This window comes from Lathyrus oleraceus, chromosome 2 (genome assembly GCF_024323335.1).
Source record: "Lathyrus oleraceus cultivar Zhongwan6 chromosome 2, CAAS_Psat_ZW6_1.0, whole genome shotgun sequence".
In the NCBI taxonomy this organism is placed as follows: Eukaryota; Viridiplantae; Streptophyta; class Magnoliopsida; order Fabales; family Fabaceae; genus Lathyrus; species Lathyrus oleraceus.
In genome coordinates this window covers 281862024-281934112 of record NC_066580.1, presented here as the reverse complement: position 1 = coordinate 281934112, position 72089 = coordinate 281862024, and the positions used below count along the sequence as shown (strand labels likewise).

Here is a 72089-nt window from a genome sequence, read left to right as displayed (position 1 = left end):
TATATATATATATATATATATATATATATATATATATATATATATATATATATATAATATATATATATATATATATATATATATATATATATATATATATATTTCTTCTGCATGTTTCGCATATGTCTTTATTTTGCTGGGTTAAATGACTGTGTGAGAGTCACCTAGCCCAAATTTTCATACGACTTAAGAACAAAGCAGGAATTTTTGTGATCATTCACTTATTTTCATCGGTCCCCTACGTAGGGCATGCTTAAGCCGGAGCTGACTGCAAGGATAAACTACTTAAGGACTTATTTGGATCAAAAATTGGGCCCACAACATATGGGGTACCGGGATCGACACTTATAATCATGAAGCCTACGATGTTAAGACAATATCAATTTTTAGAAAAACTTTTCCCAAGTCTTTAACATCTCATCATAAACCTGTCTTATAGCCTGAATATTCAAGATTTACTGTTGTCTTTGCTCACAATTGTTTTTGGTAAGGTTAAAGAAATGGGAGAAATACGGATACACTACACAGATGACTCGTCAAACACATGTTATTTTATTGAAAAGAAAAGCGAACAACTAAAACACGCAAAACATACTAAAATAAAGGAAAGCGATAAAAAGCGATAGAAATCTCCTCCGAGACTTAAACCGAACATTATCCTTAATGTTTCGATATGAGATAGGGTAGGAGTAACCTGGAAGAGAGAGAGGGAACTATGGGTGATCACCGGTACTGTCACCGTTACCGCCCTGGTCAGGATGCTTGGGTCGACGACGTCTGCTACGAGTACTAAGGCCTTCCTGCAGCTGCCTAGAGTGAACTAAGAGAGGCCCTTGGGTGGCCTCGATAAGTGCTAAGTGACGCTCATTAGCCTGTCGCTGGCGATGCTGCTCATTAGTGATCGCAAGTAGGGACTCAGTGATAGTCCAATGTGCTTGCTCACTACGCTGTTGGGAAGCTACCATAAAAATTATATTATCTGTCAGTTGTTGGTTTATGGTATTCAGAAGGGTGTTACGCCTTTCCTCACGAGCCAGGTGCTCGCGCCACATCTCCTTGATGATGTAAAAACCGGGAGCGGTACCTGCAAAATGGTCAAAAGAAGAAGGTGCATTGTGTGCAGGTGATGCAGTAGGAATATCATGAGCAGGTGACTGGTCGCACCGGTCATACTCATCATCGGTCCCTTGCCCATCGTTCATAGGAACGTTAGATGGCAAAGGACCGGTAAAAGGTGGAGCATCAAGATCATACGTCCAGCTCCTTGCATGTCGCACATCTGTACACTGAGAGCTAGGTAAAACAACACTGGGTATAGCTACACCATGGATCATGAGGTGAAAATCACCTGCTCGCCGCACCTTGCATAATTTCATATCCTTCAAAATTTTAAGTTAATGGTGCGGTGAGGGAGTGGTTCCAAGGTGGCTAACTCAGCGTTGAGATTTAACGCTCTAGCAATAGAAGTAATTAAACCACATAAATAAATGGTTCCTCCCTTTTTAAGAATGGAGGACATATCTGCAAGCATAAAAGGAACATGATTGATCCTGCGATTAGTGAGGCAACCCTATAAAAATAGCAACTCTCGGGCATTTAGTTTGTTAGAATTTTCCCGACCAAATATAGTACATGCCAAAAGGTATCAAAAAATACGTATGGTCGGTTATGAATATTGGAAGCTAAAATTCCTTTAAAGGAAGTGACAACCACATTTGATAATCTATTCCAAAAAGTAAATGCTTCGAGTGCCCATTCAGCATCTAAGGGTGTCTCACAGATGGCACCCTCACTGTAAGGCATTCCTAACAAACCTGCTAAGGCATCGGTAGTGTACTCGTATTCCATATTAAACATTCTAAAACAAACAGTACCAACCGTGCTAGCAGTGCCAGGGTAAACAGTGTAAATTAGGGAACTTAAAAATTCCCTAGTCAACCTATCATAGGTGGGTGCTTTACTAGCAAAAGTATCGTGTAATCCTAAAGTATCAAGCATGTGAAAAACACTATGGTATGTCCCTAAAGTGTACAAACAATCTTCGTCTACATACCTGGTAGCGAGGATTTCCCGTGATTCCAATTTTTGTAAAATCTTGTTTTGTCGCTCTTCGGGTTTTCCTCCGTGAAAAATGATGTTGTTGAACTCCATTCCGACCATTAATGGTGAGTGAAGAGGAAAATGGGCGTTTATGGAAAGGAAGTGAAAAATGGAGTTTTAGTGGGTTTTTGGTGGAGAAATGGATGAGTGAAGTTTGGAAACGGTAATGGCTTGGAGTTAATATGAGGAAGTTGGGATTTTTCGTGTACTTTGGTGGAGTTGGGAGGAGGAGAAAATGGGTTTGGAGAGGTTGAAGAAGGTGAAAATGGTGAAATTAGGGATTATGTCCCGTTAAAGGTTCAGACATCATGGCGCCCGCCATGAGGCTTATGGTGCCCGCCATGGCTTCGGAATTCGTTGGGGCGGATTGCTTCTTGGGCCATAACTTTTTGTCTTCATTTTTGCAAGAAGGGGGGTGCACATAGGTTTCTATGGTATGCTGTTTTTTGATTTAAGATTGACAAAACAAAACAAAATAAAACAAAATAAAATAGTAAAATGAGAATAAATAAAACAAAATAAAATGTACATAAAAACATAATAATAATGCATATATATATATATATATATATATATATATATATATATATATATATATATATATATATATATATATATTTGTGAAGAGTTAGTAATAAGTCACGGGTCGAAAAATCCTAGGAAAGAAAAAGCAAGCATAAAGTCAAAAGAAACAATAAAAATAAGCATAAATAATAAATAACGGGAAATAGGAAAATCAAACGGCATCTCTCGGTTGGTGATGGCATCAATGCTCAGGGTATAGTGGAGTCTCCTCGACTTCGTAACCTCGAAGCTCTGCGATCTGGTGTCGGAGGTCGGCGATCTCATCATTCAGTATATCGATTTCAGTGGCATGTGTGGTGACTAATACTTCGACGTGCAAAGCAACGTTAGCAAGCTCATGGAGGAGTTGGGCTATCTCCATACGAAGCTTAACCAGCTCAGACTGCATGCTTGGACTCTGAAGATTTGGATTATTAGTTAGCACTTTTATTCTGGTAAGTGAGACTCTTTGCTCGTCAACTGTCTCCCCTTGGCCTTCTATGGCATATGCCCAGTTGACCTGATCAATAACACAAGTTACCTGAGAGTCCGGTAAAGTAAAGTAGTGAATAGTCTCACCCTCGATCAAGATCCTGTATTGATCCGGTTGGAAGGAAGATCTCCTCATGAGGCCACGGTCCAGACAGAAGTCAATATCCATCAGAGTGTAGCTGCAGTAAGACGTCAGGTGAAATAGTCTTCTATCAAGTCCTAGGGCGGAGGCTATACGAGTCACCGTGCTTCCAACGTGTATAGGGCTCACAACGAAGAGAGCATTAAGATAGAGACTCTCGATCAGAAAAGCTCCGCAATCTACTGGGCATGACTGAGTGGTACAGTACATGAAGAAAATCTCTTCAGCACTTACATGTGTATCAGGGTCACTCTTTCCTAGGAAGGTGTGGGCAATAATCATCTGAAAGTGTCTGAAAGAAGGATTATGGATCTTGTTAGAGATTTGGGGGGAAGGGTCAGGGCTAACTCCACATGTAATATCACTCTAAAACTTCTCAATGTCTCTGCTCAGGAAATAGCTCATGGGGAGCTCAGATGAGGAATCATAAGCAGTCTGAAATCCAAGCAAGTCACCGAAATGCTTGTGGTTGAAGGTGTATTCTGTCCCAAACAACCTGAAACTAATGTAGCCACCATCACTAGCGTGACCAACATAGGGCTCGTAGGTCAGCGAGCTCAAGAACTCCAAAGTGAGGTTCCTATAAGTCACATGCATCGCATTAGTATATTCATCCCATTGCAACTGATTGCACAAATGCCTGACACTAGGCTCAATGGCTAGTGCCTCCATGCAGCTCGAGTCAGGATATCTGGTGGGCAGCATTGGACGCTGGGAAAGCATGACGTAGCGCTGCTCTTGAACTGGGTCACGAAAGATCACTGACAAAGTGTCGCAATTTTCCATCCTGATAAGTTAGGTTAAAAACAAAGGACACCTGAAATCGCAAATATTGTAAATGTTAGTCTAAACATAGATATATACATATATAAAACAAATGAAAACGTAAATTGAAATAGTAAAAGTAAAGCAAAGGAAAAGAAATCATGGGTTGCCTCCCATGCAATGCTTGTTTAACGTCGTTAGCTTGACGATTCGAACTTTATATATCAGAGGTGGTAACTTGAGGGTCCATCAGAGTATGGCCAGGGCATTCTGTGGGGATGTCACCTCCTTGATATTGCTTCAGTCTTTGTCCATTTACCACAAACGGATTACAGGAATTGTTCCGGATTTCAACTGCTCCAGATTTTAGGATTTTGGAAACCTTAAAGGGGCCTGTCCATCTCGAACACAACTTACTTGCAAAAAGTCGTAAGCTCGAATTGAAAAGGAGAACAGAGTCACCTACATTAAAGTCCTTTTTCACAATCCTCTTGTCATGCCATGTTTTGGTTCTTTCTTTGTATATAATGGCATTCTCATAAGCGTTCTAGTGGAGTTCCTCCAATTTGTGGATATCGAGGATTCGCTTCTTGCCAGATGCTAGGTAATCCAAATTCAGGGTCTTGAAGGCCCAATATTCCTTGTGCTTGAGTTCAAAAGGTAAGTGGCATGACTTCCCGTAGACCAACTGGTATGGTGTAGTTCAAATAGGGGTTTTGTAAGCAGTTCTATAAGCCCACAATGTTTCTGCTAGCTTTTTAGACCAATCTTTTATGGATATTGAAACAGTTTTCTCCAAGATCTGCGTAATCTCTCTGTTAGATACTTCCACTTGACCATTAGTCTGCGGATGATATGGTGTTGCTACTCTGTGTTTTACTACATACTTTCTTAAGAGTTTATCAAATATCCTGGATATAAAATGTGATCCACCATCACTTATGACAAGTCGTGGTACTCCAAATCTGGAAAAAATATTATTTTTAAACATCTTGATGACTACTCTTGTGTCGTTGGTGGGTGCGGATATAGCTTCTATCCATTTGGACGCATAGTCAACAACTACCAAAATGTACTTGTTTCCCATCGAAGATGGAAAAGGTCCCATGAAATCAATACCCCAAACATCAAATAATTCCACTTCTTGGATGTTTTTGAAAGGAATTTCGTCGCGTCTTGAGATGTTTCCAGCGCGCTAGCACCGGTCACATTGGACAATATAAGTATGGACATCACGCCATAGTGTTGGCCAATAAATACCAGCTTGAAGGATCTTAGCGTATGTCTTGGATGTGCTTGAATGTCCATCATAGGGTGAAGAGTGACAATGCTCTATGATATTTCTGACTTCTTCTTCCGAAGCGCAACGTCGAAATATGTTATCTATTCCTCTTTTGAAAAGGAGTGGTTCGTCCTAATAGAAATGTCTTATCTTTAAAGAACTTCTTCTTCTGTTGATAGTTAAGGTCAGATGGTATGATATCAGCGGCAAGATAATTCACAAAATCAGCGTACCATGGTACTCTGCTAGTTTCTGAAATTGTCCCAAGGTTGTCTCTACCAGGTTCAAGGGGAACGGTATATAACTTAGCTATCAATCTGTCGTAGGTGAAATCATCATTTATAGGTAAATGGTCTGGCTTCAAATGCTCTAGTCTGGAAAGATGGCCAGCAACTACGTTTTCTGTTCCTTTTATGTCTCTAATATCTAAGTCGAATTCTTGGATCAAAAGGATCCATTTGAGTAATCTAGGTTTCACATCCTTTTTGCTTAGAAGATAACGGATAGCTGCATCGTCTGTATAGACTATAATCTTAGATTCTACAAGATAAGACCTAAATTTATCGATTGCGAAAACTACAGCTAGGAGTTCCTTCTCTGTTGTTGTATAATTTAATTGAGCGGCATCTAGGGTTCTACTAGCGTAATATATTACATGTAATTTCTTATCTTTTCTTATCCCTAAAACAGCTCCTATAGTGAAATCGCTAGCATCACACATTATTTCAAAGGGTTGAGTCCAATCCGGAGTTTGTAAAATGGGTGCTGAAATTAGCGCTTGTTTTAACTGATTAAAGGCTTCGATACATTTTTCATTGAAAATGAATTTAATGTCTTTCTTCAGAAGGCCGGTCAGGGGTTTTATTATTTTAGAGAAATCTTTGATGAAGCGTCGGTAGAAACCGACGTGTCCAAGAAAACTACGGACTTCTCTAACTGTCTTAGGAGGGTTAAGGTCTTTCCTAGTTGCCTTATTTAGCTTCCTATAATCTATGCACATACGCCATCCTCCTTCTATACGTTTAGCTACATGCTCGCCCTTCTCGTTCTGCACAACTGTGATACCTCCCTTTTTGGGTACCACATGTACAAGACTTACCCGTTTACTATCAGAGATCTGATAGACTATACTAGCTTCTAGCAGTTTAAGGACTTCCTTCTTTACCACCTCGCTCATAACATGGTTGATTCTTCTATGATGTTCTCTAGAAGGTTTTGAATCTTCCTCTAGCGAGATCCTATGCATACACACGGGTGGGCTTATACCTTTTAAATCAGAGATGTTGTACCCTAAGGCAGAGGGGTATCTTCTTAAAACATTCAAGAGTCGGTTTGTGTCGTTTTGGTTTATGGCGGCACTAACTATTACTGGGCGGTTCATTTCTTTGTCCAAAAACTCATATCTTAGGTTCTTGGGCAGCTCCTTAAGTTCTTGAGCTGGTTTTTGGGAATTTGGTGAAAGGTCGGGAGTAAGATCCAAACATTTGTTAGTGTGAGGTTTCGTTTCCTCTAGCTCGTCATCATTTTCATTCGGGTTTTAAAATGATTCGATCACGGGTTCTTCTTGATTAAATTCCCTTATGTGTTCATCTATCATATCGATCGCGTAACATGAGTCTCCTATGATTGGTGCCATCAGGAACTTTGAAAGAATAAACTCTATCTTTTCATCCCCTACTTCGAAAGTTAATTTTCCTCGTTTAACATCTATTATAGCTCCGACTGTTGATAAAAATGGTCTACCTAAAAGGATAGGGATATCGTCATCTTCCTTGATATCCATGACCACAAAGTCTGTTGGGATATAAAGTAGACCGATCCTAACTGGGATGTCTTCTAAAATGCCTACAAGGTACTTAACAGACCTATCGGCTAATTGGAGGGACATCTTAGTTGGTTGTAATTCTCCTAAGTTTAACCTTTTACACACAGCTAAGGGCATTAAACTTACACTAGCGCCTAAGTCTAGGAAAGCTTTGTCGATCACATGACTCCCTAAAATGCAAGGTATAGAAAAACTTCCAAGGTATTTCTCCTTCTTAGCAAGTTTATTCTCAGAAATAAAGTTGCATTCCAAGGGTTTGAGATCGTCAAGCCTACGCTTGTTGGTTAAGATGTCTTTGAGAAATTTGGCATAAGATGGAATTTGGGTGATGGCTTCGGTAAAAGGAATCTGTACATGAAGCTTCTCTATTACTTTTATAAATTTTGGGTATTGGTTATTGATTTTGGTTTGCTTAAGTCTTTGCGGATATGGGTTTGGTGGTTTGCACGGGGGTGGTGGTTTGTAAGTTTTATCCTTGGCTTCACTTTCTTGGTCGGTTATTTTTCGGGTTCCACTGGTTCCTCTCCTTGGTTGGTAGGTATATTTTCTTTAGAAGTTTTGGACTCGCTCATTGCTGGGTTATGAGGCCCTTCGTAAGCGGTCCCACTTCGTAACGAGATAGCGTTAGCTTACCCTCGAGGGTTTAGTTGAGGTTGTCCAGGGAATTGTCCTCCAGGTGTAGTTTGTGGGGCCTGGTTTTGTGCTACCTGTGAGATCTGGGTTTTAAGCATCTTGTTGTGAGTGATTATCTGATCAACCTTGGTTCCTAATTGCGTTATCAGTTCCTTTACGTGAATGTTCTGGTTTAGGAATTCTTTATTTTATTGAGTCTGGCCTGATATAAAGCTCTCCATGATCTTCTCAAGGTTAGACTTCTGAGGCACAACTTGCATAGGTTGATTTGGTTTTTGGGCTTGATAACCTTGTGGTCTCTGAGGTGCATAATTTTGGATAGGGTTATGGTTTTTATAGGAAAAATTTGGGTGATTCTTCCATCCAGGGTTGTAGGTGTTTGAAAACGGGTTACCTTGGGCGTAAGTCACTTGGTCGGTGTTCAGGTCGTTCAAAAGGTTACATTTCGCCGACTCGTGTCCTCTAGGTCCACAGAGTTCACACTCTGTGTGGACTACCGCTACGGTGTTAGTGTTTGTAGACATATGTTCGACCTTAAGGGCTAAAGCGTCCATTTTCGCCCGCATCATGTCCATAGAGCTTATCTCATGTATTCCACCTTGGGTCTCCTTTTTCTCTATTGATGCTCGTTCAGTTACCCATTGGTAATGGTTTTGGGTCATATCCTCAATTAGGTCGCAAGCTTCAGGGTAAGGTTTGTTCATCTGCGCGCCACCTGCGGCAGCGTCGATGCTCATCTTGGTGTTATAATGGAGTCCATTGTAGAAGGTATGAACGATCAACCATTGTTCTAGGCCATGGTGTGGAAAGACTCTTAACAACTCTTTATATCTCTCCCAAGCTTCAAAGAGTGATTCTCCTTGGTTTTGAGTAAATCTAGTTATTTGGTTCCGAAGAATAGCAGTCTTACTGGGGGGAAAATATCTAGCAAGGAATAATCTTCTAAGGTCTTCCCAGGTAGTTATTGAATTAGCTGGAAGTGAATCTAACCATGAACGTGCTCTATCCCTGAGGGAGAAAGGAAATAATCTTAAACGGACCGCATTAGGAGAGGCACCGTTGGATTTAAAGGTGTCGGCCAGTTCGATAAAGACCTTTAAATGTTGATTTGGGTTCTCAGTAGCGAGACCTGCGAATTTGTTCTGTTGCACTAATTGCAGTAAAGATGGTTTTAGTTTGAAATTGTTGGCAGGAATAAAGGGGTTTACTATACTCGAACTAGGTTCCTCGTCAGAGGGTTGGGCAAATTCCTTAAGAGGTCTCCGGTCGCGATTCTCGGCCATAGCTTTCTTAATTCGGATGAGTAAGAGATGTGTACGAGTGTAACGTTCGGGTTCCGCTAAAGGATCTACTAAATTTCCGGTACTATGGGTTCTTCGCATTTACCGGCTAATAATGCCTTAGTTTATATGGTATAACAACAGGGTACGAAATTTGACGAAGTTGGTCCCCGGCAACGGCGCCAAAAACTTGATCGCTATATTCGCAAGTGCACGAATCGCGTCAGAGTAATATAAAAGAATATCGATCCCACAGAGACCAAATCGTCAATCTATCGATTACAATCATTACGATGTTTATCTAAGGCAGTATAAAAGAGATATTGATGTTGAAAAATAACAGTAAATAAAGAAAATAAATATAATGCAGGTAAAGACAGGTTCAAATGTATTTCACGTCAGTTAAGTGATATTTCGATTGTCTAAATAGAACTACTTATGAGTCAATATTTTCTACTCTTGAAAAGAATCCATTTAACAGGAACTGTCGCTTTCGCGTATTCAGAACCGAGTTTACCCTTAAATTAAGGCCTTTTATTGTCACATATAAAAGGTGCGCAGAACGCTAAAGTAGTAAACTTATTTTTAAGAAATAAGACTCGTAAACTTAGTTGAAAAGTGATTTTGATTTGGAAAGTTTACCCAAGGAGTTTCCTGATTTTAAATCTATCAACGCGTCCGAAAACAGTTTCAAAAATCGTTTTTCCTTAAAGTGATAAAACTTCCTAGTTAACTAAGCCAGGGTGCTTTCGCACTCCTTGAGTAGTTAAAACTAACCAAGTTTGTTTCAGAAAACTCAAATTAAAAATCAAAACAGCCTTTAAAGTATTTCTACAGATTCAATATGTGAAACATCTCTTTAACCGCGATCCTTACATTCTAACCTTTGAATGATTTAGCCAGACATGGTAATACAAGCAAACACAACGATATTGATCATGGTGAAAAATTATTTTAGAATGTAAGGCGTAAAGAACGAGTAAAGCATGTAAAATAAATAAAACGAGCAATAAAGATAATGGGGAGAAATTTAAATAAATTAAAGGCAATGACAGGAATTAAATAAAGTAAAGCGTGGACAGAAAGTAAATAAAGTAAAGCATGGACAGAAATTAAATAAAGTAAAGCGTGGACAAAAATTAAATAAAGTAAAGACAATGACAAGTAAAATAAATAAAAGCGATAAATAAGAACCTGCTCCAAACAGAGGCTTTAAATCAGATACAAGGAAAATAAACCTTCAACTCTGAAGATAAAGACGATAACAAATCGAAGTGCTCCAACTCAATCTCACTAAGGTGCGATAACCGCCCGATGTGATGAATTACCGCTTTATAGATGATAAATATAGTCATAGTGTTGTAAACTAAGTTGGATGATTTGGAAATGAAATGGAATGACCTATTTATAGAGGAATTCAACAGCTTGTAAAGACCATGATGCCCTTCAACTTCTCCTTAGTGGGAACGTGAATTACAAAGGTGACGCCCGCCACCCCTTCATGGTGCCCGCCATGTGTGGAAATGGGAAAGATCATGGGAACGTGGCGGTTACCTCTTGGTTGAGGGTTGATGAGTCATGGCTTCTCCTATAGTGGCCGCCATGTGCAATGCCATGTGTACAATATTTGCCGAAAAACCCTAGTTTTTGGTCTTTTTGCTTCGTTTCTTCTAAAAGGGTCCGAAAAGAGCTAAATATCTGAAAACAACATAAAAGAGAGCATAACATAAGCAAAATGATAATAAAGACCAAATAAACATGTGAAATCCGAGTCAAAAACACGGTGTGATTAAGTGTGATGAATATGGTCTTCTCCATATCTTCGGGTGCCATCTTGATCTGATTATATCCGGAAAATCTATCCATAAACGAAAAGACTTTGAATTTAGCAGTATTGTCTACCAACATATCAATGTGTGCCAGAGGGAAATAATCTTTCGGATTGGCTTTATTCAAATCTCTATAGTTAACACACATGCAGACTTTTCCATCTTTCTTTGGCACTGGCACAATATTGGCCACCCATTATGGATACTCAGTAGTTACAAGGAAACCGACATCAATCTTCTTTTGCACTTCCTCTTTGATCTTCACAGCCATATCATGATGCGTTCTTCTTAACTTCTGCTTGACTGGTGGGCATTCTAGCTTCAACGACAATCTATGCTCCACAATCTCAGAATCCAAACTAGGCATGTCTTGATAGGACCAAGAAAACACATCTGAATACTCTTGAAGAAGATCAATCAACCCCTTCTTGACTTCTGGACACAGTCAAGACCCAATCTTGACTTCCTTCACATCATTCTCGGAACCCAAATTGACTAACTCGACCTGCTCTTCGAACGGCTGAATGGTCTTTTCATCTTACTCAAGAAGAAGAGATAGTTCATCACTCACTTCCACATCACTTTCCTCCTCGGCTTCAAACACAGGGAATTCAAAATTTGGAGAAGGAGAAGGATCATTGTATTCAATGGGGTTAGGAACCAACCTGCATAATGATTTGATATTTTTATTTTAGAGAAGTGAATTTGTGATCAAATATTTTGCAGATGGACAATTATATTGTTTATTTATGTTTTTTGTGATTACCATTTTCAGAATAAAGCAAAAAGTAAAAGTAAACATCATAGATGTGGATGAATAGAATTAATTTTATTGATGATCAATTTGAAAATGCCCAAACAATGTTTACTTCTCCCTTAGGCATAGGAGAAGGATTTTAAAACATATAAAAGCAATTACTTAGATCGATGCAATATAACAGGAACATCAACAACAGTCCAATTATTGCAAGCCTTTCCATGCGTCACAAAATTGGTGCAGTCTTCCTCTTCGTCATCCTCTAGCACAACAACTAAGTGTTGTTCATTACCATGAATGAACCCACCGCTACGGAAGCTAAGTTGCATATCTTCAGTCCTTGCAGTTGTTGAACCTTTCTGAAACCCCAAACTGGTTCTGCCTTTGTTGTCGGAGACCTCTACCATGCGCCCCCATTGATCAATATTTCCTTCTTCGACAATCTTCTTAGCATCTTTCAATGAGGACATAGGTGCCCCAACTCTCTTTTCAGCAGCAATAGATAAGGCTTGGAACGGAGTTCCAACCTCATCCTCAGCTTCAACGTAAGAGAAAGATGACAAGTAGCTAACTAACATCGCTTTCTCTCCACCAACAATCCCTAGCTTGCCATTCTTCACAAATTTGAGTTTCTGGTGCAATGTGGAGGTAACAGCTCATGCCTCATGGATCCATGGCCTTCCCAACAAGCAACTGTAGGCCGGCTGGATATCCATTACTTGAAAATTAATTTGAAAATAACTCGGACCTATCTTTACTGGAAGGTCCACTTCACCAATTACTGTCTTGCGCGAACCATCAAAAGCTTTGACGATTACGCCGCTATACCTCATAGGCGCTCCTTGGTAAGATAACTTTGACAAAGTTGACTTCAGAAGCACATTTAGTGACAAACCGGTGTCAACAAGCACATTTGACAAAGAATCCTCTTTGTAATTCATAGAAATTTGCAAAGCCAGATTATGATTCCTTCCCTCCTCAGGGAGTTCTTCATCACAGAAGCTAAGATTATTGCAAGAAGTGATGTTAGCCACAATATGATCGAATTGATCCACTATAACATCATATTCTACAAACGCTTGCTTTATAACTCTTTGTAGTACTTCTCTGTGCGCTTCTGAATTCATGAGCAGAGACAACACTGAGATCTTTGAGGGGGTTTAGGAGCAACTGATCCACCATACTGAACTCACATCTTTTGATTAACCGAAGTACATCATCATCATCATCATTGGGTTTAAAATTGTTGGATTCCCCAGACTTACCTTTTGAAAAGCTAACTGAGTCTCCAACAAGCACTTCCACCTTCTTACTCACAACTGATTGTTCTTTATCTTTTGGGAACACTGATGCTTGTCGTGACTGTATATAAAATATAGTCTATCGGGTACTTGACGCAAGTGCACAGTCCAATCACTTTAGTTTTAAAAGATATCGATCCCACAGGGACCTATGGTCAAACTAGTGTTACTAACATCACTATGTTTAGCTAAGGGAATTGATTAGTAGAAGTTCAGGGGCAAAATATTTAATCTAGGGGAAACTTAGTTTTAAGAAAGAATTTATGGAAGGAATCAGTCTGCAACGCATTAATTGTCAGGGATTCGATAAGTCACCGGTGAATAGTTTAAATGCCAAATATCTCTCAGTAGAAAATATTTATTTAAAAAGCTTTATCTCACACTCTCGTGATTGTTGATTCGGCCTATAGCTTTAAGTCAGAATGTACGCTCTCGCTGTCCCATTTAAAGTTAAAATTACTTTTTGAAAATAAATAAGTTCTAACTGCTTTTAAAGTGCTCTCACTGTTTTTAAACTCAATGCGTAATTTTTACTATCCAGCTCGAGCCTCACGCTCTCGCGATTGTTGGTTCTCACCTTAGTTAATTTCCCACTCTCGTGGCAAAGCCGTATTAAATAGCTTTTCACGCTTTTATGATAAAGTTAATTAAATTTAAATTAAAAACTTCATCCTAAAAGATTGTTTGAGAAAAAGAGTTTTCACCGATTATTATTAAATCCCATTAAAGTAAATTGCTACATACCGATACCGGTAATTTAGCCGGACATGTTAAATGAGGCAAACGCAGAGCATAAACAGATCAACATTGCGGCAAACATAATTATAATAATAATTGGGCAATAATAAGAATAATTCAATAAAAACCTGGCAATCGAAGTAACAAAGTATAGCGAATCTCGGAGCACTTGAGAAGTCCTCCACAAGTCAGTAGGCTTCTACTTCTTCAATACAAATTGTTTAATAAAATTAAATAAAGTGTAGTAGTTCCCCAGTGTAGGAAACTACTACTATGTCTAACTGGAAAACGGGAAGGAAAAGGGAAAAGGGAAATTCTAAAAAGAATGGCGAATGAATTAAGGTAACAGAAACAAAGTTGCTGAAAAGAAAATAAACTAAAAAGCTAGAAAGCTGTAAAAATTAATTGCAGAGCGTAAGTGTAAATGTAGGCGTCCCGAATTTTATCCATTTTGGTCCTTTATATAGTGCTCCTTTAGGTCTTGGTGGTTGAGATATTTAAGGAAGACTTGGTTTGAATGAGGAATCTGGGGGAGTCATGTTGTTGGAGAAAATTTAGGCACGTTTGGGTGCCTGTGATTGACTGTTTCAAAACACATATTCTAGCCGCGTGACGCTCTTCATGGGCATGTGACGGTCGTCATAGGCTGGGTCGTGACGGTCGTCACATCAACAAATTCGGCATTCTGGTTTTCTGCCTTTTTCTGTGCTTTCTCATCTGTTTCTTCTTATTTTTCTTCCTTTTCTTCATTTTGCTCATTAATTCTTGGAGATTTAAATACCTACAAAAACAACTCGAATACTTGCGGAATAATCGGGATATTAATTAAAATGTTATGATCTTTGAGTGTAAATCAAGGCAATTATCTGATGTGTTTTCGCGTTATCAAACTCCCCTGAACTTGAATCTTTGCTTGTCCTCAAGCAAATATAATTTGAAATCAAAGTTAAACGTGAATACATTACCCATTCGTATGTGGTTGTCAGGTGGATTGTTAAGATGACCGATATTCAAGTAAAACACCAAAGATACTGTGACGACACGAGCTTTCAGCTTTAGTGTAGATCTCTCCTTTGCATAAGCCAGTTCGAATCATGCTATTATAACTCAACCTAGTGTCTCTGTTTCTATTTCACCCGGTTTCATTCTAGCGTAATCACATTAAGCCTTTTGCCTCCGCACACACTTAGTGAAGTAGTCGGTTAGTGACTTTGATCCTTTTCTTAGCACGGGGGTCTGGTACACTAGTGCGATACCCCTTTATATATCCGCTTTTTGAAGGTTGTAGGGGATCGAACCGTAGTTCTCCCTACCGATTCAAATATCAGGTACCTTTGGACCAACCAACTGGGGTTTCAGTTCCTTCTTTTTGTATATCTTTGCAACCTTTTGTATGGTTCGTTTATCAATTTCTTGATAGCAACGGTATGAAGGAGTTTCTTAATTTATAGGTATCAAACACTTATATTCATCGGCTCTCCACGTGGTTTGCGCTTGATACGGTGCTGACTGCTAGTATAAACTACTAGGGGTTAATCTTGAATGGAGACTTAAGGTGTCAGTATAATGGTTATTCAAACTGATCTCGTAGAGGTGAGGGATCTAGGGTGTCGGGACGATATCAATCTTGTTAGATCTTTCTTAGTTTTCCTAACAAAACCTCCGCAAGATAGCCTATATACTCGTAGGGTATGCATTTAGTCTTAAGGAAATTTTTTTGTTATGCCAAAATATGTAAAAATGATTGATAAGGACAAACAATTTTTTTTGTATTGGCTGAAAATACTAACAATAGAAACAAGTAGAGGAGTGATAAGGATTTCCTCCCACATTTAATCAATGCATTGTCCTCAATGCGACAGTATACAGAATAAAAAAAGAAAGAAACAAAAATCACTGCTCGTCATTACGCTGCTAGCTTCTGCGAGCTATGGCTCTTGCTCTTGCGCGCTCACCTCTTCCTCGCTTGGTAGGATCCAATCCTACATGCTGAGTGTACTCCTGGATGGCATCTATGCGATAAGTCAGGGCACTCATCTGGTCTGAAAGCTCCACCATCCCCTGATCATGCCAGTTTGCATACTCGTGCTGATCCCGCTGCATTTGCTGGATCGCTTGCATCATTTCCGTTTGACGGTCTTCCATTCTTTGGTTGTGTCGCAACATCTCGGCGTAGATGTTTTCCATGGAGGCGGGTCTTCGTTCGCTTCTCTGTTGTCCTCGGGAGGAAGTCTCTGTAGTGTGCTCTTGAGGTGGTTGAGGCATGCCTCGGTCAAGCTCCTCCTCGACTTCATCTGCACCATTACCAGGATTTCCATCATTTGCCTCGGGGGCCTCCAGATCAAAAATCCAATTTGCCATATCTCTTGGATCTGTGCGGTTCCTGTTAGGCATGATGATGCTTCTAACTACCTTATTTCTGACAACAGGATGATACTTCCCGTCATCTCTCGCTTTGATCAGGTGTGAAGCATGATAGTAGTCGATGTCGAGGAATTCTGCCTGCAAGGCTGGTAAGTTGGCTAGCCTATCTCCCAGGTTCAAGCCTAATGCTATGGAGGTGATGATTCCCCTACAACAAAACGCCTGGCTGCCTCTTATGCATGCAACCTGGATGTTGGCTAGTAGGAAAGGAGTAACATTGAACGCAATTTGGGCGAACACACAATGAAGAAGGAAAAGTTCCTTGGAGTTTACCTTATGGTTGCTGACTCTTCCAAAAACTGTGTGCCCCAAGACTCGGTGGAAATATCTAATGGTTGGGTTGTGAATATATGTTGCGTTAAGGTTATCCCAGCTCGTGGCGTTCATGTTGGTGAGGTTGTGCCAAACTGGAAATGCTATCTCTGACCATCCTTCCGGGATGCAGAAGTGGATTCCTTCTCCATGTCGGAAACCAAACATTCTCGCTATCTGGGTTTGATTTAGGGAATTGTCGGTGCCTAACATTCTAAATGTGGCGACTCCGGTGAGATATTGAGTAGCGCCAGGGGGTGTGATATAGGAGTAGGAACTCAGAAATTCCAGGGTCAGCGCTTCGTAGGTTGGCTGTGGTGTGGTACACAGTTGCGTTAAGCTGGAGCTTGTTAACATCCACTCCACGCCCTCCAAAAGTCCTAACTCCGTCAGGCATTCATGATCAACATACCTCGTAGCTTGAAGGGAGTGTTGGTAGAACTTGAGGTAGTTGTTTCTTTGGCGTTCGCCGACTTCTCCATTTCGGAATACGACGGTTGATAGGTCGGGAGTAGCTCTTTCTTGACGGGCCATTGATGAGGTTTATGAAACTTTTGGTGTTGGTGGGTGAGATGGAATATTTGTGAGTTACACGCTTGAAAAAAAATGAAGAATTGAATAAATGGAGAGCAGAATGGTATGAGAGTTGTAATTGATGAGGAAGAAGAGAGAAAGAGCGCCTGCATTTATAGGCGAGCTCTCTGGAATTCGTGATGGTCGTCACAAGGGTATGACGGTCGTCACACGCAACAGGTACGTAACGGTCGTCTGCAACAGTCAGATGCTTATAACGGTCATTTGCAAGCTATGTGATGATCGTGGCAGATCCGTGACGGTCGTCACGTCTGTGAGACGGGCGTCACCCTATATGTGACGGTCGTCACACGCTGATTTTCAATTTTTCAACACAGGTTGCAGCAGCATATGATAACAACATAATAATGATAACTAACCAATTGAATTTTAAAAGCATAAATGCAAAAATAAATAAATAAATGAATAAGCAGAAATAAATGAATAGCAATTGAATTAGTAAATTGAAATTAAATGTAACATAGGAAAAAAATAGTAACGATAACATAACAAACAAAAGTAATAGGGTAATTAAATAAAGGTAATAAAATAAATGTGCTCCTTCCCCACACAAAACAAAGTAGTGTCCTCATTGCTTAGTGCGAGTAGGAGAAATCAGTGGTCAGTAGTATTAGCCACGGTTTTGTCCCAATGCAGCTACAACTTCGTTCAGGTGATGAAACTGCTCATCGACTATATCCATCAGGCCTAAAACATCAAAGCGTATGATCTTTATCTCGTCTTTCACAGTTGTGATGTCAGCTTGGAAATCATTCAGACGGGTGATGAGCATGGCAAGATTATCAGCATATGATGGAGGAATCGGTTCATCAATGTTATAATAGTTGGGAGGTGTTTCAGGATCAAAATCTTCTACATGGATAGGGTCATTGATATACTCATATTTGGGCGGTGTCTCGGGAGGTGAAGGTGGATCGATAGGGTGTTCATCTAAGTCATAAAGCCAGTTATTGTGGTTGTGAACACTCGTTCTCTCATGGTTAGGCAGGGTAAATAGTCAAACCACTTCGTTATTGATTAAATAGTCAAAAGTATTCGTCCCAATGTTTCCTATGATTCTGCGATCAAAGGAAAATTCAATATCCATGGGTCGGATGTTTCCAAATGGTACATGCTCATAAAGTGGGCGTCTAAGTCCGATGGCGTCTGCTATCATGGTTACTAGGCCACCTATTATTATTGGCGTACGGTTGTTCTTAGCAAGGTGAACAAATCTTTCCAATATGAATGTCACGATATTGACATGTCGACCTTGATCGACACATAGCAAGATGCAAAGTTCATCGCGCGACACTAGGGTGTTGTTTTCTTCCTTACCAAATAAGGTGTGGGCTAGTATTTTATGAAAGTATCGGATAACAGGGTTATGGATCTTTTGTGAGTGCATCTCATTCGGGTTTGGGTTGGATTCTCCAGTTATGCTACCCCAAAAGTCATCTAGGTCGATGTCATCAATTAGGTCCTCCTGGCGGGTAGTAAAAACGAAAGGACCACTAGGGAATCCCAGGAGGTCAGCAAGGTCTCGACGGCTATAGGTGAAGTCCATGCTAAACAACCTAAAGGATATCAACCCTTTGTTAAGTCCGTAACCATGTTCGGGGTTGTATACAAGGGAGCTAAGGAATTCTAAGGTTAGTTCACGATACGTGACAAACCATCTCTTAATGGCTGCGTTCTCCCACCCAAGCTGGTTAAACATAAATAGGATGCTATCTCAGATGCCTAATTTATCCATGGTAGGTCCATCATAATATATGGTGAATGACATATCCTTCTTGGCTAGATAATCATACCGCCTTCTTTGAACTCTGCCTCTGAAAACTGTCTCTATTTGTTGCATGATGAAAGTAATTAACTAACTAGTTAGGAATTTTCCTGTTTATCAGTATCCAATATGTCTAAGTTAGTTACTAGAAGCAACAAGAATGACTGCAAAGAATCAAGAAGAGGGGAGCAAAGAAATAAAAAAGAAAATCAAAGAAGGAAAATAGTTTGTAACAAAGATAACAAAAAAAAGGGTGGGTTGTCTCCCACTAAGCACTTTGTTTAATGTCGTAAGTTCGACAGTAGCGTCGCGTTGTACTAGGTTTGGGGTTGAACTGGCAGCTCTATGAGTCTGAGACTGTTCAAATAGTCTCTATTTTCAATATTATGATAATGCTTTAGTCGCTGCCCATTTACTATAAAAGGGTCACTATTCCTACCTTTTATTTCTATCGCACCACTATTGAGGACTTTGGTGATCTCGAAAGGGCCGGGCCACCTAGATTTGAGTTTTCCTGGAAAAAGTTTAAGTCTTGAATTGAATAGTAGCACTACATCGCAGACTTTAAACTCCTTCCTAGAAATGCGTTTGTCATGCCATGTTTTGGTTCGCTCTTTGTAGATCCTGGCATTCTCGTAAGCGTCCAATCTCGGCTCTTCTAATTCGTGAATGTCCAGAGTTCGTTTCTCACCTGTGGAAGTATAGTTTATATTTAGGGTTTTAATTGCCCAATATGCTTTGTGTTCTAATTCCACAGGGAGGTGGCATGATTTACCATAGACTAGTTTGAAGGGTGTGGTTCCTACCGGGGTTTTGTAAGCCGTCCTGTAGGCCCACAAAGCTTCGTTTAGTTTGGATGACTAGTCTTTTCGGGATATTCCTACGGTCTTCTCAAGAATTTGTTTTATTTCTCGATTCGAGATTTCGACTTTCCCGCTAGTTTATGGATGATACGGTGTTGCTACGCGGTGTCGGACCCCATACTTCAGAAGAAGTTTTCCAAATATATTCGATATGAAGTGGGAGCCACCGTCACTAACTACTAGTTTTGGCACACCGAATCTAGGAAAGATAATATTTTTGAATAACTTAATCACTACTCGTGTGTCATTTGTTGGAGAAGCTACAACCTCGATCCATTTTGAAACATAGTCGACAACAACAAGTATGTATTTATTACCAAAAGAAGCTGGGAATGGTCCCATGAAGTCAATCCCCCATGCATCGAAGACTTCCACTTCTAAGATTCCCGTTTGTGGCATTTCATCGCGTCTTGAGATGTTGCCAGTGCGTTGGCACCGGTCGCATTTTATAACCGCGTTATGGACGTCTTTCCATAGGGTAGGCCAAAAGAGGCCTGATTGCAGGATCTTAGTGCAGGTCTTTGAGGTACTTGCATGCCCTCCATAGGGAGCGAAATGGCAATGAGAGATTATATCATCTATTTCGTCCTCTGGAACACATCGACGGAAAATACCGTCGGTACCTCTTTTGAAAAGCAGAGGTTCATCCTAGTAGTACTGTTTTAGATCGTGAAAGAATTTCTTCCTTTGTTGGTAAGATAGGTCTGGTGGAAGTACTCCGACGACTAGGTAGTTGACAAAATCAGCATACCATGGCAGAGTTGCATTCGCATGTATTTCTTCCATGGATTCTTCTATTTCTGTATCGTTTAATGTTAGTTCAGACATATCGCTTTCCATTTGGGCTATGAGTCGTTCATAAGGGAAATCATCGTTAATTGGGATTTGTTCAGGTTTATTCCCTTCGATTCGTGATAAGTGGTTCGCTACTACGTTTTCAGTACCTTTCTTATCTTTTATCTCTAAGACAAATTCTTGTAAGAGCAGGATCCATCTTAAAAGTCTTGGTTTGGCATCCTTCTTACTTAGTAGATATATAATAGCGGTGTGGTCTGTATATATGATAATTTTCGCCCCTACCAGGTAGGAACGGAATTTGTCCAATGCGAACACGACGGCTAGAAGTTCTTTTTCAGTGGTGGCATAGTTCATTTGGGCTGGATCTAGTGATCTGCTCGCATAGTAAAAAGCATGAAGCTTCTTATCCTTTCTTTGTCCTAGTACTGTGCCCACTGTGTAATCAGTCGCATCCCACATGATTTCAAAAGGTAATCTCTAGTCAGGTGGTTGCATTATGGGTGCAGTGATTAAAGATGTTTTTAGTTGGTTGAACGCTGTTAAGCATTTTTCATCAAAGATGAAATCAGCGTCTTTCATTAATAAGCCTCTAAGTGGCTTGGTTTTTTTGAGAAATCTTTAATGAAACGTCGGTAGAAACCGGCGTGTCCTAGAAAGCTTCGTATTTCTCGTACGGTTTTCGGAGGTTGAAGGTTGTAACACCTCAAAATTTGCCCTCCTCTTCTTGAGACTAATTTGGGACATTGCATTTCATGTTTTAGGGCCTTAGGCATTGCATTTTGCATCTCATATGAAAATGAGAAGGTCATCCTCCAAAGTCTTTTCAAAAGATGGGGAAGTTAGGTGATTCAAGCCTGAGGGTCTCTGTGAATTGATCATCAACCATCTGAGTGTATGGGCTTCAATTAGGGTTTCTTGATTCTTCAAAGGTCTTGAGCATCATATTATCTGCAAGGACATATCACCATCATCATGGTTCTATCATCATCAAAGGTTTCAGAGTTCATCCTCAAGTTCCTCTGGATTAGGGTTGTGACCTCTGGTCAACCATAATCAATGCAGTTCTTCCAACTAGGGTTTCTCAAAGAGATGAGGTATTGTCTTGGGATAAGGATCACATGATTATTATAAGGAGCTTGCATGAGCTAGGGTTTCATTTTGAAGCAATTTCACCAAGTGGTGGAGGCTCAAGTTGATCAAGACATTTCAAGGTCATCTGAGGACCAAAAGTCAACTGTGGAGTCAACTGAGGGCTATGAGGTGGGGAAATGAGTTGAGACACCTCAATCATGTTCAAGTGGGGTCTATTCATCATCCTAAACATCTATCTTGAAGATTCAAAGGTCATGGCAAAAGTTACTAAAAATGGAAAATGACCTATAATTCAAAGTTTCCAAATTTGGCAAGTTTTTGGTCCACTTTCAACTGGACTTTTCAATGTCAAAGAAGTTTCAAATGGATTTTGGGTGAACATGAAAGTTGTAGATCTTTGTCTCCCCTTTCCAAAAAGTCCTAATTCATGTCCATATGATGAATGGTTAAGGAGTTATGGTCATTTGATCACAAAGTGTGCATGGAAATTCAAAATGGCATAACTTTTGATGTAATGCTTCAAATTAGTTCATTCTTTTTGCAAAGTGCTTCTAATGTTCAAGGCATATCGAAATGATATCATTTGAATCAATTGTGAAAGCTAAGCCTCAAGGAATCATGGTCAAAAGTCATATTATTTCACATTTGTTCTAAGGATGATATCATGCTACAAATCAAAATTCACAAAGAACCAAGGCAAGGCTTCACTTCAGCATTCTTCGTAGACCACATTTGAGTAAAGTTGAGCCATTGCCATGCATGAAAGAGGCGTGTATATTCCTTTTTTCACACATGTTCAAAATGAAGCAAATCTTCACCATTCATTCTTGGCTTAAGATGCAAGCAAAATGACTTTCAAATCCTGACCCTTGGTTGTTCTTGAGTGGATTCCAATCCAAGCATGGGGCTGAACACGTGCATTATGGCCATGGGAATTCATTTTCATTTTTGCAATTGGCATGATAACTCACTAATCATGATTAGTAAATGGCTAAAAGGATTATCAGTGTCATTAGCAAGGAGTATAAATAGAGAAACCCTAATCATAACTGCAATAACTGCATTTTCAGATCTAGAATTCAAGAAATTCTCTCAAAATCTCTCTCTTCGAATTTGCATTTCCTTCACACAAACCTCAAAGATTATTGCAGATTCTTAATCCTCATGCTTCACTGATCAAGAATCATCCATTGTTTGGTGTAATTCTTCAAGAAATCGAGCAGTTCAAGTGCATTATCATGATGAGCGGATTTGGAAATTGAGACGCATTCAAGAGGTTTCATCCATTTCTTTTGGCATAAAGCTTCAAAGGAAGTTAAAAGGAGTTGATCTGGAGCAGTTGAGCTCGTGAGATCACGATTTCAGAGATCTCCATTTCCAGGTGACTTCATTTTCACTCTCTCCTTTTGCTGATTTTAGGTTATAGGATTGAAGATCGTGATGCATAGGTCATGAATATATGATTAGAATTGAGATTGAGTGAGTATTAAGGACATAGTTGTGACTGGAAGTTTGGATCTAAAAACTTCTCTCCTTCGATTTGCAAAACCTAGGAAGAATTAGGAGAATCTAATAGGATATTTGGAATCAGCGTTGAAAAATGAGTGGAATGACATTGGTTTGGTGAACTTGCCGCCGTGGGAGCCACCAGGGACTTTCCGGAGAAGACGACCGGAGCGGAGCTCCGGCGTCTGTGTTGTGATTAGGGTTTGATGAGTGGGTTCCATGTGGTGCACTGCGTGGAAGAGTGATTGGATGAGATTTCTTTGACCAAGGCCACGCGTGCATTGACTGCTGACTGGGGAGGGTGAGTCAATTAGTGAAACGGTGCGTTTCACTAGTTTGAACTTGGACCGTTGATTTCAAAGCGCGCCAGATCCTGTGGTCTCTGATTTTTCCTGATTAATTCAAATAATTCGTTTACCTCCATTTTCTATTTTATAATTCAATTATTTTAGTCATTTTGTTTAATTCATAAAAAATCCAAAAATTGTCCAATTGAGTCCCAATTTTTTTTCATAGTTTTGTATTTGTGTCTACTTTTTTATGGTGTTAAACTCAAGAATTTTTGATGTCTGGATTTTTACGTGGGAACTTTTGAATCAATATTGTGCCAAATTGATCTAGTGCATTCAATGCATTGTGAGATCCTCAATTTTGAACCTTTTGATCCACTCTTTTGCATACATGACATTCATACATGACATGAATTATTGGTCACTGGTTTGGACTTTTTCTCACATGTTATCATCATTTTTGACACATAGAGAAAAATGTGACAATTTGTGTCACATTTTTGACATTGAATTGGTGCATTTTTTTTCACATAGCATTTGTATCATTTTTGACTTGATCTTTTGCATATTGAACATTCATGGCATAAGGAACTTATACAAAAAATCCCAAAGTCATTGCATGCATTTCTGGTTTGATATGAATTTTCTAAGTTGGAAGTTCATTTTGTGCATATTTTTGGTCATTACATGGCATAGGAAAGTTGAGGTACTTGATCATTGATTTGATGCTGGTCCTTTTGAGGACATTGGAGGGAGTGTTTGAATGTGTGATGTGCAAAAGGATGGGTCCTGGATTGGTCATTTGGTAAGGTTTTGAGTCTTGTCTTTGTACTAGAGTTTTGACCCAGTTTTAGGGTTTGTTCTTGGTCCATTCTTTGACTTGGTTTGGGGTCTTCTTTGTGGTGTGAGCCTTTGCCTCTTTTACATTGGTTTGATCCCTGATTTGTGATTAAATTCATCTCATGCCATTGTTTGTTTATGCTTTGTTGTGTTGATTGAATGTACATGAACTAACTTTGTCGCTTGTTTCAGGTGGATACTCATCATTGATGATTGGGTTTGTTCTCACCTTGTGAGATACAAATGCATTGAGTTCTGACCTATTTTTGTTTTGTAGGGTTTTAATTGATGTGGTGAGCCCATGAGCTCATTTGAGTTCTAAGGCACTTATGCATTGGATTGTGTAACTATTAGAGGGTTTCACAGCTTGTCTTCTGGTTTTATGATTGAAGTACTAATTGTTTAGTCTTTGTACATGTACCTTAGTTGCTTACTTGCTTTAGCTCTTGCTTGAGCATTGGTTTGTGGTTGATACACCACTCAGGTAGTTAGCTTCTTACTTCATGTAGTCTAGAGTCCTGTCACCTTTTTGGCAGGCATTTTACTGGCAAGTCCTCCTTCAGAGGCTCTGTTTGTGTTTGTTTAAAATTGTGCCCAAAAACCTCCAAGAAGAGGCATGTGTTATATGATAAGACCTCCAAGAAAAGAGGCAATTGACAGAAGGTAGGGATCTGTAGCCGATTCCCCGTTATTCAGTGTGTCGTTCTTTATGCTCGCACTATGTGCTGATGCTTCTGAACATGTGCCCCAGATCTTTTGTCTAGAGTTTGTCAAGTGGAAAAGGATCCCACTTTCTGGATCCCCATGCTTTCTTTATCATGAGCTCACCCTGGCCAGGGTTAAGAGCATGAGGTCTCATCCTCATTTAGACTTTGATCAGCTTCACCCTGACGTTCAATGTTAGTGGTTAAGAGCCCATTTGATTACCCTTATAGTTTGGCTTGTTTGTCGAGGTTGATATGACCCCTCTTGACTAAAGCCCACCTATTGTTTGAGACTCTTGTATGGATATAGTGTGTGATGTTTGTTCACTTGTGTTGGTGTGGTTATTTGCTTTCCTCTTCTCATCTCCATTTCTGTAGGAGTCGTACGATTAACTTCTGAAGAAGTTGAACGTGTGAAGAGTTTAGACTTGAGTTGACTCGCGTACAGGTTGAGTCAAATTCTTGTTAGAGACCTCAACTTAGGGATATTTAATTGCATGACAACTATTAGGCTCGAGTATTAGTCTCCCTATTAGTTTGTTGTTTCCCCGGTCTCTGGTTAGGAAAGTGTTTTACCCCTGGTAAGGGGAACTACGTCGCCCTGATTCTCATACCAAATGAGATACGTAGGCAGGAGGTTGAGAGCAATCTCCCCGGGCACCCTTTTCTTTGTTTTCGCGTGTGTTCACCCTTATTCTCGACTTGTGTTTACCGTTTCGAGCCTTTGTTTCCGGCATTTGCTGGCGTTGGTGTGAATACCCGTTTGTTCAGCGTGTGTGTGTGTGGTATGTTCATACTTTGGGGGATTTCTTCTGTTATTATTCGGGATTCACTAGTTGGGGTTCACTTTGGTTACCTATTATCCGTTTGGGGTTCATTTGTGACGATTGTTATTCATATTGGGGTTCATCTTCGGGGTTCATTTGTGACGATTGTTATTCACATTGGGGTTCATCTCGGGGTTCATTTGTGACGATTGTTATTCATATTGGGGTTCATCGTCGGGGTTCATTTGTGACGATTGTTATTCATATTGGGGTTCATCTCGGGGTTCATTTTTGACGATTGTTATTCATAATGGGGTTCATCTTTGGGGTTCATTTGTGGTGGTTGGTTATACATATCTGGATATTTGGTTACTCTGTTGGGGTTCGTTCTGATGACCCTTTTCTTTGGTGTTCGTTGGTTAGCGTTTGTTATTGTTGGGAGTCGGGTGTAAGTCCATATATTGGCATTCTGTTTCCTTTTTGTTATTGTTGGGAGTCAGGTGTAAGTCCATGTATTGGCATTCTGTTTCCTTTTTTGTTATTGTTGGGAGTCGGGTGTAAGTCCATATATTGGCATTCTGTTTCCTTTTGGGGTGTTTTCTTTTGACGTCTCAGCGTCCCTTTTTGATGTCTTGTTTCAGCGTGCGTTAGCCGAGCTACGAGTGCTCTGATTCTCCTTTGGATAGAGAAGATACGTAGGCATAAGATGCGATGTCTTAGCGAGCATGTCTCCTTTTCCCGAACTACGTTGACTCTGATGTTTGTTTCTGACAAACTACGTAGGCCCAAGATGCAACATCCTGCCGAGTCCACTTCCTCCGTCTTCTTTCTCTCCCCCACCTGTTTATTGTTCCAGTTTGTGCAGTTTCTTTGAGCAGTTTATTAGCAGCCCTTTCCTTTCCTTTGAGCTATCTTTTGAGCGTGGATCCCGTCGAGTACGGCGGACGTGAGGGGTGCTAACACCTTCCCCTTGCGTAACCGACTCCCGTAACTTGTAATCTCTGGTTGTAAGACCGTTCCTTTCCCTTTCTTAGGTTAGTCCCGCGCTCCCTTTCCTTCATAGGATGAATAACAACGGTGGCGGCTCTGTTTTTTCCCCAACGGTTGTTTTTCGCGTTGCGACAAAGGTTCTCTATGATTTCGATCTTAGCTTTGTCTACTTCAATTCCTCTGTCAGATACCACATGACCTAACACAATTCCTTGTTGAACCATGAAATGGCATTTCTCCCAGTTTAAAACGAGGTTTACTTTCACGCATCTTTCGATTACCCTTTCAAGGTTTGATAGACATCCTTCAAAACTCTGCCCACAAATAGAAAAAAATCGTCCATAAAGACTTCCATGATGTCGTCTATAAAATCTGCGAAGATTGCCATCATGCATCTTTGAAATGTTTCGGGAGCATTGCACAGTCCAAATGGCATTCGTCGGTAGACGAATGTAACATAAGGGCATATGAAGGTAGTCTTTTCTTGGTCGTCAGGATGGATTGGGATTTGAAAGAATCCTGAATAACCGTCTAAATAGCAGAAGTGAGAATGCTTAGCCAATCGTTCAAGCATTTGGTCAATGAAGGGTAGAGGGAAATGATCTTTCCGAGTGGCTTTGTTTAGTTTTCTATAGTCGATGCACATTCTACTTCCGGTCACAACTCTTTGTGCTATGGATTCACCCTTTTCATTCTTAACAACTGTAACACCCCCTTTCTTGGGTACTACATGAACAGGGCTAACCCATTGACTATCGGAGATCGGGTATATGATTCCAGCATCTAGAAGTTTCTTTACTTCATCCTTGACTACCGTACTTAAGATTGGGTTGATCCTTCTCTGGTGTTCTCTAGAGGTTTTACAATCTTCCTCCAGCATAATGCGATGCATACAAATAGAAGGACTTATTCCTTTTAGATCGGCGATGTTATATCCTAACGCTGTTGGATATTTTCTTAGGACATCTAGTAATTTCTCAGTTTCCATCTGTCCCAAGTCAGCGTTGACTATTACTGGTCTTTTTAGTTCAGTGTCTAGGAATTCGTATCTTAGGTTATTTGGTAGTGCTTTTAGTTCCAAGTCAGGTTTCTTTGGGCATGGCATGTGGTTGGGTGTAAGTGCTAAGCATTTGCTTAGACTTTCGTTTTGGTATGGTTCATGCCAATTATCGTCTTCAAAGATTTGAGGGATTTGGATTTTCATTATATCATAGTATGTGGTTTCTTGCATCTCCATCTCTCTCACGCACTCGTCTATGACATCGAGTAGATAACAGCTATCGTCTATAGTTGGCGCTTGTAATAATTGGGTCAAGATGTATTCAACCTTTTCCTATCCAACTTCGAATGTCAGCTTACCTCTACTGACGTCTATTATGGCTCCGGCGGTAGCCAAGAATGGTCTTCCTAAAATGATAGGTGTATTGGCATCTTCTTTGATGTCCATGATTATGAAGTCTGTAGGAATGTAAAATTGTCCTACACGTACAGGGACATTCTCTAGTATACCGACAAGATATTTGATTGAGCGGTCAGCTAATTGAACAAACATCTTGGTTGGTATTAATTCTCCCATACTGAGCCTTTTACAAATGGTTAAGGGCATTACACTTATGCTGACTCCTAGATCGCATAGAGCTTTGTCTATGACGAATTTTCCAATGACACAGGGTATGGAAAAACTACCCGGGTCTTTTAGTTTGGGAGGCATGTTATTCTGGATTATTGGGAGGCATGTTATTCTGGATTATTGCGCTACACTCGGCAGTAAGTGTAACTGTTTCGTTATCCTCAATCATTTTCTTATTGGATAGGATTTCCTTAAGAAATTTGGCATAGGAGGGCATTTCTGTGATGGCTTCTGTAAAGGGTATCGTAATGTTTAGTTGCTTCAGAAGTTCAACAAATTTCCTAAATTGACTCGCAGTTTTAGAACTTTGGAGTCTTTGGGGATACGGAATGGGTGGTTTATAAGGAGGTGGAGGCACATAAGGTTTTTCTTTCTCTTCGGCCTCTTGGGTATTATCTTCTATTTCCTTTGGTTCATTCACCTGCTCAGTTGAGGTTTTAACTGGCTTTTGGTACAAGGCAGGGTTTTGGAGTCTTGGATCTACGGGTCCGTCTAATTCTTTTCCATTCCTCAGTATAACGGCATTTGCATGTCCTTTTGGATTAGGTTGCGGCTGTCCATGGAAATGTTCCAGCTAGAGCGGCTGTAGATGCTTGATGTTGAGCCACTTGTGAAATCTGTGTTTCAAGCATTTTATTGTGGGTGGCTAAGGCGTCTAGTTTGTTCGCTAGTTGTTTAAGTTGCTCGCTAGTATGTATGTTTTGGTTCAAGAAGTCTTTGTTTGTCTGAGCTTGGGTAACTATGAAGCTTTCCATCATTAATTCAAGATTTGACTTCCTAGGCATGTTAGGAGCATTATTAGTTGGATTTTGATATCCAGGCGGAATAGCTGGTGCTTGGCCAGGTGCATACATGGCATTGTTATTCTTATACGAGAAATTAGGATGGTTTTTCCAACCTGGGTTGTAGGTATTTGAATAGGGATTTCCTTGTGTGTAATTCACTTGATCGGTTGGGACTCCTGCTAATATTTGACATTCTTGTGCAGTGTGTCTAGGGTTTCCACATAACTCATAGTTTGGAGTTACAGCAACCACGGTGGCTGCGGTTGGTATGGTCAAGTTATCTAATTTTTGAACAAGGGCATCCACCTTTGCATGAACATGGTCAAGGCTAATGATTTCGTATATTCCACCCTTTGTCTGGGATTTTTCCACTGGAGTTCTTTCACCTCCCCATTGGCAATGGTTCTGGGCCATGTTTTCAATGAGTTGATAGGCTTCGTTGTATGGCTTATCCATAAGTGCACCGCCCGCGGCAGCGTCTACTATCAGTCTTGTGTTATACAGAAGCCCATTGTAAAATGTGTGAATGATCACCCAGTCTTCGACACCGTGATGTGGACATTTCCTCATCATGTCCTTGTATCTCTCCCACGCTTCGTAGAGAGATTCAACATCTTTTTGCCTCAATCCGTTGATTTGAGCTCTCAGCATAGCAGTTTTGCTCGGCGGAAAATATCGGGACAAGAAAACGGTCTTCAGTTCTTCCCATGTTATAACTGATTTGGATGGAAAGGATTGCAACCAAGCCCAAGCTCTGTCTCTTAGTGAGAAAGAAAAGAGGCGCAATCTTATCATATTTTGAGATACACCATTCGCCTTTACCGTATCTGCGTACTACATAAACTTGGTCAGGTGTTCATTATGATCGTCCGTAGGATTTCCAGCAAATTGATGTTGTTGGACGACTGATAATAGTGAGGGTTTCAGCTCGAAATCGTTTCGATTGATAGCTGGGGCAACAATGCTGTTGTGAGGTTCTTGTTGGGACGGGGTAGCGTAGAATTTAAGAGGACGATTTTGTGGTCCTTCTTTAGTCATGGTTGGTTTTTCTTCTGGTTTAGGAGGAGAGAAGATATCGGGAATATTGTACTTTTGTTGATATTCGTGTATTCGACGTCTTACGTATAAGAAACGCTCTAATTTTGGGACTGGTGGTGCTAAGTTATCGCCTTGTGAGCGAGTACTTGGCATACAATTAGGGAAATAAGGGAGAGTAAATTAGTTTTTATTTTTACCTTAGTCTATATCGTGCAACGAAAGAATCGCACTATTCGACTAAAACAGGTCCCCGACAACGGCGCCAAAAACTTGATGCTTGTCGTGACTATATATAAAATATAGTCTATCGGGTACTTGACTGCAAGTGCACAGTCAAGTCGCTTTAGTTTTAAAAGATATCGATCCCACAGAGACCTATGGTCAAACTAGTATTACTAACGTCACTATGTTTAGCTAAGGGAATTGATTAGTAGAAGTTCATGGGCAAAATAGTAAATCTAGGGGAAACTTAGTTTTAAGAAAGAATATTTGGAAGGAATCAGTATGCAACGCATTAATTGTCAGGGATTCGATAAGTCACCGATGAATAGTTTAAATGCCAAATATCTCTAAGTAGAAAATATTTATTTAAAAAGCTTTATCTCACACTCTCATGATTGTTGATTCGGCCTATAGCTCAAAACCAGAATGTACGCTCTCGCTGTCCCATTTGAAGTTAAAATTACTTTTTGAAAATAAATAAGTTCTAATTGCTTTTAAAGTGCTCTCACTGTTTTTAAACTCAATGCCTAATTTTTACTATCCAGCTCGAGCCTCACGCTCTCGCGATTGTTGGTTCTCACCTTAGTTAATTTCCCACTCTCGTGGCAAAACCGTATTAAATAGTTTTTCACGCTTTTGTGATAAAGTTAATTAAATTTAAATTAAAAACTTCAGCCAAAAAGATTGTTTGAGAAAAAGAGTTTTCACCGATTATTATTAAATCCCATCAAAGTAAATTGCTACATACTGATACCGGTAATTTAGCCGGACATGTTAAATGAGGCAAACACAGAGCATAAACAGATCAACATTGCGGCAAACATAATTATAATAATAATTGGGCAATAGTAATAATAATTCAATAAAAACCTAACAATCGAAGTAACAGAGTATAGCGAATCTCAGAGCACTTGAGAAGTCCTCCACATGTCGGTAGGCTTCTGCTTCTTCAATACAAATTGTTTACTAAAATTAAATAAAGTGTAGTAGTTCCCGAGTGTAGGAAACTGCTACTATGGCTAACTGGAAAACGGGAAGGAAAAGAGAAAAAGGGAAATTCTAAAAAGAATGGCGAATGAATTAAGGCAACGGAAACAAAGTTGCTGAAAAGAAAATAAACTAAAAAGCTAGAAAGCTGTAAAAATTAATTGCAGAGCGTAAGTGTAAATGTAGGCGTCCCAAATTTTTCCCACTTTGGTCCTTTATATAGTGCTCCTTTAGGTCTTGGTGGTTGAGATATTTAAGGAAGACTTGGTTTGAATGAGGAATCTGGGGGAGTCATGTTGTTGGAGGAAATTTAGGCACGTTTGGGTGCCTGTGGTTAACTGTTTCAAAGCGCATATTCTGTCCGCGTGACGCTCGTCATGGGCCTGTGACGGTCGTCACAGGCTGGGTCGTGAGGGTCGTCATAAATCTGTGATGGTTGTCACATCAACAAATTCTGCATTATGGTTTTCTGCTTTTTTCTGTGCTTTCTCATCTGTTTCTTCTTCTTTTTCTTCCTTTTCTTCATTTTGCTCATTAATGTTTCGAGATTTAAATACCTGCAAAAACAACTCAAATAATTGCAGAATAATCGGGATATTAATTAAAATGGTATGATCTTTGAGTGTAAATCAAGGCAATTATCTGATGTGTTTTCGCGTTATCAAACACCGACCCAAACACTCGACCACTGCGGGTCACTTGAGTAACATCAACAATGCTCACTACTGAACTAGTCGTAGGTAACGAGACCTTTTGACCATCCTTCATCATTGTAGCATTATACTGATATAGAACAACTTTATCAGATGAATACGGGACTAGGCCCACTAACCGTATTACCAACAGCGATACTGATCTTTGACTTTTCCTGTTCCTGGAATCATACTGGATTACCAACTTCTCAGGCTGCTTGAAAATAGGCACTATGACATTAACATCGTCATCTACATGACAGGATTGAACAATTTGAATCATGCCTTCATCCATCAGTCGTTGGATGTCTTTTTTCACAACTTCACAACCCCTCGTGTTAACACTACAAACAACACAACCATCATGGTCGTGCTCACATTCACTTACCATACCAACATCCTTATGCATCTGCACCAAGGATCTTCGGATAAACCGCACATCAAAAACTTTAAACTCGCCAGGACAACCATCCACCATATTCATAGAAGAGTTCCCATGAGCGGGAAATGGATTCACTTTCACATTCGGCGCACGGTCCTCGAAGGACACCATACCACTCTTCATCAGTTTATGAACCTCATACTTGAGCGGATAAAAATTTTCAATATCATGTCCGGGTGCTCCTTGATGAAAAGCACAACGTAGCTCAGGCTTATACCACCAAGGAAGTGGCTCTGGCGGGTTTCTTTGTTGGATCAGGTTCTTGAGAACCAAGGATGGATAGAGTTCTGCATAAGACATAGGAATCCGGTCGAAAGAGATCTTCTTCCTCTCAAGTGTTGTTAATGATGATTGTTGTTAGTATTGTTGTTGTTATAGGTGTTCGTTCATTGTTGCGGTTGTTGCTGTTGACGTTGTTGTTGTTGAATGGGTGTTGTTTGTTGATTAGATAATACTGAGATAACGGAAGATACTTGATGATGATGATGTTGACGGGATGGTGGATTCCTTCTGATCTGAGGCCTCCTCTACCTCCCACTAGAAATTGCATTCACTTTATTGTCCTTCTTCTTACCGAAATTGCTACCATATCTCTTGCTTGTTGATGCCTCATCTTTTGACAAACGTCCTTCTCGGACCCCTTCCTCAAGCCTCATCCCCATATTCACCATCTTGATAAAGTCACTAGGGGCACTAGCAATCATTCGTTCATAGTAAAATGAACTCATAGTTTTCAAGAAGATCTTTGTCATCTCTTTTTCCTCCAAAGGAGGAGTGATATGGGCAGCCAATTCCCTCAATATCTGCGCGTACTCCTTAAATGTCTCTTTGTCCTTCTGAGACATAGACCTCAACTGGTCTCTATCAGGCGCCATGTCCACATTGTACTTATACTGCTTGACAAAAGCCTCCCCTAAGTCATTGGAAGTGTGAATGCCGACACTGTCCAATCCCATGTACCAACGGAGCGCAACACCAGTCAGACTATCTTGGAAGTAGTGAATAAGCAATTGATCATTGTCGGTCTGAGTGGACATCTTACGAGCATACATAGCAAGATGACTGAGCGGACAAGAGTCCCCTTATATTTTTCAAAGTTAGGCACTTTGAACTTCACCGGGATCTTGACGTTGGGCACTAAACACAACTCAACAACACCTTTCCCAAACAAATCCTTACCTCTCAGCGTCTTCAATTCCTTGCGCAACTCAAGAAACTGATCCTTCATTTCATCCATTTTCTCGTAGACATCCGAACCCTCAGACGACTCGGAGTGATAGATGGTGTCCTCTACGCGAGGTAAGGTGTGCACAATGGGAGGTGGCACGGACATGACCGGGCCAGATGCCGGCATGGAAGCAAAGGTAGGCGCAAAGCCTTCGGGAACAAAGTTGGACGAAATTTCCCATGGGAATCCGGTAGGTATAGTTGGCGTGAAATGGGCGGCAATATCAGGTATGGTAGAGGTAGCCACCTCTGAAATAACAGTCCTCGCAGGAGGAGTTGCAGGTGTTGGAGAAGATTGACTTTGAGCAGCAACAACTGACTCCATCATGGCAGTCAGGCATGAAATCTCATCCTTCAATTCTCTATTCTCTTACTCTAGATGTTCCATGATTCTGAGATGATTGACTCAGGTATTGTACCGGCGAGTCAGCTTGGCTGAAGTACAGAAGAAACACCAATAAGACATCTGGCGAAAACCTGCTTATGCAAATGATGCATAAAATGCAATGCTTGATTATTTTTATTTTCAAGGAACTTACTATATCATTTGGAAATATATATATTTAAATAGCAATTGAAACAATTTTATATGACCGAAAACCTCTTTTTATTTATATAAATTGGAAGGATTACACTGAGTACAATTTCAGAAACCAAAATAAAAATACAAGAGAAAAGGAGACTAGTCATCCTAAGGATCCCTAACAACAATGTCAGCATATCTGGCTGTAGGCGCGTACTTCCTTCGAATGCGATGATTCTCGGTCTCAAAAAAAGCCTCCATCTGAGTCTTCTCGAGGACAAGCTTATCAATAATCTTCTTCCAAGCAATGGAAGGTTGCGGTATGCTAGAAGATGGAACCTCTAGCTTTCTCTGTCTCTTCGTCACTCGGTCTTCAAGTAGCTCAATAAGCGCATCTTTGTCCTTAGACTCCAACTGCAATTCTTCATGCTTCTTGCTAAAAGCACGAAAATGCTCTTCCCACATGTCCTTCTCTTGCTTCATCTTGACGAAAGCGTCTTCCAACTCCTCTACATCTTGGTTAGGGAGAGTTAATGGCTCAACCACAACCATAGACATAGGTGTTTCACAAGGATAAGGCATCTTCAACTCCAAAGCTCTCTTCTTCACCCAAAGAGTGTAGGCTTCCAAAGCTACACAATTGCATGGACCAAGCTCGGATCTTCCTTTCCTATGAACATTATGCCAAGCATGCACAATCTTCTACTTCAAATGTTGGGCATCTTTACCCTCTTGATAGAAAATACCTTCTAACAAAGTGTTATTAGGCTTGTCTCTCAAGGGGAACCCAAGTTGACGACGAGCCAAAACAAGGTTGTAGTTGATTCCTCCTTGTGTACCAATGCGAGGCACATTAGAGAATTCACCACAACTATCAATAATCTCCAAACTTCTTAAAGACGGATCATACCAAACTATATCATCATTAGTGAGATACATAAGTCTCTGAGACCACCTTAGTCATTGTTTGTTCTCCACAAAAGCAGGTGTCTGAGGCAAGTGCGACAATAATAAACCACTTGTACAGAAGAGGAATGCAACATACAATAGTCCCACCACCCTTAGAATTCCTTAGATGCAAAGAGAAATACATATCACCGAACAAAGTAGGCACAAGATTCCCAATTAAGAAAAGTCTAATGGCGTTAACATCAACAAAACCGTCAATGTTAGGGAACAAAGCTAATCCATAGACGAGCAACACAAAGATAACTTCAAAAGCATCCACACTACCGGCTTGAGGAAAAGCAGTAGCTTCCTTGATGAGGAAATCATATGGCAACCCAAATAACCCTCCTTTCTTCACCCAATGAGCCTCTATCTCAGACTTCTTCAAGTGAAGAGCTTCAATAATAATACTAGATCGGGGAATCTCCTCCAATCCAATAAAAGGTACTCTATTAGAAACAGGTATCCCCAAAAGATGAGAATACTCCTCCAAGGTAGGCACAAGCTGAAAATATGGGAAAGTGAAACAACGGTAGAGAGGATCATAGAACCGCACTAACACACTCAGAAGTCCTTCAACCACATCAGCAAACAAGATGGACAAAAGCTTCCCATGACGTTGTTTGAAGTCCAAAGGATCTAATACTAAAGATGCTAGCTTCCTTAACTCTTTCAGTTCGGGACATCTGAAACTGTACTTCTTAGTGTTCCTTCGTCCATAAGCCATGGTCTGAAAATATTTGCAAATAATACCTCAGTTCTTTGAAATTTTCATGTGATGAATGTTATGATGCGCATGAATTCATGAATGCAACAATCACAAATAAGGGATCACACACAAGGCAAACAAAGGTCAAGGGATGAATCAAGTCATTGTCAAGATCAATCATCCATTTTGGTGGATTATGGTTTACACCTTATCAACATCCAAGTTCCATTGATATTGACAAGATTTGATTGGATCAACCAAGAATCAAGGGTTTGTTGCAAGTCACGAGCATGGAGTCGGGGTAAGAACCATCCCAAAGGAGTGAACTAAGGATAAAATTTGTAGATCATGTTCTAAAAAAAAGTTCCTAGAGTCTTAATTCCATCTATCGAATATTACAGGTTAAGATGACTGACTGATCGACCCATTATATTCTCAAGAGAAACTCGTCTGAGTGTAGTATCGCGTAACAACTGTTATCAAGTCTACACTTGAACAGTTTCCGCACTACGTCCTAAATAGGCCAAGAGGGGGTAAATGTTATACAGTCCTCAACTTCTCAGACCCAAATTAGAGATAGTAATGCCTAACCACAAATACTTGTGTGACATTTCCAAATCCAAAAGAGTCTCCACTGAGCAGATGGATCTCAAGCCAACTTGTTAAGGACTACTCCACACAAGTTGAACATGACTATACCATCCTCCTATCTTAATTGCACTCAAGTTCGGGTTAGAACTTGTCTCACCACTCAGAGATCACCAAGCATAACAAGCAGATTATATCACACATAGATATATACAAACATCACATATATACAAATATATACACACAAAAAATAGGCTAAACCCATTGGAGACTACTCCCAGCAGAGTCGCCACATAATTTTTGTAGCGGTAAATTCATGATCATCAAGCTATGGATAAGCTAGAGATCAAATAACAAGAGTTGCCACCGCGCTTTTATTGTTTCCAAGGGAAAAGGGAAAAAGTACGAACAAAAACCAAAAGTAAGAAGTTTTCAAATCAAAACTAATAAAATGTCAGAGATTATAGGTAAGGGGGTTGGTTACACAGAGGGAAGGTGTTAGCACCCAAAGTGTCCTAGGTACTCCTAGGGAGCCCTTTTTGTGTGCATATGTATTTGGTACAAAATGATGTTTACAAACAAATAGAATGGGGGGATGAGAAATAAATTCATTAATTATATTTTTGTGTTTGGCAAGACCTTCGGTCTTGTGCCTACGTACCAACATAAAAATGAGGTATCAAAACCTCGTAGTTCGTGATACAAGTTTCAAAATGGATGCATTGTTTTTAACAAAAATTAAGTTTGAAAGGCACAAAGGCCTAAAAATGGTTTGAATGAGTTAGTTCTTTTTGGATTTTTGAAAGTTTAAGTCAAGTATGGTTAAGTTTATTTACAAGTTTGATTTAAGAAAAGAAGTTTGAAAATACAATGACATAAGGCCAATGTTTCTGTCTTTTTGCAAAGTGGTCAAAGTTTTAGAATAAAATAAGTTCAATCAAAGAAGATTTTGAAAAAGGAGGGAGAGATTTTGAAGTTAAAGAAAAGGGGAGAAGATGAAGGGACTAATCCTATGCACAAAATTAAAAGATAAGAGTTGAAAAGATTTGACCAAATGGGTAGCAATCCAATAGACAAGAATGTCAATAGAAACCCAGAACTCCCTTGGACTTTTAGAATCAAGCAACACACAAATGCACAATTATATTATCTTGAAGAGCAAAGGCATCAAATAAAGATAGCCACATCCAAGCTTATCCATTCCATGATCTTCTTCAAAATAGCCCATATAACAGATGAAGTCCACAAGTCACAGGTTCAAAATAACAGCTTTACAATGATCATGTTGCAGAGGAACTCAAAGGGATCTTGAAAGATGTATTAGATGAAGTTTCAAATTGCAAGCACTTGGTTTCTCAACAAGTTGGCATTGGCGAAGTCCTTTAGCATAGGAATGTTGCCTAAATTCTAAGTCCATTACTCCAAGATCAAGCCAACAGTCCACCCAAACGTTTTTTAGGGTTTTTGTTGTTATTATGTACATTAATGGTCAAAGACCACACAAACAAGCAAAGTATATACACACAAGGAATATCACACAATATGGTCCAAGTGGACAAAGTGAAAATTGCATTAACATAAACAATTAGAATGATATGAACAATGGAAAAATGTATAAAAGCTAGAATTAAATGACATTAAAGTAAATGGCTTGAAATTAAAATTTAGTTGTTAATATGTTAGAAGTTAGTATTGTTTTGTTTTTGCTTTTCATTTCTGTAGACATTCTTTGGAGAACACTCAACCCACTTATCACAAGCATGGATCCTTGAGCCAAGACATCTTCCAAAGGAAGGAAAAAAGGCCAAGTTTCCACATAATACCATGAAAGAGGGGATACTTACAATCTCACGAACTAGAATGCTATGCCTTTTGTGTCACAAATTTAGCGCTATGTTAAGCAATCGTAATTGGACTTATGTAGAAGTCACAACTATTTGAGATCGGGCAATAGAATTTTGGTGTTAATGCATGTTAGAGACATAGTATTCTGGACTATGCTCATGAAAAATACCACACACAAAAAGGATATGCAAAAGATATGGCCTAATCTCATCCATACTCATGTTAATTTTTCATCAACTAGCTTTAGGACTTTGAGATATCATAGGCCAAATGAGATGAATGCATATAGAAGGGGAGTGAGATGAGGAGGGAGGGGAATAAATGAAAACTCAAATTGATCAAAGGAGTACTTTTACCAAGTTAATATCATCCATACTGAACCGTGCCAACACATCACCGGCGTCCAAAGGCCGATCATCTTCTCTGGTGAACCTGGTCGGACCGGTTCACTCATCACCATCAAAAAAATGAAAAAGGAGGACATGATCTGAAAGAAAAAATAGCATAGAGCACGAATCTGACCTTAATTTTTACTAACTCCTCACATATAGAAAGATATGAGGAGTTGAATTTTGAGGTATGCCAACTGAGTTGCTTCGATTTGACCTCTAAGCAACTCAATCTTCTTGCCTACATTGGTAGGACTTCAGACAACAAAAAAATCAAGAGAATTGAGCAAGATTGAGAGAGAATCGAAGAGATGAAATTTTCTGGAAAATACCTTCAATGCAGGTCTGGATTCAACTATTCTTTCCTTGGCTTGTGCTTGATCTCACTCAGAATGCTTGTAGAAGTAGAATGAAATGCATAAAAGGTCTTGGATCCCTGGGGTTTTGAATCTCAAAACAGTGAGATTCAAACTCAATTTCAAGATGAGATTCTCAGGATTATCCTCTCAAATGGAAGGGTTAGGGGTTTAGGATCAAAGTTGGCGCGAATGTCTGTTGAATTCTGAGCATATGGAGCTGTATTTATAGCTGGATCATGTGATATTTGCACCTTCCAAATCACTTTCCAAAATTGGCAATGAGTGATGCATGGGTGCATGGGCGTGTACAAGCCCATGAGATCATTGATTTAGGTCCACAAATGAGTGTAAGAGAGTCTAAAATCAACTTGGATTGCAAGGCAAGTGTACATGGAAACTTGAAGTTTGATCTTTTCCAAATGATGATGCAATGTTCATGCGATGTGCAGCCTATTCAATTCTAGTCCAAAATGGATGAACTTAGACTTTTTGGAAAGGTTAGATCAAGAGGAACAACTTTCATGTTTAACACATTTCCATTTAAAGCTTGTATCATGATGAATTTTGAGGTGGAAATTTGGAAATTTCAACATATTGAAAATGTTTCTAAGTGTCAAGCCATATATCTTAATATTCCACCTTGCTTAACTTTTTATGTGAGCTTCAAATGAGAAAAGTGTCTTCATCAAAGTTGTAGGTCTTTAAAATAACTCCAAAATGGTCAAAACATTCATGTCATTTGGATTTGAAATGATAGAGTTATGCATTTTTGAAGTTTGGAAAAATCACTTGTTCAATGGTATAGGTAAAAAATGACCTATAATGTAACCTCATATCACATGCTCATAAAAGTTGAATTAGCTCTCACTCCAAACATCAAAGTTGAAGTATACACATTGAATTTTATTGTTAAACTTGGAAATCTTTCATCTCATAAAAATTGAGCAATGTAGATATCATTGGGACTAATATATGATGCTTGTGACCATTCTTGTATCAATCCATGATTGTGTTCTTTGTTCATGAGGGTCTCAAACCCTATATGTGAACTTGATAGATCAATGGGATCATGCCCTACCTACAAAAGAGTTAGGCAAATACAAAGACATATTTTTGGTATTTGGGTTAGTAAAAATGATAAAATACAATTATGATACAATCATTAAGTGCTTGGTGATCTTTCCCAAAATAAACCCAATGAAAGAGGGGTAAGGAGGATGCCAAGGTATGATCCCAATGCTAATGCTTATGATGAAATTGCATGAGGGATCTTAGGGTCAAAATTGGGGTCTTTCAGTTACCTCTTGTTTGTTTGATGGCATGCTCTTTTGGTTGTTTAATCTTTGTTTGAGAGCTTTCTTTCCTTACTTGTTCAAGTAGGATAGTTCTTAGGTTAGGAGATGTTCATCTCTTGTATGCCTTGACTATTTATCTTTAGGGTTTGATGTGTGATTGTTCAATTATCATCCTTCCTTCTACCTTGTTGCTTGATTAGGTGTTCACCTAGTTGCATGTTATTTCGTCTCTGATGATTGCTTGCTTAAGTAGACATTACTTTAGGTATCTTGATTAAGTGCCTATGTATGAATAAGTGTTTACTTCTAATTTGATGTGTGATTGTTGAATTGCCATCTCTTCTCTTATTTTTCCTTGATGACATGAATGCTACTTGTTTAAGTTCTCTCTGTGTTATCTTTGGTCTTGGTTTGTTACTTGCATAGGTGCTTTCCTAATTGTATTCTTTATTCTTTGGTGATTCCTTGATTAAGTAGGTATGCTTTAGGTACTTTGTTTAAAGTGACTAATTGTTGAGTAAGTGATTACTTCTCATGAGATGTTCGCTTGATTTCTTTTCTTTTCTTCTTTGTCCTTTCCTTTTGAGATTGCATATAATTATTTAGTTCTTTCTTGGTAAAGATTGAACTTAATAGACCTTAGGTTTGGTATCCATGTATGACAACATCAGGTAGAATTTCCCTTGATCCTAACTTTAGGTCCACATTGCATGAAAACAAGTAGGATTGAAATTACCCTTGTGTTAGTTTATTTGTCTTTTGCATCCATTCTAAAACTAAATCTTTTTCTTAATCAAATTTCAAAACACTCTAAGACTATTGGGGGACCATCTTATGTATATTTTCAACAAAAACATTCAACAAATCAAAACTCCTTTTGCCATTTGGATCTTCTTATGAAAATTTTCAATAAGGGTTGTTACCCATAAAAAATGCCAACACACCAAAGTTTTTTAGAAGAACTACAGTGCTCTAATTCTTTCTGATACGTAGGCATTGGTTTGCAAAACCTAAGTGAGCGAATTAATAATAACCTTTTCTTTTTCTTTATTAATAATGCATTCTCATGCATTCCCTTTGCAACCTAGTTTTAGATTTGACACACCCATTTGATTAGAATAATAAGAGTGGATCTTGTAGAGTACTACATACTTGAGGGGTGCTAATACCTTTCCCTTGTGTAATTGACTCCCTTACCCATCTCTTGGTTGCGAGGCCATTAGATTCATATTGTTGTAGGTTTACCTAGTGTTTCCTTTCCCTCTCTTGGGATTAATAACATTGGTGGCGACTCTATTTTCCTGTGCGCATTTCTCCGAGATGCGATCGCTGGGGACTTTGGTGGGGATGTTGGAATCCTTCTAAGCAAGCCAGTCCTAGCTCTTGTTTGTTTGTTTTTCATTAGGTGTTGTTTGTATTTTGCTTTATTGAAATTACTCATTTAGGTGTTTGCATGTATTTTCATTTTTGGTTTCACTATTTTGTGTTGCTGCTCTGTTGTTGTTTCTTTGGAGGGTTGGTGTTACATTGAGGTAAAAGGCCCATTACCCAGGATAATGTACACATAGGATTAAAGTTGATACTGATGTCAACTCTTGTGGCCCTTGACACATATGATAAAGCATGAGATACCACACACAGACGAGGTTTTATTGAGAATGCTTTTGTCTTGCACCCTTTGTGCATCAGACAAAGTGTTGCTCATAGAGGACTCACGACTCTGGTGACCATTAGGAACCCCTGTTTCTGTCTAAGACTAGAACCTACCTGTAAGTTGGGACGGGGTTTACAGGGAAACAAGCCTTCATCATACCCAGTTTTCTCAGAATCAGAAATGACAGCAATTCTTTTACATTTGACCCGACTCTGTTGATAGCATAACAATTTCTCAGTTCTTGTGGAAACCTTGATCCCATTGCATTCATAAGCATTTGTTGACATCATTTTGACACGCAAGTTCTTTTATTTCCAGGTTTCTAAAACTTTGAATCATGTTGTTAAGCTATCTTTGAAGATGAACACTATCAAGAAGACCAACTACAAATACAACATCATCTACAAGTTTCCAAGCCCAGTTTTGGATGATCTTATCAAGCTAGCTAAAAGGTCTCCCCTTGACAATATTGATGACTTAAAGAAGGATTATGGAAGAATTTTGGGTTACTTGGAAGCTCCTCTCAATGATTAACAGAGGGATGTGGTTCATACTTTGATGTAGTTTTACGATTGCACTTTGAGGTGTTTCATGTTCCCGGATTATCTGTTAGCTCCTACTTTGGAAGAGTACTCCAGTATCCTGGATATTCCTATCTTGCACCAAGTACCCTTTCATACTTTCATGAGGAAACCTGAAGTTGCTCAATTTGTTGTTGCTCTTTATTTGAGTGAATTTGTTGTAAAGGCCAACTTTAAGAAGAAGGGAATTGTATGTGGTTATCACTTAAGTTTCCTGTTGAAAGAAGTTGATGGTATGCCAAACAAAAAAGATTGGAAGGAATTCAATGTTGTTCTAGATTGTTGTGTTTATGGGATTGTGTTATTTCCTAATGAAGTAAAGTTTTTTGATGAGAATGTTGTCGCTATCTTCATCCAAAGGAATCATGTGCCAACTCTCCTAGGAGATATTTATCATTCCATACACTCCAGGAGTTACAAAAGGAAGGGTGGTGTCGTTCATTTTTGTGCACCATTGTTATACCATTGGTTCAGAAGTCATCTCCCTTGCCAATGTGCTTTTGTTGATACCCAAGACACCTTGAAGTATTCGCAAATGCTGATGGGACTCACCTCAAAAGACATTGACTGGTACAGACATAGTTTGAGAAAACTGGAAAACAAGGAAGTAATTTTTAGTTATGGAGGGTTCCCTAATGTGCCTCTCATGGGGATGAGGGGTGGCATTAACTACAATCTAAGTCATTCTCGAAGACAGTTAGGATATGCTTTGAAAATAATCCTTGTGTTATGATGTGCTTGATAGTATTGGATGGATGGAGAAAGATGCCAAAGCATGGGTAAGTATTCATCTAAAAGGAGGCACTTATTTTGGGAAGAAAGATTACGTGATCTGTTCACCTTATGCTAAGTGGATTGTAGAAAGGAACAAAGATCGTCACCGGCCTTTCCCTCTAGAAGCTCATTTGTATCCACAAGAGTCTGATTAGCCAGGTGTCATGCCCAAGGGATCCTACGACCTGATTCTAGCTCAGAATCTCTGACTACTTGCAAAGAATGAAGAGTTAGGGTTGGTGCTTCTCATGGTCAGTCAAGGAAAAGATCAATTGTCCCACTAGCTCAAGAAGTTTCTGAGATAAGTTGTGAAAGTTAAGAAGATACCAAGGGTTGAAGATGGTAGAGGAAGCACATCTGCTTCTGTTGAAGTTCAAAAGAAGGTTCTTGAAGAAGCAAAAGAGAAGATCAAATGAAAGCACCGACATTACGAAGTTCTTAAAGCATCCAAAGCAAATATGGAGAAAATATACAAATCCAAGATTGAAGATTTAGAGAAGCAACTCCGAGCTAAAGATGTCCAGTTTGAAGAAGAGAAAATTCAAAGGCTAAGAGTGGAGACTCGTCTTAAAGGAAGTAACATTAAGGTAGGAAAAGTTGTAGAAGAGGTGGTAGGTCTCAAAGTTCAGTTGGAGGGAAAAGATGATGATCCGACACAGATTTCGCTTCTGGAATGGAATGAGTATGAGAAGTTGATTGGGCAGTGTCAGTACTTGGATGGCGTGATTTTCAAAAAGGATGTGGTTATTCAAAGTCTTGTTCTAAGGCGCGATCAAAAGGGAATAAGGAAGCTGTTCAGGAAATCCCAGAAGTGGAGTTTGAAGTTTTTACATAATGGAGGGCCTATGTCCTATATAGATTGGTGAGTTTAGACTTTGTTTTATCTTTCTCATATGGTGATCACCATCAGGGTTGTTGATGGGGCATCTTTGTTTTATACTGTTAGCTTTGGCTAGTTGTTCTTTTCGGGAACTAGTTGTATTACACTTTATTTAGATCTAATGAGTATGATGATTTGTTTACCGGTGTTCACTATTTATCTTCTTTTTCTTAATTAACTCGAACTGAAATTCTAGATTCCTGGAAATATTTGAACATGTCATTGCATACTGATAACACTGAAATTTACCGTATTTTCGACTCCGATTCCACATGCATTCTAGTTGTTTTATTGTTATTTTGTTGTGTTATTGCTATGTTTTCCTTTGTTTTCAGGTTTTTACTTTTATCGGAGCCCCGATCGAGAAAAGGAGCGAAAAAGAGCCAAAAACCCTAAAATTCAGCATTTTGTACTTGTGGCCTACCCCATGGTTGGCGCCACAGACCCTGCCATGACGTGTCCAAGCTCAACTTCCCTCAACTGCCACGTTCCCCACTACTTCCACTAAGGCGCCTCAGATTGGCCTTGTGGCGGGCGCCATGGCCTTGTGGCGGGCGCCACAAGAGGAAAAGTTTTCCCTCCCATTTTCAAGTTGAAGGGCATCCTTGTCATTTCCATCTTTTTACTTGGTTATAAATAGAAACTCGAAAACACTTTTACAATCATCCAAACTTAGAGCAGAGGCAAACTCAGAGCAACTTTGTTTCACTTTGGCATATATTCAGTATTTTAAAGTGGTAATCGCTTCGCATTGGAGTGTTACCACAATTGGGTAATCGAGTCTGTGATAGAGTCAGTAATTGAGTTTGGAGCACTTTGGAAGGAAGTTAATCCTGCCACCATTTTCATTTCCGCTTTGCAATTTACTCAACCCTCCGATTGGAGCAGGTTTTTATTACTTGTCTTTATCTTATTTATTTTCCCGTACTCGCTTTACTTTATTTATTTCCCGCACTCGCTTTACTTTATTTATTTCTCGCACTCGCTTTACTTTATTTATTTTCCCGCACTCGCTTTACTTTATTTATTTCTCGTACTCGCTTTACTTTATTTATTTCCTCGCACTCGCTTTAAATTATTTATTTCCTCACACTCGCTTTAAATTGTTTATTTCCTCGCACTCGCTTTACTTTTATTTACTTTCCGCACTCGCACTACTTTTATTTACTTTCCGCACTCGCACTACTTTTATTTAAATTAATGTACTTTTACTTTACCATGTCTAAATAAATTTATAAGGTTAGAATGTAAGGATTGTAATTGAACCGATAATCCATACAATTGTTCCTAGAAACACTTAAGGGCTATTTTGACTTTCAACTTAAGTTTTCCCGCACTTCAATTCCGTTGGATAAGATCGAAAGCCGTCCAACGTCTATCTAAACTTAATTGTTTTTAACTATTTCAAAAACAACGAAAGCGCTTTGTTTAGTTCATTAGGAGTTTTTAATTTAAGAAGAAAAGAGATTTTAAAACTATTTTCGGACGCGTTTATAAGTTTAGAGTCTGGTTCGTGAGAACCTCTTTTGGTTAAGAAATCCAGTTTATAATACTTTTCAACTTAGTCAAGATACTATATTTCTTAAAAATAGGTTTACTACTCTAACGCAATGCGCACCTTTTTATAAGTGACAATAAGAGGGTTTGATTAGGGAGTACAACTCGGTTCTGAATACGCGAAAGCGACAGTTCCTGTTAAATTAGTTCTTTGCAAAGTAGAAAACATTTCCCATAAGTAATTCTATTAGTAAGTACTTGGATTATTAATTGATTACGTGAATTACATTCGACCCTGTCTTTATTAATAAATCTTTATTCAACACTTTACGTTTCATTGCATACTAAAAAAAAAACACCTATTTTGATTGCCTTTGATAAACACCATAACAATAGATAACGATAGATTGACACTTGGTCTCTGTGGTTTCGACAATCTTTTATATTACTCTGACGCGTTCGTATACTTGCGAAACACCGCATCAAGTTTTTGGCGCCGTTGCCGGGGACCAATTTTGTCAAATTTCATTTTCCTGTTGTTATATCGTTTAGACTTAGGCTATTTCCAGCCGGTCAATGCGAAGAACTCGCAGCACCGGAAGTTTAAGCTTAGTATACCCTCTGGCGGAACCTGAACGTTACCCTCGCGCACGTTTATGCTTTCATAGAATTAAGAGAGCTATGGCCGCAGATCAAAACCAAAGACCTCTTAAGGATTTCGCTCAACCATCAAATGAAGAACCTAGTTCTAGTATAGTAAACCCAACCATCCCAGCTAATAATTTTGAACTTAAACCATCCCTGTTGCAACTAGCGCAACAGAGACAATTAGCAGGTTTCGCTACTGAGAACCCAAACCAACATTTAAAAATATTTCTTCAATTAGCAGACACTTTTAAAACCAATGGAGCTTCTCCTGAGGCAATACGTTTAAGATTATTCCCTTTTTTTCTCAGAGATAAAGCCCTATCATGGTTAGATTCCATTCCACCCAATTCCATTACGACTTGGGATAACCTTAGAAGAGTTTTTCTTGCTAGATATTTTCCCCCGAGTAAGACCGCCGTTCTTCGAAACCATATAACTAGATTTACCCAAAACCAAGGAGAATCGTTGTTCGAAGCTTGGGAGATATATAAAGAGTTGTTACGAGCATGCCCACATCAGGTTTAGAAAATTGGTTAATCATTCAAACCTTCTATAATGGACTTCACTATAACACCAAGATGACCATCGACGCTGCCGCAGGCGGTGCTCTGATGAACAAACCTTATCCTGAAGCTAGTGCCCTCATCAAAGATATGGCTCAAAACCATCAATCATGGGGAGTCGAACGAGCGACAGTTGAGAAGAAGGAAGCCCAAGGAGGAGTGCATGAACTAAGCTCTATAAACATGATGCAAGCTAAAATGGATGCATTAGCCCTTAAGGTCGAGCATATGTGCATAAACTCGAATACTGTAGCCGCAGTTTTGTCGGATTGTGAGATATGCGGAACCAAAGGACACCAATCCGCAGAATGCAGTCTATTAAACGAAACCCACTCTGAGCAAGTGAACTACACCCAAGGGAACCCATACTCGAATACCTACAACCCTGGATGGAGGAATCACCCGAACTTCTACTATAAAAACAATAACCAAATCCAAAATAATGCACCTCCGAGACCTAGTTATCAAGCCCCTAGATCAAATCAACCTATGCAACCTATACCATCAAAGCCGAGCCTTGAGAAAATTATGGAAAATTTTATCACCGCTCAAACCCAACAAAACAAGGAGTTCATGAACCAAAACATTCATGTTAACAAATTGATTACTCGGTTAGGAACCAAGGTTGACCGAATAGTTACTCATACCAAGATGCTTGAAACCCAGATCTCTCAGGTAGCTTTAAACCAAGCCCCTCAGACTACACCTAGAGGAAAATTCCCTGGACAACCTCAACAAAATCCGAGAGGACAAGCCAATGCCATTACCCTACGAAGTGGGAACGCTTATGATGATCCACCAAACCCTAGATTGAGTGAACCCAAAACTTCTAAGGAATGTACCAAGCCCCCGGACGAAGTAAAGGAACCGAAGGAATCTGAAAAACCAGGAAGGTCGAGAAAAAGGAGAAGAACCTAAAGATAAAACTTACGTACCACCCCCGCCATATAAACCACTTATACCATATCCGCAAAGACTCAAACAAACCCAGATCAATAAACAGTATCAAAAAATTATTAAAGTCATAGAAAAACTTCATGTAGAAATCCCTTTCACAGAAGCCATCACCCAAATACCTTCTTATGCAAAGTTTCTCAAAGACATCCTTACCAACAAACGTACACTTGACGATCCTAAGCCTTTGGAATATAATGCTATTTCCGAGGACAAATTAGCAAAGAAAGATAAAGATCCTGGAAATTTCTCCATTCCTTGCCTTTTGGGTAATCATGTCATCGAAAAAGCTTTTCTAGACTTAGGAGCTAGTGTGAGCCTAATGCCTTTAGCAGTTTGTGAGAGGTTAAACTTAGGAGAATTACAACCCACTAAGATGTCACTTCAGTTAGCCGATAGATCTGTTAAATATCCGATAGGCATTTTAGAAGATGTCCCTGTTAGGATAGGTCAGTTATTTATCCCTACTGATTTTGTTGTCATGGACATCAAAGAGGACAATGATATACCAATCCTTCTAGGTAGACCATTCTTATCGACTGCAGGAGCCATAATAGATGTCAAGAAAGGAAAGTTGACATTTGAGGTAGGTGACGAGAAAATAGAATTTATACTTTCGAAATTTCTTATGGCACCTGTGATGGGAGACGTGTATTATGCCTTAGATATCATTGATGAATGTGTTAGAGAATTAGAACAAAAAGAAATTATAAAAACAATTAAGTTACCATCAACTCTCATAAGGGAAGATGATGACTTTAAAGAACCCTACATCGATGATAACCTTTACGAATGTTTATCCCTTACTCCAGATCCTATGCCATGCCCTAAGAAACCAACCTTAGAACTTAAAGAACTGCCTAAGAACCTGAGATATGAGTTCCCTGATGAAAAGATGAATCGTCCGGTTATAGTCAGTGCTACTTTGAGCCTAGAGGAAACGAATCAACTTTTAGACATTTTACGAAGATATCCCTCAGCCTTAGGATATAATATCTCTAACCTGAAAGGTATATGTCCATCTGTATGCATGCTTCGGATTTTGCTCGAAGAAGATTCAAAACCCTCTAGGGAACATCAGAGAAGAATACACCCTATAATGAGTGATATTGTTAAAAAGGAAGTACTTAAGTTACTTGAGGCAGATATAATCTACCAGATCTCGGATAGTAAGTGGGTGAGCCCTGTGCATGTAGTACCTAAAAAAGGAGGCATCACAGTCGTGCAAAACGATAAAGGCGAACATGTAGCAAAACGATTAGAAGGAGGATGGCGGATGTGTATAGATTATAGAAAATTAAATAAAGCAACTAGGAAGGATCATTTCCCTTTACCATTTATAGACCAAATGTTGGAGCGTCTAGCCATACACTCTTACTTCTGCTATCTAGATGGATACTCTGGATTCTTCCAAATACCTATCCACCCCGAAGATCAAGAAAAAACTACCTTTACATGCCCTTATTGAACTTTTGCATACAGACAAATGCCATTCGGCCTCTGTAATGCCCACGCTACTTTCCAACACTGCATGATGTCAATCTTTGCAGATTACCTAAATGGTATCATGGAAGTGTTTATGGATGATTTCTCGGTTTGCGGATTTGATTTCCACAACTGTCTTGCTAACCTTGAGAAAATCCTGGAGAAATGCGTGGAGGTGAACCTCGTGCTAAACTGGGAAAAATGTCATTTCATGGTAACCGAAGGAATAGTTTTAGGACATATAGTTTCCGAAAAAGGTATAGAGGTAGATAAAGCTAAAATAGAAGTTATAGAAAACATAAAACCACCAAAACCATCAGAGAAGTCCGAAGCTTCCTTGGACACGCTGGATTCTACCAGCGTTTTATTAAGGACTTCTCCAAAATAACTTAACCTTTAACTGGACTTTTAATGAAAGATGCTGAATTCATCTTTAATGAAAAATGTAATGACGCATTTAATCTTTTAAAGCAAGCGTTAGTATCGGCACCCATTTTGAAACCACCTGATTGGTCAGAACCTTTTGAGATAATGTGCGATGCTAGTGATTATGCAGTTAAAGCCATTCTAGGACAAAGGAAAGATAAAAAATTACATGCCATTTATTATGCCAGTAGAACCCTAGATGCTGCTCAACTTAACTATGCAACAACTGAAAAAGAATTACTCGCTGTAGTTTTCGCTATAGACAAATTTAGATCTTATCTAGTAGGAGCAAAAATTATAGTTTACACCGATCATGCTGCCATTCGTTACCTATTAAGTAAAAAAGATGCCAAGCCCAGGTTACTCCGATGGGTTCTATTACTACAAGAGTTTGATTTAGATATAAGAGATAAAAAAGGCACTGAAAATGTAGTAGCCGATCACCTTTCTAGGCTAGAACATCTAAAACCAGAACTAGTACCCATAAATGATGAGTTCGCCTATGATAGACTGATAGCTAGAGTAGAAACCATTGAAGGTAATAACCTAGATCCTGATGAGCACCACCGAAATTCCTTAGCAATAAGTAATGTACCCTAGTATGCAGACTTCGTTAATTACCTAGCTGCTGATATAGTACCCCCTGATCTTGATTACCACTGCAAGAAGAAATTCTTCCACGATGTGAGAAACTTCTATTGGGACGAACCGCTCCTTTTCAAAAGGGGTAAAGATAGAATTTTTCGCTGTTGCGTTCCAGAAGAAGAGGTAAATAGTATTATCAAGCATTGTCATTCTGCACCTTATGGTGGACATGCGAGCACCTCTAAGACATACACCAAGATTCTTCAAGCTGGCCTATTCTGGCCTACCATGTGGCGTGATGTTTATGCTTGCATTGTCAAATGTGATAGATGCCAACACACTGGAAACATTTCAAGGCGTGATGAAATGCCTCTAAGAAACATTCAGGAAGTAGAACTCTTTGACGTATGGGGTATAGATTTCATGGGACCTTTCCCACCATCCTTAGGAAACAGGTATATCTTAGTAGCTATGGACTATGTGTCTAAGTGGATTGAAGCTATAGCTGCACCCACAAACGACATTAGGGTAGTAATCAAACTATTTAAAAACTATATATTCCCTAGATTTGGAACACCACGTTTAGGCATAAGCGAATTTAGACTATTAAAAATAGTAGATCTTTAGTACAATCCTACCTCCCCATACCTTTAGCCTCCCAAGCTTCGAACAACAATTTTCTTTACTATTTTTAGATAGTTTATTTCCTTTTATTTCCTTTGAGTTGCTTATTTTGCTTTTTAATATAATGCATGAGTCTGACGAGTCACCAAATATAGTAGATCTTTAGTACAATCCTACCTCCCCATACCTTTAGCCCCACCGAAATTTTTTTTGCAAAAGAAAATAGTGTTATTCCGAAAGTTCTCAGGTTTTAAAGACATGTTTTGAGTAAGGATGCGGTGACTTGGGAGAACTTTGCGAAAGATCAGTATTATTTTAGCACCATAGACTTCGTAAATATAGGAACCACTCCCGAAACCCCATATACCATGGCCTTAATCATCATTTCCGTATAAGTTCTCAGTAGTTTATCTCAGCAGTCAGCTCCGGCCTACGCATCCTCTACGTAGGGGACCGATGCAAATAAGTGAATGATCCAGTAAAACAAAAAAATAAAAGAAAACAAAAAGGCAACTCCGGTATAGGTGACCCTCACAAAGTCATTTAAACCAAAGAATTGTAAAAATTTGCTACAAAAAAGAAAAAGAAAAAGAAAAAGAAAAAAAACTTACCCACTGTTAGTTGGTTCAGAGGTATCTGGCACTGAACTCGGTAGGGCGGATTACGATCCGATCCCCCACAACTATAGTTGGGTCCAATAAAAGGGTTTACACATATTTATGTGCCAGAAAACCCATGCTCAGATCATAATCACTAACATGCCACTCTACTATGAAGCATGTACGGATAACGGGCTTAATGTGATTGCGCCTGAATGAAAAGGACACAAAAAGAGATGAAGAGGCAGGCCTAGGTATTGTGGGATAATATGGGTTGGTTAATATAGGAATGAAGTTTATGTCCGTATTTGCGGATCAGTGTCATCATGATACCCTTAGTTCACTCAATTAGTACCTATCACTACATACCGACTTGAACTTAGAATTTTTACCTGAAGCACTCGTTTGCACCAGTTTTTCTTTTATGAGCTTTTTAATGTTTTGCTTGAGGACAAGCAAAGGTTTAAGTGTGGGAGAGTTTGATAACACTGAAATTTACCGTATTTTCGACTCTGATTTCACATGCATTCTAGTTGTTTTATTGTTATTTTGTTGTGTTATTCCTATGTTTTCCTTTGTTTTCAGGTTTTTACTTTAATAGGAGCCCCGATCGAGAAAAGGAGCGAAAAAGAGCCAAAAACCCTAAAATTCAGCATTTTGAACTTGTGGCCTACCCCATGGCTGGCGCCATAGACCCTGCCATGACGTGTCCAAGCTCAACTTCCCTCAACTGCCACGTTCCCCACTACTTCCACTAAGGCGCCTCAGATTGGCCTTGTGGCGGGCGCCATGGCCTTGTGGCAGGCGCTACAAGATGAAAAGTTTTCCCTCCCATTTTCAAGTTGAAGGGCATCCTTGTTATTTCCATCTTTTTACTTGGTTATAAATAGAAACTCGAAATCACTTTTACAATCATCCAAACTTAGAGCAGAGGCAAACTTAGAGCAACTTTGTTTCACTTAGGCATATATTCAGTATTTTAAAGTGGTAATCGCTTCGCATTGGAGTGTTACCACAATTGTGTAATCGAGTCTGTGATAGAGTCTGTAATCGAGTTTGGAGCACTTTGGAAGGAAGTTAATCCTGCCGCCATTTTCATTTCCGCTTTGCAATTTACTAAACCCTCCGATTGTAGCAGGTTTTTATTACTTGTCTTTATCTTATTTATTTTCCCGCACTCACTTTACTTTATTTATTTCCCGCACACGCTTTACTTTATTTAGTTCTCGCACTCGCTTTACTTTCTTTATTTTCCCGCACTCGCTTTACTTTATTTATTTCTCGAACTCACTTTACTTTATTTATTTCCTCGCACTCGCTTTAAATTATTTATTTCCTCGCACTCACTTTAAATTGTTTATTTCCTCGCACTCGCTTTACTTTTATTTACTTTCCGCACTCGCACTACTTTTACTTACTTTCCGCACTCGCACTACTTTTATTTAAATTAATGCACTTTTACTTTACCATGTCTAACTAAATTTATAAGGTTAGAATGTAAGGATCGTAATTGAACCGATAATCCATAGAATTGTTCGTAGAAACACTTAAGGGCTATTTTGACTTTCAACTTAAGTTTTCCCGCACTTCAATTCCGTTGGGTAAGATCGAAAGCCGTCCAACGTCTATCTAAACTTAATTGTTTTTAACTATTTCAAAAACAACGAAAGCGCTTTGTTTAGTTCATTAGGAGTTTTTAATTTAAGAAGAAAAGAGATTTTAAAACTATTTTCGGACGCGTTTATAAATTTAGAGTTTGGTTCGTGAGAACCTCTTTTGGTTAAGAAATCCAGGTTATAATACTTTTCAACATAGTCAAGATACTATATTTCTTAAAAATAGGTTTACTACTCTAATGCAATGCGCGCCTTTTTATAAGTGACGATAAGAGGGTTTGATTAGGGAGTACAACTCGGTTCTGAATACGCGAAAGCGACAGTTCCTGTTAAATTAGTTCTTTTCAAAGTAGAAAACATTGCCCATAAGTAATTCTATTAGCAAGTACTTGGATTATTAATTGATTATGTGAATTACATTCGACACTGTCTTTATTAATTAATCTTTATTCAACACTTTACTTTTCATTGCATACTAAAAAAAACACCTAATTTGAATGCCTTTGATAAACACCATAACAATAGATAACGATAGATTGACACTTGGTCTCTGTGGATTCAACAATCTTTTATATTACTCTGACGCGTTCGTATACTTGCGAAACACCGCATCACATACATTGCATGCCTTCATGCATTCATACCCCATCCATAGCAGGATTTCCAGCCAATCTTCTTATCTTGATTCTGCTTTTCCTAGCAGAGATTGCAAATCCAACTTTCTACCAGTATTCCACTAGAAGCAACCAGCGTCACTAGATGGAGTAGATTCAGGCTGATCTTGCAGAGATGAGGACTCAAGTAGACACCAGAATGACACAATTCATAGAGGTTATCACCAACCTGGCTCGTGGCGAAGAGGAGCTGAGAGCTCTTGTTGAAAGACCTAGAGTGGTTCAAAATGAAAATGAACATCCTGAGTTCATGTTTGAATATATTTTTGTGGGTCAGCCCCGTCCCAACGCTACTATGAATCAACATGCTAATGATTATTAGAATGTCACCCGTAATCAAGGTCTGCATGGCAACCAAGGCCCTTTTACACCACCTCCGCCATTTAATCATGGACCACATCTCCTTGCTGAAGAGATGTCGGGGCATCCAAATGGGAGGGGAAATCCTTAGTTACAAGAATTGGAGATGGATCGTAATGAAGACATGTACTCTATGCACAACAGTGATTTGGGTTTTCCTGCTGAAGATATGAAGTATCCTATGCTGGAAGGAAGGTTGAAGGCAATGGAAGGCTAAGGAGTTTTGGGGATGGATGTTAATGACCTGGGGTTGGTACTAGGAGTGAGAGTTCCACCAAAATTCAAAGTTCTTATTCTTGACAAATATAATGGCACAACTTGACCTAAAACTCATGTGAAAGATTAATATCGCAAGATGTCTGTGTATTTAGAGGATGAAAGGTTATTGATGCATTTTTTCAGGATAGCCTATCTGGGGAATCCTTGGAATGATATATGCATTTGCAAAGAACTTATATCCATAATTGGATATATTTGGTTGAGGAATTTGTGAGGCACTATCAATACAACATAGACATGGCTCCTAATAGGACCCAGCTGCAAAGCCTGACCCAAGGCCCGAATGAGTCTTTCAAAGAGTATGTTAAGAAATGGTGTGAGTTAGCTACTTGAGTTCAACCTCTGATGATGGAGAGAGAACTTGTTGATATGGTCATGGCACTCTGTAAGGACCATATTATGATAGAATGGTGGGAAGCACCTCGGTTGGGTTTTCCGAATTGGTAATGGTGTAAGAAAGATTTGAAGTTGATTTGAAGATGGGCAAAATCCAGCCTGCTAGTTTCGGTAGTTCCGCAGGTGGAAGTGGTAAGATACCGTTTAGTGGGTATCCTAAGAAGAAGGAAAATGAGTCTAGTGCAGTATATTCTCAAAGGGGTCGAGGAAGAATTCCATAACATCAATAAGTGAATGTTGTGACTATACTGGTCGCGACAGCTCCTCAACCACAACAACAACCCCAGTATCAGCAGCAGAATGCTCCTCATCGTAATTATAATAAGCCAAGACAACCAAGACCTAAGAATGTCTTTGATCCTACTCCTATGTATTATTCTCAAGTTCTACAGCATCTACTTCAACTCAAGTTGGTGAATTTGAGAAATATGCCAGCTCCTCCTGAGAGGCTTCCTGCAAATTACAACCCTAATCCTCGATGCGAATTTCACTCCGTTGGTATGGGTCACAATATGGAGAATTTCTTGGCATTGAAATATGCAATGCATAATTTGTTAGACTCAAAGGCCATCCAGTTCACTCCAGACAATGGACCCAATGTTATCCAGAATCCGATGCCTGCTCATAATGTACCAGCTATTAATGTCGTTGAAGACGACGAAAAGTTGAATTTGATCATGGATGTGAATTTGGTGAATACTTTGTTACCATTTGGATTTGATCAAGAATAATGTTTATCCTAGTTGTGTTCCAGAATGTTGCAAATGCAAGAGTCATCCAGAAGGTTGCGATGATTTGATAGCGGGAATTAAAAGTTTGGTTATTCAAGGGTCCTTATAGTTTAACAAAGTTGGGAAGGATAAGAAGATTAAATAAATAGATGTTGCAGTGATTTCTATCCCCTATACTCTGATTAATATTCCAGCTCCAACAAGACCAGTTCCCTTGACTATTACCTTGACTATTACCTTGACTGGTCCTATTCCCTACTCCAACGAGAAAGTTTTGCCATGGAATTATGGTTCCGATGTTTACTATCATGGAGTGAAGCAAGAGGATAAGTCTTTTAAGGAGAAGTCGTGTGTGGATGATAGTTTGTGTGTTGATAATCTGGATGGTACAAGAAGAATTACAAGGAGCGGTAGGGTCTTTCCTTTACCAAATGCTCAAGATAATGCTGATGACTTGGCGAAAGCTAAGGGTAAACAAGTGATGCAGATAATCAAGAACTTGTGCAGATTAATGTTCCTCGGAAAAATACATTGCCTAGTGCTTCCTCCTCCCAGGAAGTTGAAGAGTTCTTAAGGATAATAAAGAAAACTGATTACAAAGTGGCGGATCAAATGAGTCAGACGCCGTCCAATATTTTCATTTTGTCCTTACTGTAGCAGGGTATTCATTACAATTAGAGATTTTGACTAAATCCAAGGTAAATCATACAAGTCGAGTCGCCACCGCACTTCTATTTATCCAAAGGAATGGTTAGAAAGCGAACAAAAACCTAATAGTTTTAACAAAAACTAGTAAAAGAATCAGAGATCTGGGTAAGGGGGTTGGTTATGCAATGGGAAGGTGTTAGGTGTAACACCCCGATAAAATAAGATAATTATTTAAATTAAGTTAATAGTATATTTATTAATTTAATTAAATAATTGGATTATTATTGGAATATTATTGGAATTATTATTATTATTGGAATATAAATTTGGAATATATATATAAAGAGTTCCATTTTGGTAAAAAGGGTTTTTACGTGAAAAACCAGAAAAGCGATTGAGAAGTGGAGAAAGGGCAGAGGAAGAGCAAGAGAGCAAGGGTTGAAGAAGGGAAAAGCTCGAAGCTAAAGAATTGTCGGATTAACTCAGGTAAGGGGGGTTTATCGTCGTTTAATGGGTATTATGGGTTAACATGTGATGGGTAGTAATAAGCCATTGGTTTGACCCTAATTGGGATGTTGAATGCTGAAAAATTGAGAGGAATAAGTTATGTTAAAGCTGTAATTGAATATGTAATTGGATGAGTCTTGATTTTCTGAAAGTGTAGCTTTTTACAGAATTGGAATCGGAGGTCCGGAAGTCCTCCAACGGCGGAAAATGCGGAGAATTCTGCATTCTGCTTCGTGTTAGCGCAGGAACAGCTTTCTGTCTTGCGTTAACCGGTTAACACTGTTATGAATTGTGAAATATTGTTGTTTGTCTTGCGTTAACCGGTTAACACTGTTGTGAATTGCCAGGAAGCGTGTTCTGTGTTGCGTTAACCGGTTAACCCAGGGCGTTAACCGGTTAACCCAGGGCGTTAACCGGTTAACACTGTGTGAAAAGTGAAAAATTTATATTTAAATATGGTGTGCATATTTGAGGGTTGGCCTATATTGGCGTATGATGTAGTAGGGATCATTTCCCGTTGTTTTGAGCAGTAGGGGTATTAGTAGAGTGTGCTAATACTGTGATTGATTATGTGGCATGACATGATATGATTATGTGATAAATATGTTGATGATGTATGAGTGTATGCATAATGCTGTGAATGTCTCTATTATGTATGCAATTGTGAATGGACTGTTTATGGCTTAGAGTGTGAGCACATGTCCATTGTGGATGATTGTTGATGTTTGCATGACTAAGTGATTTAGCTTGCATATTGTGGCCTTTATGGTGGTAGCTAATTCCCATGGTGAGGAATTAGTGAGTGAATTATTGTGGATTGTTGTTGATGTTTGCATGCTAGGTGATTAGCGTGCATAGCATAGCCCTTGGGGTGGTAGCTAATTCCCATGGTGAGGAATTAGTGAGTGAGTCACTAGGTCTCAAATGAATGGGACTAGTGAGCTTGGTAGCCGTATCTGGATTTGATCGGTGAGGTTGAACTATATGTTCACGAATAGTCGGTACCGCATGCATGGAGTCTCATTGCATAATGTATGTATTGTGTATAATATGAATGGATGTGTTCCAATATTATACGTGTGTTTTGATGTTTATGTTGAGTATGATTGTGATGATGAGTTGATATTGTCGTTGCTGAAGGTGTGATCTGATTAGGGTGAATAAATGTGTTAATTTACTTAGCATTACATGATATTTTATAATGCTTATTATATCGATTGAGGAACTCACCCTTACAACTATGTTTTCAGGTAACGAGCAGTGATTGAGTAGAAGCTAGTGCTTGGAGTCTAGTGTAGTTCCTTAGTGGGTCATGCTCTGGTAGATGTAACATCGGGACGGGGTGTTTTACCTTGTTTCATTTGTTGGTTGTTGAACAAGTTTTACATGTAATGTGTTACATGTTTTGTATGTTGTTGGATTTTATTCCGCTGCATCTTGTGCAATGTTTTATTTGATAAATAAATGAGCATGACGAACTATTTTGATGAAATGGTGTGAAGTGTCAAGTGTGACACCCTTAATTGCATATTTACTCTGATTTATGTTTTGCTAATTTAATTAATATTTGGGGTATTTTAGAAGGGTGTTACATAAGTGGTATAAGAGCATAGTCGGTCGAGTCGAGTCGTAATTATTCTGTTTCCCTGTACGGGATAGGTGTTGTGTAACCCTATCAGTACTTATTGTTTTAGCTTGTTGGGCTTTCAGAATAGAGATGGCTGGAAGAGGTAGAGATGATGCTGCGATTGCTGAGGCTCTGGGTATGCTAGCTGGAGTACTTGGAGGGAATCCGAATGTTGTGGGATTGGGAGCTGCTCGTCAACTGAGTGAGTTCCAGAAGAATAATCCTCCAATGTTCAAGGAAGCATACGATCTAGATGGTGCTCAGAAGTGGTTGAAGGAGATCGAGAGGATCTTCCGAGTGACTGAGTGTGCCGATAACCAGAAGGTCAGGTTCGGTACGCATATGCTGTCAGAGGAAGCAGATGATTGGTGGGTTGCTACCCGCACTGAGTTGGAAGCTGCTGGGAGTGCTGAGATCACTTGGGCGGTGTTCAGAGAGAGATTCCTGAGGAAGTATTTTCCAGAGGATGTCAGAGGAAAGAAAGAGATAGAGTTCTTAGAATTGAAGCAGGGCAACCGGTCTGTTACTGAGTATGCTGCTAAGTTCACAGAGCTGTCGAAGTATTACACTCCCTATGATGAGGCTACTGGGGAATTTTCGAAATGTGTGAAGTTTGAGAACGGGTTACGTCTCGAGATCAAGCAGGCTATTGGATATCAGCGGATTAGAGTGTTTTCTGACTTGGTTGACTGTTGCAGAATTTTTGAACAAGATACCAAGGCCAGAGCGGAGAGCTATCAGCAAAGGGTTGATAGGAAAGGCAAGAATCAGAATGATCGTGGGAAACCGTATGCAGCTGGCAAAGGTTTCCAGAGACAAAGTGGGATGAAGAGGCCTAGTGGGGGAGACTCCAGTGCCCCTGCTAAGTGTTTCAGATGTGGTCAGGCTGGACATCGTATCCATGAGTTACCAGTAATGAGAAGAAGTGTTTCAAGTGTGGAAAAGGTGGTCACTTGGCTGCAGAGTGTCGGTTGAAGACTGTGACTTGTTTTAACTGTGGAGAGGTGGGTCATATCAGTCCATAGTGTCCTAAGCCGAAGAGAGAGAACCAGTCGGGAGGCAAGGTTTTTGCTTTATCGGGTTCTGAGACTTCTGCAGATGATCGTTTGATCCGAGGTACGTGTTATATTAATGGCTTTCCTCTTGTAGCTATTATTGACACAGGTGCGACTCATTCCTTTATATCTTTGGATTGTGCTGTGAAACTTAAATTAGAGATATCTGAGATGCATGGAAGTATGGTGATTGATACTCCTGCGAAGGGTTTAGTGACTACTACTTCAGTTTTTTTAAATTGTCCAAGTGTGAATTCTGGTTAGAAGAGGTTAGTTTTCTTGGGCATGTGATTTCAAGAGGTGGTGTTGCTGTTGATCCTTCTAAGATAGAAGCGGTATCTAAGTGGGAAGCTCCGAAGTCAGTTTCTGAGATAAGGAGTTTTCTTGGACTTGCAGGTTATTATAGGAAATTCATTGAGGGATTTTCTAAGTTGGCGTTACCGTTGACGATGTTAACTAGAAAGGGGCAAGCGTTTGTTTGGGACTCAAAATGTGAAGAAGGTTTCCAAGAGTTAAAGAGAAGGTTAACTACTGCTCCTATTCTGATATTACCGAGTCCGTCGGAACTATTTGAGGTTTACTGTGATGCGTCATTGTTGGGTTTGGGTGGTGTTTTGATGCAGAGTAAGCAGGTTGTAGCTTATGCTTCGAGACAACTGAAGGTTCATGAGAGGAACTATCCGACACACGATTTAGAGTTGGCAGCTGTGGTATTTGTTCTGAAGTTATGGAGGCATTACTTGTACGGGTCAAGGTTTAAGGTTTTCAGCGACCATAAAAGTTTAAACTATTTGTTTGATCAGAAAGAGCTGAATATGAGACAGAGGAGATGGTAAGAGTTTCTGAAGGATTATGACTTTGGTTTGAATTACCATCCGGGTAAAGCAAACGTAGTGGCTGATGCATTGAGTCGGAAATCATTGCATATGTCTATGTTAATGGTTAAGGAATTGGATTTAATTGAGCAGTTTAGAGACTTGAGTTTGGTGTGTGAGAGTACTCACAATAGTGTTAAATTGGGAATGTTGAAGTTAACGAGTGGTATTCTGGATGAGATTAGAGAGGGTCAGAAATCCGATGTGCTTTTGGTTGATAAGTTGACTCTAGTGAATCAGGGTCAAGGTGGTGAATTCAGAGTTGATGAGAATGGTGTTTTGAAAATTGGGAATCGGGTGTGTATTCCGGATGTTACCGAACTTAAGAAGAGTATTCTTGAGGAAGGACATCGTAGTGGCCTGAGTATTCATCCTGGGGCTACGAAGATGTATCATGATTTGAAAAAGTTATTTTGGTGGCCGAGAATGAAAAGAGAAATTGCGAGTTTTGTTTATTCTTGTTTGACTTGTCAGAAGTCAAAGTTTGAGCATCAGAAGCCGTCTGGGCTAATGCAACCGTTGGCTATTCTAGAGTGGAAGTGGGATAGTATCAGTATGGATTTTGTTTCTGGTTTACCGAGGACAATTAAGAATTTTGAAGCTATTTGGGTGATTGTTGACAGATTGACAAAATCGGCTCATTTCATTCCGATCAGAATGGATTATCCGTTAGAGAGATTAGCTGAGTTGTATGTTGAGAAGATTGTAAGTTTGCATGGTATTCCGTCGAGTATTGTTTCGGATAGAGATCCTAGATTTACATCGAAGTTCTGGGAAGGTTTGCAGAGGGCTTTGGGAACTAAGCTGAGATTGAGTTCTGCATATCATCCACAGATTGATGGTCAGACTGAGAGGACGATTCAGTCACTAGAGGATCTTTTGAGGGCTTGTGTTTTGGAAAAGGGAGGTGCTTGGGATTGTTATTTACCTTTGATTGAGTTTACCTACAACAATAGTTTTCATTCGAGCATTGGTATGGAACCGTTTGAAGCTTTGTATGGTAGGAGATGTCGGACGCCTTTATGTTGGTATGAGTCCGGTGAGAGTGTTGTGGTTGGACCGGAGATTGTTCAACAAACTACGGAAAAGATTAAGATGATTCAGGAGAAGATGAGGATTGCTCAGAGTCGTCAGAAGAGTTATCACGACAAGAGGAGGAAGTCACTTGAGTTTCAAGAGGGAGATCATGTGTTTCTTCGTGTTACTCTGATAACTGGGGTTGGTCGAGCTTTGAAGTCGAAAAAGTTGACACCTCGATTTATTGGTCCTTATCAGATTTTGGAGAGGATAGGGGAGGTAGCCTATCGTATCGCTTTACCGCCATCACTTGCGAATTTGCATGAGGTTTTTCATGTGTCTCAGTTGAGGAGGTACATTCATGATCCGTCGCATGTGGTCCAAGTAGATGATGTACAGGTGAGAGATAACCTGACTGTTGAAACATCACCTATGAGGATCGAGGATCAAGAGTTGAAGCAGTTGCGGGGTAAAGAGATTGCTTTGGTAAAGGTAGCTTGGGGAGGACCAGCAGGTGGCAATGTGACTTGGGAACTTGAGAGTCAGATGAAGGAGTCTTATCCAGAGTTATTCGCTTGAGGTATGTTTTCGAGGACGAAAACTCTTTTAGTGGGGGAGAGTTGTAACTCCCCGATAAAATAAGATAATTATTTAAATTAAGTTAATAGTATATTTATTAATTTAATTAAATAATTGGATTATTATTGGAATATTATTGGAATTATTATTATTATTGGAATATAAATTTGGAATATATATATAAAGAGTTCCATTTTGGTAAAAAGGGTTTTTACGTGAAAAAGCAGAAAAGCGATTGAGAAGTGGAGAAAGGGCAGAGGAAGATCAAGAGAGCAAGGGTTGAAGAAGGGAAAATCTCGAAGCTAAAGGATTGCCGGATTAACTCAGGTAAGGGGGGTTTATCGTCGTTTAATGGGTATTATGGGTTAACATGTGATTGGTAGTAATAAGCCATTGGTTTGACCCTAATTGGGATGTTGAATGCTGAAAAATTGAGAGGAATAAGTCATGTTAAAGCTGTAATTGAATCTGTAATTGGATGAGTCTTGATTTTCCGAAAGTGTAGCTTTTTACGGAATTGGAATCGGAGGTCCGGAAGTCCTCCAACGGCGGAAAATGCGGAGAATTCTGCATTCTGCTTCGTGTTAGCGCAGGAACAACTTTCTGTCTTGCGTTAACCGGTTAACCCAGGGTGTTAACCGGTTTACACTGTTATGAATTATGAAATATTGCTGTTTGTCTTGCGTTAACCGGTTAACCCAGGGTGTTAACCGGTTAACACTGTTGTGAATTGCCAGGAAGCGTGTTCTGTGTTGCGTTAACCGGTTAACCCAGGGCGTTAACCGGTTAACACTGTGTGAAAAGTGAAAAATTTATATTTAAATATGGTGTGCATATTTGAGGGTTTGCCTATATTGGCGTATGATGTAGTAGGGATCATTTCCCGTTGTTTTGAGCAGTAGGGGTATTAGTAGAGTGTGCTAATACTGTGATTGATTATGTGGCATGACATGATATGATTATGTGATAAATATGTTGATGATGTATGAGTGTATGCATAATACTGTGAATGTCTCTATTATGTATGCAATTGTGAATGGACTGTTTATGGCTTAGAGTGTGAGCACATGTCCATTGTGGATGATTGTTGATGTTTGCATGACTAAGTGATTTAGCTTGCATATTGTGGCCTTTATGGTGGTAGCTAATTCCCATGGTGAGGAATTAGTGAGTGAATTATTGTGGATTGTTGTTGATGTTTGCATGCTAGGTGATTAGCGTGCATAGCATAGCCCTTGGGGTGGTAGCTAATTCCCATGGTGAGGAATTAGTGAGTGAGTCACTAGGTCTCAAATGAGTGGGACTAGTGAGCTTGGTAGCCGTATCTGGATTTGATCGGTGAGGTTGAACTATATGTTCACGAATAGTCGGTACCGCATGCATGGAGTCTCATTGCATAATGTATGTATTGTGTATAATATGAATGGATGTGTTCCAATATTATACGTGTGTTTTGATGTTTATGTTGAGTATGATTGTGATGATGAGTTGATATTGCCGTTGCTGAAGGTGTGATCTGATTAGTGTGAATAAATGTGTTAATTTACTTAGCATTACATGATATTTTATAATGCTTATTATATCGATTGAGGAACTCACCCTTACAACTATGTTTTCAGGTAACGAGCAGTGATTGAGTAGAAGCTAGTGCTTGGAGTCTAGTGTAGTTCCTTAGTGGGTCATGCTCTGGTAGATGTAACATCGGGACGGGGTGTTTTACCTTGTTTCATTTGTTGGTTGTTGAACAAGTTTTACATGTAATGTGTTACATGTTTTGTATGTTGTTGGATTTTATTCCGCTGCGTATTGTGCAATGTTTTATTTGATAAATAAATGAGCATGACGAACTATTTTGATGAAATGGTGTGAAGTGTCAAGTGTGACACCCTTAATTGCATATTTACTCTGATTTATGTTTTGCTAATTTAATTAATATTTGGGGTATTTTAGAAGGGTGTTACATTAGGCACCCAAAACATCCTAGGTACTCCTAGGGAGCCCTTTTCATACTTGGTAAGTTCTTGTTTTGTGAAAATTTTGTTTGTGCAAACATGATTGAAGAGATGAGAAGAGAATGTACAAGTTATTTACATTGTGTGTTTGGATGGATAACCCATTGCCTACGTACCATCTTATAAAAAGATTAGGATCAAAACCTCGTAGTTCGGGGTAAAAATCTCAAAATGAGTTGGTGAATTGATTGGTCCAAAAGCCTTAAGGTCTTTTGTTATCAAAGGGAGAAAACTCAACCAAACCACAAATCCACCATGTGAGGATAGCTTCAACATGCTAGTGAGGGGTTAACCCTATAATAAGCATGGAAGACTTATTGTCCATCACTAAGGATATAGGTGAGCATTACTTCTACCACAAAGATAACTCAAACCTAATAGCTAAAGGTTATGAAAGATTTTGATTAAGAAAGTGGCCATTGGAACCACAAAAAAAAAGACATTTGAATGGGTTATATTTACCAATTAGAAGTATATACAAAATGGTCAAAGTTGACTTAAAAGTTCATTTCAAATCAAGAGTTATGGAAAGAAAGTTTAAAAATCAAAAGCATAAGGCTTAGGTTTCTAATGTTGAACACAAATGTTAAATGTTTGCACAAGAGTTTTGGCTTGGGTTAGAGTGGAGAGATGAAGTAGAAGGGCTAAGGCCTAAGGAAAACACAAGGAGAAGGGAAAGAAATGAACCACACAAGGAGTTCCTCTCTTGAGATCATATTGATGATCCAAGTAGCTCCCATCATTTGGAATAAGCAACCACTAAGTATAAGCAACCAATCAAGTCTCACAAGAGATCCTCAATGTATCTTGTATCTTCCACTTAGGTGAACATGGCAATGGTCCTCCAAGCTCAAATGGAAACTCCTAGCACAAAAGCACACACATCAAAAGTTCCATGAAGTAAAACAAGAATGGACAAGAGTGAGTTTAGAGATTTGGTTCTTCTAATCCATCTTCACCATTAAGATTCCTTTGCTCCAATTTTGTATAAGGAAGGTCCTAGAAACTAAGTCCAATTCTCCATTTCTTTGCATAGGGAAAGTCCTAGAAACTAAGTCCACAACAATCAAAACAAAAACAAGCACAATAATATATACACAATTATATGCTCAAGTGAGCAAAAGGCAAATGGAATTAACATAAATGTGTGCTCAAGTGAGCAAAGAGAAAAGCAAATGAATAATATGTGCAAGAATAGTAAATTGCATTAAAGTAAATTGCATAAAGTAAATTGCATAAAGTAAATGTTAATTGTCAATAGTTAGTGTTAGTAGTTAGTGTGCCATAAGGCAAATTTAGCGCTATGTTAAGCAATCGTAATTGGACTTATATAGAAGTCACAACTATCTGAGGCCGGTCAATAATAATGTAGGCAACAAACACAGGTTAGGAGTCTTGATTAGTGAACCAAGTCCCAACAACTTGCCATGCCAAAAAGGATAAGAGAATTGATCTTGTATTGGTAAAAGCCTTTTGCATGATTTAAAAGACAACCTATCCTTCATGCAAAACCATTCATTTGATCAATTGATCAAGATGAATTAGATTTGAATCAACATACATTCACATGCATCAACATACATACACAATGAAACAGTTATGGCCCCTAGCGCAATTGTTCTCCCAAGCCAATGAGAGAACCTAAGCTAACCTAATAACGATCTAAGCTTCTCTAAGCAAGATCTTCAAGGTTGTCCTCCTTTAGTATTGAATTCTTCTCTAAGCTTCTCCAAGCAAGATCTTCAAGGTTGTCCTCCTTTGATCTTGAATTCTTCTCTTTCTTCATATCATTATTCTCCTTTGATATTGAATTCTTCTCTTTCTTCATATCATTACATTACAGAAGAAACTCGTTTTACATACGAGGGTTTGAGATGAGAAAAGAAGTTACATTAAGAGATCAAAAGGAGAGGCACGACACGCAGGTCGTATTTAAAAACCCAAAATAAAATAAAGAAAGACTAAGGCCATAACTGATCACAACAAGGCAATAATAACAAACACATTATTATTGTTAATTTTAATTCCTTTAATTAATTAAAACCAAATTAAATTTCGGCGACCGATCACACTACGCAGAGTTAGCCGGGGGTTCCAAAAATTTTAATGAACAATTCATTTGAAATGGACATTGTTTTGCATCAACACAACCCTTGCGTAGTCACAAAACAGAAACCCCTAAATTTTGACTCTGTGAGTGTGACGACCGTCACAGGCATGTGACGACCGTCACAGGCCATGTAAGTGTGACGAGCGTCATAGGGTTGTTACGACCGTCACAGGTCAAAATAGAAATGCCTAAAATTCTGTGAGTCTGTTACGACCGTCACAGGTCAATTTATGGGTCTGTTACGAACGTCACGCGTCTTGTTACGACCGTTACGCATCCAGTTTGTTACGCTTGTTACGCTCGTCACACGAGCTTCACGCGGCCAAATAACAAACTTTGAAACAGTCAACACACGTGTTCCAAAAAAAACCCTAAATTGACAACTCCTTGACGGCACAACCCTTGCGCCGTCACCAACCCTAATGCGCCAATTTCAGACCGTCAAACACACCTCGATTGTTGATTCAGTATGATTGATCAACAGGTCATTGCTACACCATACTAATGTCGGATTCCGAAGCAAATGACCATTGATCGCTCAAAGGAAAACAATCATTTAGTGTTCGAATGAACGAAACAGAAACAGTATATCACATATACCGTATTTTGCATTAGGACTACTTATATCATATATAAGTTGATCGGTCTCAATTGCGTAACCTATGGACGATCGATGTATCGCTGCTTCACCATACTAATGTCGGATTCCGAAGCATAGTCAACATCAATCATCCAACTCGTACACTCATGATGCCAAATTTAATTGCCCGTTTAATTAATCGATTCATTCTGTCTTTTAATCATATTAATACAGAAATTAAACAGCTATCCGATTCATGGTTTCGTAAGTGGCTCTGATACCACTGAAGGAGAATTGCGACCCAAAGTGCAGCGGAAATTAAAAATTTCTCCTTTAGAGATCCTTACGAATGGTCATGATCAGTGATAGAATATTTACCTCTTATGACGGTTGAAACCTTTGGTGAAGATCTCTTCTGACGATCAAAACCCTTTGATGCAGATCTCTTGTGACGATCAAACCCTTTGATGCAGATCCACTAAACGATCACGAACGTTGAACGATGACAACGTCTCTACTCAGTCCACACGAATGGTTTCCTTCAATCTCAGTGCTAGCTGGTACGAATGAAGGCTTTGAGTAAGAGAGAGAGAGAGAGAGAGAGAGAGAGAGAGAGAGAGAAAACGAAAAGAATGCAACCGCACTTAGTGCTTCTGCACAAGGGTTCTATTTATAGAACCACTTGTGTGGGCTTCAAGCTAAAAGCCCACTTAAGTGTATTTTGGCCCATATCTTATAATATGCCCAAAATCACTTAAGCCCATGGTACCTTACCATATTTCGTATTCTACTCAAGTACACCGTACCTTACGATGTTCTATAATCCACTTAAGGGCACCGTACCTTACGATATTCCTTAGTTACTCTATCTCTCATCAATCCGTCCTTTGTGTGTGACCCTGTAGGTTTTCGCGGCGTTGGCAATTATATTAAATCATGTATTTAACATAATAAACAGTGAGCGGTATCTAGCAACACATCACTGCTACCCAAGACACGAAAATGTCATGTGATCTGACAATTCCTTCTGTGATAATACTTATGTGTATAATTACCCTTTTGCCCTTATGTCTATATTGAACACAAGGTATAGACCGTGTCATCCTTGTCCAGTTCAATATTGGGCCCGTAGACATTTATCCTGTTATGCAGGATGGGCAAATTCCATCTAGGTCACTCATGTCCCTCAGCATGCTTCGTGGAGTACCCATCAACTGTCTTTATGGTTATCCAGTTACGGACAACGTTGGATCAGCAATAAAGCACTCGACTCTACACCTAGGATCCATAGTGGTTTCAGGTCGAAGAGTGGAATACACTATTATCACCATGAGAATAACTTATGACACTTTGCATAACGTTCTATATAGTATTCTCATAGCGGGTCAATCCGGTATAAATATTACTCCTAATATTCATACCTATGTTTAAGACTTGATAACTCTTTATCCATGATCCATGAGATGTGATCATCAGTCTACAAACATAATAGTCTTAATGCTTTTATGTTATCCCACTTCACACTAAAGCTCGACTATGGATACTTTAGGAATAGTGTCCTTATGTTTAATGTGTTCTCATGATTAAGTCACACTTAATACATTAAACGGACTATCTATTCCAGGGACTTTATTAATCAACCATAATAAAGAGAATGCCTTTTATTATTCGATACAAGTACCAAAATGTATTGGCCTCTAGGGCTTACACCAACACCGAGACGCTTATTTTTGCCTAAGCCGCCCTTTCGGGTTTTCAACTTAGCGAGCTATTCTGTTTTTATTTTTAGGTGAAGTATTTCTTTACTGCATCTGAGTTCACAAGACGAGTGAAATCCTCCCCATCCATAGTTGTAAGTATCAAAGCACCGCCTGAAAAGGCTCTCTTAACAACATATGGACCTTCATAGTTTGGAGTCCACTTGCCTCTGGAATCGGGCGTGAAAGACAAGACTTTCTTGAGCACAAGGTCACCTTCTCGGAACACACGAGGCTTGACCTTCTTATCAAAAGCTTTCTTCATTCTCTGCTGATATAACTGACCATGGCACATGGCAGTCAATCTCTTCTCCTTAATTAAATTCAACTGGTCATAACGACTCTGAACCCATTCAGCATCAGTCAACTTGGCTTCCATCAAGATTTTCATTGATGGGATCTCCACCTCTACTCGGAGTACGGCCTCCATGCCATAAACAAGAGAGAAAGAGGTTGCCCCTGTCGAAGTACGGATAGATGTACGATATCCATGTAAAGCAAATGGCAACATCTCATGCCAATCTTTGTACGTGACAACCATCTTCTGGATAATCTTCTTGATGTTCTTATTGGCAGCTTCAACAACCCCATTCATCTTGGGTCTGTGAGGAGAAAAATTATGATGTGCTATCTTGAACTCACTAGACAGCTCTTTCATCATTTTGTTGTTCAAGTTAGATCCATTATCAGTAATGATCTTATCCGACACACCATATTGGCATATAAGCTGATTCTTGATAAACTTCACGACCACCTGCCTGGTCACATTTGCATACGATGCCGCTTCAACCCACTTGGTGAAGTAATCAATTGCTACGAGAATAAATTTGTGTCCATTAGACGCTTTTGGCTCTATCATGCCAATCATGTCAATTCCCCACATGGAGAAAGGCCATGGTGATGAAATCAGATTCAGAAGTGTTGGAGGAATATGAATCTTATCTGCGTAAATCTGCACTTGTGGCATTTCTTCATATATTTGCAGCAGTCAGACTCCATTGTCAGCCAATAGTAGCCTACTCTCAACATTTTCCTAGCCATGGCATGTCCATTGGAATGAGTACCAAAGGAACCTTTATGGACTTCGGTCATCAACATGTCTGCTTCGTGTCTATCCACGCATCTGAGCAGAACCATGTCAAAATTTCTCTTGTAAAGCACTTCGCCATTGAGGTAGAAACTGCATGACAAACTCCTGAACTTCTTCCTATCTTTAACAGATGCCCCAGGCGGGTAAATCTGGCTCTGAAGGAAACACTTGATATCTTAATACCACGGCTTATCATCTTTCACTTCTTCTACTGCAAATACGTGAGTTGGTCTATCCAAGCGCATCACAATGATATTAGGAACTTTATTCCACAACTTTACCACAATCATCGAGGCAAGTGTAGCAAGAGCATCTGCCATCCGATTCTCATCTCGAGGAATATGATGGAAGTCAACCTCAGTAAAAAACGTTGAAATCCTCCTCGCATAATCCCTATATGGAATGAGGCCAGGCTGATTCGTTTCCCATTCACCCTTGATCTGATTAACAACGAGGGCCGTATCACCATAAACATCAAGATGCTTGATCCCGAGATCAATGCATTCCTCCAATCCCATAATACAGGCCTCATACTCAGCCATATTATTCGTGCATTTGAAAGTTAGCCTTGCTGTAAAAGGAATATGTGTGCCCTGAGGAGTAATGATTACTGCCCCAATACCATTTCCATACTGGTTTACAGCGCCATCAAACACCATACTCCATCGGGAACCAGGTTCAGGCCCTTCAACGAGTGTAGGTTCATCACAGTCTTTCATTTTCAAATACAAAAATTCCTCATCCGGGAAGTCATACTGAACTAGCTGATAATCCTCGATTGGCTGATGTGCAAAGTGGTCAACCAAGATACTACCTTTGATAGCTTTTTGAGCTCGATACTCAATATCATAATCAGATAACAACATCTGCCAACGGGCGATCCTCCCGGTTAAAGAAAGCTTCTCAAATATATACTCGATTGGATCCATTCTGGATATCAACCAAGTCGTATGATTTATCATATACTGGCGTAAGCGCTTAGCAGCCCAAGCCAAAGCACATCATGTCTTCTCAAGCATTGAGTATCGAGACTCACAATCAGTGAACTTCTTACTCAAGTAGTAGATAGCGTACTCTTTCTTCCCTGATTCATCTTGCTGACCCAGGACACAACCCATTGAATCTTCAAGAACAGTCAGATATATGATCAATGGTCTCCCTTCCACAGGGGGAGACAGGATCGGAGGTTCAGACAGATACTCTTTAATACTGTCGAAAGCTTTCTGGAAATCCTCGGTCCAATCATGGGACTGATCTTTCTTGAGGAGCTTGAATATCGGCGCACACGTGGCAGTCATGTGGGATATGAATCAGGAAATGTAATTCAAGCGGCCTAGAAAACCTCGGACTTGCTTCTCAGTTTTGGGCGCAGGCATCTCTTGTATTGCTTTGACCTTTACAGGATCAACCTCAATACCTCTTTCACTAACAACAACGCCCAATAACTTTCCAGAACGGACTCCAAATGTACACTTGTTGGGATTCAGACGAAGCTTGTACTTTCTCAAACGTTGAAAAAGCTTCAATAGGTGTTCTACATGTTCAACTTCCGTTCTTGACTTAGCAATCATATCATCAACATATACCTCAATCTCCTTGTGCATCATATCATGAAACAAGGTAGTCATAGCTCGTTGATACGTGGCTCCGGCGTTCTTCAAACCGAAGGGCATCACTCAATAACAGAATGTTCCCCAAGGTGTGATGAATGTTGTCTTCTCCATATCCTCGGGTGCCATCTTAATCTGATTATATCCGGAAAATCTATCCATAAATGAGAAGACTTTGAATTTAGCTGTATTGTCTACCAACATATCAATATATGGTAAAGGGAAATCATCTTTCGGACTAGCTTTATTCAAATCTCTATAATCCACACACATTTGGACTTTTCCATCTTTCTTAGGCACGGGCACAATATTGGCCACCCATTGAGGATATGTAGAAGTCACCAGAAACCCCGCATCAATTTGCTTATGAACTTCCTCTTTGATCTTCACTGCCATATCAGGATGAGTTCTTCTGAGCTTCTGCTTCACAGGCACTCACTCAGGCTTCAAAGGCAAGAAATGTTGCACAATATCAGGATCTAGACCAGGCATGTCTTCATATGACCAGGCGAAGACATCGACGTATTCTCGTAGCAATTCAATCAACCCCTTCTTAACAGGTTCTTCCAAGAGTGCCCCAATCTTTACCTCTCGCACACAATCTTCAGACCCCAAGTTGACTATTTCCAGATTCTCAAGATGCGGCTGAATGACTTTCTCTTCATGCTCAAGTAGACGGGTAATCTCGTCATGGATCTCTTCAACATCATCTTCTTCCGCCTCAAATACAGGGAATTCAAAATTGGGAGATGGTGTTGGATCATTATGTTCAATGGGTCTAGAAATCAACCTGCAAAATGATTTTGGATATGAAAAGCTTTAGAATTTAAACAAGGCAAATCATTATGCAGATGAAAGATTTATTTTATTCTTTTTTAGGGTTTTATGTGATCACCAATTTCATGCAAAAAGCAAAAAGGGAAAATAATTTGGAAAAACAAACATTTAACATGAACTTATTGGA

The 72089-nt window shown here is 39.4% G+C and overlaps 3 non-coding genes across 3 annotated transcripts; 2 read left to right on the top strand and 1 right to left on the bottom strand.

The window, feature by feature from the left end:
• Window positions 1-8595: 8595 nt before the first annotated feature.
• Window positions 8596-8702, top strand: LOC127124985 (small nucleolar RNA R71). Its single transcript, XR_007804454.1, has one exon. It is a non-coding gene; the product is annotated as a small nucleolar RNA R71 (small nucleolar RNA).
• Window positions 8703-29612: 20910 nt separating this feature from the next.
• Window positions 29613-29719, top strand: LOC127124954 (small nucleolar RNA R71). Its single transcript, XR_007804425.1, has one exon. It is a non-coding gene; the product is annotated as a small nucleolar RNA R71 (small nucleolar RNA).
• Window positions 29720-46783: 17064 nt separating this feature from the next.
• On the bottom strand, window positions 46784-46889 carry LOC127124640 (small nucleolar RNA R71). The gene has a single exon (XR_007804109.1). It is a non-coding gene; the product is annotated as a small nucleolar RNA R71 (small nucleolar RNA).
• Window positions 46890-72089: the final 25200 nt, after the last annotated feature.